Below are 72,089 nucleotides of genomic sequence, written 5' to 3'. Positions count from 1 at the left end.
ACTAAGCTCGCTTTTCTGCCCCTAGTTTTGAATGAGGTACATTTCTCACCTATTATCCTTTGACTCTATGCTAATTACATCCTAATTACATGGAATTTTCCAGGCAAGAATACTGGAGTGGGTTGCCATTTCCTACTCCAGGGGATCTTCCCAAATCCAGGCAGATTCTTCACTTGGGAAGCCAGTAATCATGGTATATAAACTCCTTTGTCTGCCTTATTTCACTAAGCCTAATTACACCATAATTCATCTGTGTTGTAGGGTTCATAAATAATTTATTCCTTTTTTTTGATTGCTCAGCAATAAATGAATATGCCACAGTTTGTTCATTCACTGAACTGATGGCTGTTAGGGTTGTTTCCAATTTACAAATACTAGATATTCATATACAAGCTTTGGTATAGACATGCTCTTTCATTTCTCTTGAAAATATCTGGGAACTGAATGGCTGAATTACATGGAAGATGCATATACATTTATTTATTTATTTTTTTAAGAAATACTCAAACTGTTTTCTAGAGTAGCTGTATCATTTTACACTTCTAACAGCATGCTTATGCTTAAGTGATTCAGTTGCTTCTTTATACTCAGAATGGTCAGTCTTCTTGGCCACAACTTGAGGCATGTGGGATCTTAGTCCCCCGACCAGGGATCAAACCTTGGCCCAGGTGGTGAAAGCTCTGAGTGCTAACCATTGGACAACCAAGGAATTTCGTGATCAATCTTTTTAATTTTAGTTATAATAACAGATGTATAGTGGGATCTCATTTGTGTAAAATTTGCATTTCCCTAATGGCTGAACATCTTTTTATGTGCTTGTTCATTCTTCTTGATGAAATGTCTATGCTTTTTTGTCTATTTTATAATTGAGTTATTTGTTTTCTTATTCTGGAACGTGATTTGCTTGACTTTAATAAACTATATTCTTTTTTGTTGGCATTTGCTTCTTTTAGTCTCCCTCTACACACTCTAGAAGAGTGAAATTAAGATATTATTTAAAAATAAATTTAAATGGAATCCACTTGGGGCTGATCAAATTTAGTACAAGTTTTAGCCAACAAGCAGATGCCTATCAATTTATTGTGGGAGGAGTATTCATTTAGAAAACAGAGTGTGGCACTCCTGGTTTTAAGGGCTGAATGTTTTTATCTAGGACTCTTCAAATGCCCTTAATGAAGGAAACAATGGCTGTGTTGAAAGGTCTTCTCAGATAGATCTTGGGTTTGGATCAGGTGAGATAACCAGGTGTGTAGTTGCCCCTGGGGAGCCCTAGGAAGGGCAGCATCAGGTCTGAACTTGTCTGTGACCAGGAGACAGTAACTGCTTGACTTGCAGGAAGTTCATGCTCTTGACTCCTCTGTAATGTCAAGCAGTTCCCAGGTGATTCAGCTCCTTTTGGGTTATGTGCAGATTTGTGGGTCAAGGCACAATTGGCCAGTGCATCTATCATTCCTTATCAAACATCCCCTTCTTTTTTTCCTGTTTGTTTGACATGGGAATTTTGGAATGTTTGTCAACCCCTTCTCAACACAGTTTATCTACTATGGATAATTCTAAGATGTAATTAATGCCACCTAATGTTTTACATGGACAGAGGAGCCTGGTAGGCTGCAGTCCATGGGGTCGCTAAGAGTCAGACACGTGTCAATGTATGACAAAACCCACTGCAATGTTGTAAAGTAATTAGCCTCCAACTAATAAAAATAAATGAAAATAAATAAATAAATAAATAAAAAGAGTCGGACACGACTGAGCGACTTCATTTTACTTTTCACTTTCATGCATTGGAGAAGGAAATGGCAACTCACTCCAGTGTTCTTGCCTGGAGAATCCCAGGGACAGGGGAGCCTGGTGAGCTGCCGTCTATGGGGTTGAACAGAGTCGGACACGACTGAAGCCAGAACCACACAACAAACCACAATGGCTAAAACCTATCTGATCATCATCTTGATTTCAGTGAAAAATCTCTTTTGTTAAATCACCATTTTAAACATCAATATGTTTTATAATCAGCTACAATACTAGCAGAAGAAAAAAAAACATTCAATAATACAATTTTATTTTATTTTTGCCAGTGCGCATATGGTAACTAACACACTGACCCAACTTTTGGAGTTTAAGTTTGGACTTTTATGTCACACAGAATATTTTTCCATTTGTGAAGTACTTTCATATACGCTGTCATTGTTTGATTCCTTCCCGAAGTGGGGGAGATGATTACTCTGTTTTAGAGATTTGGAACTGAAAATATGAATTGCTTAAGCTCACAGCCACTGAGATAGACTGAGACTAAAAATTTTTTAAAAATTATGCCAAATTTCCTTCAAACTTCATTGTTTCCAGTGGCTAGAAAATGATAACGAAAGGTTCTCAGAATGACCCATTCATGACGTGAGATGAGAGGACTCGTGTGCTCAGAAGGGTGGCCAGGACCCCCTGCAGCAACTTGGCTCTTCTGGGTCACAGTAATACCCTGAAGTCATTGCAAACGAGGGTCAGTTCATTAAGGAGGATTGCCATGGCTTTCTACTTTATACAGGGAAATCAGCACAGGTCAAGAGAATGGACTTTAAAGTCACCATGCTCTTGTCCTAGCTCTGCACCTATTAGCTTATGTGTCCTGGGGGAGGTCATCTAGTTTCTCAAAGTCTGTGCTTCTGAAAAATGTTGAGGAGATTCGGAAGCAGTAATGACCAAAACAAAACCTGACCTGTGTGTGCTGTAGAGTTCTTTTTTTTTTTTTTTAACTTTTTTATTTTATATTGGAACATAGCCCATTAACAATGTTGTGATAATTTTAGGCTAACAGCAAAAGGACTCAGCCATACATATGCATGTATCCATTCTCTCCCAAACTTCCCTCCCATCCAGGCTGCCACACAAAGTTGAACAGAGTTCCCTGTGCTATACAGTAGGTCCTTGTTGGTTATCCATTTTAAACACAGCACCGTGTACATGACCTTCCCAAACTCCCCAGCTACCCCTTCCCCCTTCCTTCCCTGATGTAGAAATGGGAGGTGGGATAGAAGAAATGTGCAGCATTGTGGAGGTGTAGCTGATGGTTTGAGTTTGCAAAGTTGTGCCCTTTGTCTGAACACAAGCCACAGGTGTGCTTTATTTAGCTGATGGGGCGATGGTCCATCTATTATCTAGGATTTAAAGCAACATCTCTGAGGCAAATAAAGCCATGTATTCCTTGATTCCTGATTGAAAGATGGTGTGCTTTTAATTTTTTTTTTCTAGTTTGTCAGTGTGAGACTTGATTCCAGCATATTCTCATAAGTTTGGAGGGGTGGGAGGTCTCTCTAAATTCTGTCCTGTCAGCACAAGAAAAGTATGAGAGAAATAGAAGCAGGAGAAGACAGTGGAATAATTATGCCAAATTAGTTATTTCTTCTTTCAGTTGTTATTCTTTTTTTATCACCATAGTTTTTAATGAAGAAACTTGTTTAAAATTGTAAACAAACAAACAAAAAAATGGGGATGGGACAGAAAAATCTTAGCAGCAAACTGGTTAAGTAAGATGAAAATATTAATGCAGAAACATTAACATATTAAAGCATATACATTGCACATTAAATGCAGTACAAAACCAGGAGTTGCACTATACTGATTAGTGCTCAACAGAAGAAATGATTAAATTTGTCCTTCCCAGATGTATATATTCACAGTTCATTTTCACTGCATTTTCCTACCTAGCCAGCAAGGTATTTTCTTCTTCTTCATACCTGCTCAAGCATGAATTATAAACGCAGCATTTACAAATATGAAAATTCAGTCACAAGGAAAATCAGTATTTTCTTTTTACCAATAAAAAGTAATTTTGAAAGTTAACAGTCCCTTCTAGAAAAACAAGTTTAGCTGAAAACTTCAGGGATGAAGATCATCTGGTATAACAGCATCCAAATGTATAAACAGTAAAAATAAGACTTAAAACTGCTGCTACAGTGCCATGTTTTGGACTTGGTTCATCCAATTGATTTTTAGCACAAAGCTAGAAATAATGCCTTCTTCATAACATCTATAGTTATCAATAGATTTATCTTCTTTTCAATGTGCAGTAACACTTCAAGATGATCTATATGTGTAATGTTGTCAGTTCAAGCTGTCATACAAATGCTCTCTTTTAAAAGAAAAGCATTTTATAGTCAGTTGTTATTCTTTATTGTGAGTCTTTGTGTCATTGTACAAGGAGACCATTACTACAGCTGTAGATAAATACAGCTGAGGGTGTGATGAGAAAAGATTTTGTCAGGAAAATATTTTTATGATTTTTTTTTCTCTCAAAACAAATTCAAGGAAGAAAGATTGTGACTTGGCTGGGAATGAGGATGGAGGGAAGGAAAGAGCAAATATATAAACAGAAAGTATCATTTTTCCATATGGTGATGTCTGAAGGTCACATTCCTACCAAGAATTGTTTGTACCACCAAGGAATCCTTTCCACTTGTGAACTCTGGCTCAGTAGCTCAGAAATTAAATTGCTTCCTCCTGGACCAGTCTATAGAGGTTTATCATCTCACACCACAGACAAATTATAACCTTTTAGGGTACACAGTGGTATGAACCTCTCCCCAGGGTAAGCAGGAGTAGTGTTGTAATACTTACCCAGCCTTTCTTCAGCCTACAGGAACAAAGAATCAGATGCTGAATTTAGCCTATGTTACTAGGCAAGAATTATTTTTGAGTGGTCTCAGGAAAGGGCTTCCCTGGTGACCCAAATGGTAAAGAATCTGCCTGCAATGCAGGAGACTAGGATTTGATCCCTGGTTGGGAAGATCCCTTGGAGAAGGAAATGGTAACCCACTCCAGTATTCTTGCTTGGGAAATCTCATGGACACAGGAGCCTGGCAGGCTACAGTCCACAAGGTTGCAAAGAGTTGGACACAATTGAGCTTCCAGGAAAGGGTAGGTCAAGGAACCCCCACTGCCTTTACTATAATTGTAGAAAGCAAACAACATGGATCTAAGTGTGCTCAGTCATGTCCGACTCTTTGCAGCCTCACGGACTATAGCGTGCCAGGCTCCTCTGTCCATGCAGTTCTGCAGACAAGAATACTGGAGTGGGTTGCCATGTCCTACTTCAGGTGCTTCCTGACCCAGGGATCGAATTCGCATCTGTTGAGTCTCCTGCACTGGTAGGCACATTCATTTTTATGTATTTATTTTTAGTTGAAGGATAATTGCTTTACAGTATTGTGTTGGTTTCTGCCAAACATCAACATGGCAGGCAGATTCTTTACCACTAGCACCACCTACTACCTGGGAAGCCCACTAGATGGTAAGAGAGAGAAGCTACCTGGCAGGGCAGGTGAGGAAAGAGCTCCTTTTGACCACATGACTGTTGATCCCATTTGAACTCGACCTCTTATCATCCTGGTCAAGGAAAAGGAAATGGGTCCTAGACCCATGAATGAAAAGAATTGAGCACAAGGTCTATCTTGGTTGACCCATGCATGGATCAGCAGAGTTCCCAAGACACCACTCTATAGGGGGCATAAAGCATCACTGGGAATATTATAGGATGGAAAACATTTCATCCTTGGAATTCCTTCCAGGGAGAAAATTGTTAAAGGTTGAGAGGAACTGGGAGTGGGTCGGGGGGTGAGACTCCCGGAGGAAATGCTCCAGGATCAAGATATAATTAACAACCTGCTTCCTAAGGAGAAAGGTTGGTTTCAGCCACCATCTGTATATTGCCGAGTAGAGCATGCAAGTTGGGAACCAGATAAAAATTGTAAGGACATGAGGGAGACTCCTCTTACCACCAAATGTCCTATTCCTCTGCCTTCCCCTGGAAGCACTCACTCAACCTCTGTCCACTGAAGTGCCAGGGATACCTTGGTCATGTGATCCCCAAGGGCAGCTGGCTGAGTCTCAGTCAGCCATGGCCATGGTTGCCTCGGTTGGAAGCAATTATGCAGCCTAGAAGGCAGTGTGAGCCCAAGGCCCAGGGTCTCTGTACTGCAGGGAGAATGAAGAAGGCAACCAACCAGGAAATGGGGACCTGGTTTTCCCAACTTTCACTGTTGAACTTCCTAGAGCTGCAAGTGACTCTGAATCCTAGTTGCTGGAGTTGGCATGACTTTTATCTATTTACCATGTATCCTCCCAGTGTTTGCTGGGGAGACTCCCCTCTCACACGTATTGCCTCCATTCCCACTGTGTGAGGAGGGCTGGGAGGGATGAGCCCTCATATGCCCTTATGGCTATTTCTTCTCTTTCTTCTTTTTGGGGGAGAATTCTGGCATGCTTCCTCCTTTCAGATCACGGGGCAGAGTGACAGGGACATGCCAAGGAAACCAGGTCTCTATTTGCCAATAGTGCCGTTCACGCAATGCTCATGTCCATTTGGCCTAGAGGGGAACTTGGGCAATAGTGGGCTGTGTGCTCCAATGGCCTCTCACCCACCTGGCTTCTCAGACAACCCTCGCTGAGTGTCCCGTACTGACCTGGCTCCTCCACAGGCCTCCTGCCTATGCAGATCCTTTGCTAGGGTACTAGGATATCGTCTTCAGGCTTCAGGACTGAAAGCAGAGAGCAAGAAATGCTTATCAGATTAGGTCTGTATAAGATTTTTAAAACAAAATTTAAATGATTTAGAATCAATCGTTTTTCCTTTTTTTTTTTTAAGAATGGAGGAAAAGGTGTTTTTTCCCCCCAATTATCTGAAGCTTGTTTTATTTTTTAAAGTTTTTATTGGAATATTGTTGATTTAAAATGTTGTGTTGGTTTCACAGCAAAGTGAATCAGCTAATCATGTGGGAAGAAAATTTTCATTTATTTATTTTATTTGCCATCCCACATCAAGATTGCCTGGAGAAATATCAATAACCTCAGATATGCAGATGACACCACCCTTATGGCAGAAAGTGAAGAGGAACTAAAAAGTCTCTTGATGAAAGTGAAAGAGGAGAGTGAAAATTTGGCTTAAAGCTCAACATTCAGAAAACTAAGATCATGGCATCTAGTCCCATCACTTCATGGCAAATAGATGGGGAGACAGTGGAAACAGTGTCAGACTTTATTTTTTTGGGCTCCAAAATCACTGCAGATGGTGATTGCAGCCATGAAATTAAAAGACGCTTACTCCTTGGAAGAAAAGTTACGACCAACCTAGACAGCATATTAAAAAGCAGAGACATTACTTTGCCAACAAAGGTCCGTCTGGTCAAGGCTATGGTTTTTCCAGTGGTCATGGATGTGAGAGTTGGACTGTGAAGAAAGCTGAGCGCCGAAAAATCGATGCTTTTGAACTGTGGTGTTGGAGAAGACTCTTGAGAGTCCCTTGGACTGCAAGGAGATCCAACCAGTCCATCCTAAAGGAGATCAGCCCTGGGTATTCATTGAAAGGACTGATGCTGAAGCTGAAACTCCAATACTTTGGCCACCTCATGCGAAGAGTTGACTCATTGGAAAAAACCCTGATGCTGGGAGGGATTGGAGGCAGGAGGAGAAGGGCATGACAGAGGATGAGATGGCTGGATGGCATCATCAACTTGATGGACATGCGTTTGAGTAAACTCCGGCAGTTGGTGATGGACAGGGAGGCCTGGCGTGCTGCGATTCATGGGGTCGCAAAGAGTCGGACACGACTGAGTGACTGAACTGACTGACTGACTGATGGTTTGAGGATCTTCCCAACCAGGGACTGAAGCCGGGACCACCTCAGTGAAAGTACCAAGTCCTATCTGTTGGACTACCAGGAAATCCTCCAGCCATTTTTCTTATAACAAATGTTTTATTTTATCCTTTGACTAATAAAAGACTTGCTGTAGAAAACAAAATGAAAAATATAATCTTATTCTTGAAAAAAAAATTAACATGTTTAACCCAGATGTCAGCCAGGACCTTCTTGTAGTTTGAGAAAATGCTTAAAGATTTTAACTGATTTCAGACTGAACTGAAACACTGGGTTGGCCAAAAAGTTTGTTTGGGTTTTTCCATAAGATGTTAGGAAAAAGCCAAATGAAGTTTTTGATCAACCTAATAATTGCTACTTTTATAGTTTTCTTTTGGACAGATAATCTACCCTCACAATAATGTAGTATGATGCTTAACTTGGGGAACCACGTTTTAAGAAAACTTTTAAAAATTTGAGGCATATTCAGAGGAGATGATGAAAATGATCAAGCGATACGAAACCATATTAAAGAAGGTTCAGGAATTAGGTACCTCCTTCTAAAGGAAATCAACCCTGAATATTCACTGGAAGACCTGATGCTGAAGCTGAAGCTCCAATACTTCGGCCACCTGATGAGAAGAGCTGACTCATTGGAAAAGACCTTGTTGCTGGGAAAGATTGAAGGCAGGAGGAGAAGGGGATGAAAGAGGACAAGATGGTTGGATGTCATCACCAACTCAATGGACATGAGTTTGAGCAAGCTCCAGGAGATGGTGAAGGACAGGGAAGCCTGGTGTGCTGTAGTCCAAGGGATTGCAAACAGTCGGACACGACAGCGACTGAACTGAACTGAACTTCCTAAAGAAATAACAGATACTCCCGGGGAAAATGTTAGCTCTCTTAAAATATTTGAAAGAAAACTAAATTTATTTTGTCCGTATCAGGAAAGCCTAATTATATCTAACAGACAGGGGTTACATAAAAGCGAGTTTGACTCAGTGTAAGGAAGACCATTCCAGCAACTGGCATTTTTCAGAAATGAAATGCAGTGCCTAAGGAAGGAGTAAGTTTCCCTTCCTTAAAATAAAATCTTTAAATCAATCAGCAAGCGTTTTTTGAATGACTAAGTTCCAGGTACTGTTTTAACTGGGATATAGCCATGAATAAATACAAGAAAAGGCAGATAGCTTTTCTAGGATGTTATAGAAGGCTTTTGTATTTGAAGAGGAAGATTATGTTATTTCTATGGGATTTTTTTTTTACCCTGTTCTCAAATTTTACACTTTCATTCACTTGAAGAAAACAGCAGCAGTAACAAAATCTTATTTATCATTTATCCTTAGAACTAGTCCTTTCTGGTTAATGACTATTGTCTTATTATTTTCCCCCAGTGCTGCATACTGTATAAAAATAAGTGCTTAGTTAGCTCTGGATGCTGGTCCTAGCAAACCCAAAGGAAAAGTAGCAATAGTGATAAGTTTTCTATCAAAGTAGCCCAGCAAGTCTGTCCTTTTAAAATTGTTTCTGTCAGTAAAGATGTTTTAAATCTAACCTTTCCTTTCAAACACAGTAACTTTGACCCTAAACTTTGAGCATCAGTACATTTGATAACACACCTTCCATATCTTCATTCAGAACAAGAATAGATGAAAAAAAAAGTGTTCCTACTAGCTTTCATCAAACTACTAGCCTTCATCAAACTACTAGCCCATGTTATTGTGCAAGCAGGAATGAAACTTGCTAACTGCAGCATTATGTACACAATTTTAAAAATCTTATTGACAGAGGTTATTATGAAAGATTTGGAGAAATGACTTAAATAATATAAAGGCACTGTCTTTTAGCATGGTTTTTTCTGGCTTATTAAAAACTATGATTTGCTTTTAAAATACCTTGATCTCCTCAAGATCACCGCTTCATTTCCTACATATTCACAAATTGTGTTCAAGAATTAATTTTAGCAATTTCCCTTAGTCCAAATTTGTTTATTTATTTTTTTTAAATTAGAACATCTAAAATCTTTGGTCACTCAAGCTAACTTTCTCCTCTAGTGTCTCTAGAGTTGAAATTATTGTCTCAAATACTCTTGATTTTGTTCCATGTCTTCTTTTCCATTGAAAATTTCTATTAAGAATATATTTTAAAATTTATTCCAAGCTGGAATTTAATAGAATAGCTATATTTTAAATACAGTATAAGATGTTGCTTTAATTGAATTGATACTAAGTAATAAAGAATACTTATAGAAATAAAAATAAAATTTGATAAGTCTCCTAAAGATATTAAAGACTTAAAATCCTTAAAAGATGGAGAACTAGTTTTTGATACTGAATACTTTTCCATCATTTCTATGAAAGTTTTATAAGTGACTGAATAAATTTTCACTTTAAAACTAAGTTTCCTTTTTCAAGGATTTTATTGTTAATTGAAAAAGAAAAACTGGAACCATTTGTCTGGAATTAGGACTTTGCATTTTAAAAATTTCCCAAAATTTTTTTAAAACCAAATTTTCCAAAATCTGGGATTATTGTCCAACTTTTATGTTTACTGATTCACTCCCCAGCCATCAGAATGTCAGCTTTCTGAGGGGGTGGAACTTTGTCTGACTTATCCTGTGCAGCTAGACTCTAGAACACTATCTGATAGAGAATAGGGGACAAATAAGGGCTTCCCAGGTGGTGCTAGCAGTAAAGAACCTGCCTGCCAATCCAGGAGACATAAAACACACGAGTTCAATCTCTGGATTAAGAAGATCCCCTGGAGCAGGAAATGGTAACCCATTTCAGTCTTCTTGCCTGGAGAATCCCATGGACAGAGGAGCCTGGTGGGATACAGTCCCAAGTGTTGCAAAGAGTCGGACAATACTGAGCATAAGCACAAATATATTTTGACTATCTAACTGACTCATAGTTAAATTCTCTATTTTAAAAATTCAGACCATGTGGTTGTTGTTTCCCAAGGAACACATGACTCTCTCTTTAGCCACAATTTTCCCTCAGTCAGAAATGAGGCTGAATTTCCTCATTGCTTTTTAAAATATTTTGAGAGCGGAATTTGTCATCCAAGAAAATTCATAGAAAGAAAAATATAAAAGTGCTTGCCCTGACCTCATGCCATCTCAGACTCTGTGGGGGAGTTCAGGCTGTGAGCCTGGACCAATTTGTCTGAGATCGTGGCCCAAGACTGGTTCTTCTTTTCAGTCCTGGGGATTTGGTTAGGTGAGTGCCTGAAGATAGCAAACGGTGAAGGAGGCATCAAAAAGTAGATTACTTTTTCAGGCCCTGAACAAGTAGAAAGTGGCCACTGGAAAAAATGATGTTCCATCTTATTACTGAGAGACGAGCATAGGATGGGATTTCAGTGATGTCAGCATATCATAATGGAAGGAGCATGGGCTTTGATTCAAATCCTAACTCTACTATTAAGCACTGTGTGCCCTGCGAACACTACCTTGATCTCTGATTCTTGGGTTCTCTACTTCACCTTTTTCGTGAGGGATGACGTAAGATTTACAGTATGTGCAAGGCATCTAGAGCAGTGTTTTGTACACAGTAGGCCTTCAAAAGTCGATTCCATTGTTATAATATCCACTCAGAGAATCCAGTCAGTGCTATGTGGCTAATCCAACAACCCCTTGCCATCTTCTTTGCTGTCCTCAGTAAGTTTAGAGGATGGCAAATGAGATATAGTAATGAACAAAACACAGAAAAAGGAAAATCACTGTCCTCTGTGGTACTTAACTGTAGCTTGGTCTCCACAATTCTTTTCACAAATCATGCTTTTCTTTATCTCACTGTCATCACCCTAGTTCCAAGCATTTTCTTATTTTGTTCCACAACTTTCTAACATGTCTCCTTTCATCTAGTCTCCAATTCCGCTCCCCACAGAAGCCTGCATGAATTCATTAAAATCCTAATCTGATCAAATGACTCTTCAGTTCAAGTCTCTTTAACAGCTTCCAGTTGCCTGAGGATAGAATGTAATTTGCTTAGAATCATACCTTGTGATCTAACTCTTGCTTCCTTTCTGGCTTGGTGTTGTAATGCACTCCTACCTTGGCTCGACCTGCTCCTCTGTTCTGAACGTCTTCCAACTGCCTTAAGGGGCCTTGCTCTCTTCCTCACACCAGAGAATTTGTCATTGTTCTCGCTGCCAGGAATCTCTCTCCCTACTCTCTTTTGCTCTTGCTGTTCCCATTCAGTCTTTTTTTTTTTTTTTTTTTCATTCTTTTGGGTACTGCTTACATGTCATTTTCTCAGGGAAGCCCTTCCTGAATCTCATAGATGGGTCAGGTGTTCCTGGGCTGAGCGACCCCAGTGGCTCACCTCAAACGCCTCCTCGTGCTTACCACACAGTACCTCTGGTGTTTGTCTGCTTGTCTGTGCTCCATCCCGTGTTGTACGAACTGTATCACAGGACCCTCGATTGCCTTGTTCTCTATTGTACCCTAGGACCTGACACATGAAAGGCCCAGAATAGACACTCAAATATTTGTTACATGAATGAATGAGTAAATACATATACAAGTGAATAAAATGAACGTCTCGAAGGGCAGTCCCCACACACTAGCTGAGACTATAAGGAGAGAGGCAGCTAGAAAACTCTGGACATAGAAATGATTTGATGAGATGGGAAGTGTTTGGGTTTTTTCCCCACTCTTTTATCCAGAGTTGGACTATAATGAAAGCTGAACACCGAAGAATTGATGCTTTTGAACTGTGGTTTGGAGGAGACTCTTGAGAGTCCCTTGGACTGAAGATCAAACCAGTCAATCCTAAAGGAAACCAGCCCTGAATATTCATTGGAAGGACTGATGCAGAGGCTGAAGCTCCAATACTTTGGCCACCTGATGTGAAGAACTGACTCTTTAGAAAACACCCTGGTGCTGGGAAAGATTGAAGGCAGGAGGAGAAGGGGTCGACAGAGGATAAGATGGTTGGATGGCATCACTGACTTGATGGACATGCGTCTGAGCAAGCTCCGGGAGTTGGTGATGGTTAGGGAGGCCTGGAGTGCTGCAGTCCATGAGGTCAGCAAAGAGTCAGACACTACTAAGTGACTGAACTGAACTGACCCAGAATGTTTAGAATAATCATAGGGAGAAAAAAAAGAATAATTTAGTTGCATAATGAATGTTTATTTTATATAGTTCTTAGGACTGAAATGATAGATTAATTTCATCTGCTTTATGGAAGAGGCCAGAAGTTCCCTTAACTTTGAACATACCTCTCCAAAATACTTCAACTTAATTTTCTGATTCTTGAATATTGAGATTCTCCAAAAGAATGATAGTTAGAGAACACACTGACTGTCATAGATTGAATTGCGCAACACACCTCAAAATTTATGTCGAAGTTCTAACCATCAATAACCTCAGAATGTGGCTATATTCGGAGACAGGGCCTTTAAAGAAGTAATTAAAGCTAAATGGGTCATATGGTGGTTCCTCATCAAATATGACCTGTGTCCTTCTAAGAAGAGGGAGAGACACCAAGGCTGCTTATACACAGAGAAGAGGCCGTGTGAAGACACACAGGAAGACCACCATCTGCAAGCCAGCTAGAGTTCTTAGGAGAAACCAAGCCCTCTGACACTTTAATCTTGGACTTCTAGCTTCCAGAACCTCAAGAAAATTAATCTCTGTGGTTTAAGCTGCTTACTCTGTGGTATTTTGTTACAATAGCCATAGCAAATTAATACAGTGACCTCTTAATTTATAATAGGGAAACCTCGCTCCATAAGTTGAAAATCTTCAAATTGATTAAGGGATTGGAGCATCACTTCATTCTTGTCTTGAGTTATTTTGTCTTAAAAAAAAAAAATGTTGTGTTAGCTCTAGTAAAGTGTAGAAAAGGGATGGATGAAGTACACTAAGTATGTGTTTATCCCTCCCACACAACGACCACAATTGGTTATTCTGTTCATGTTATAACATCGGCCCAAAGATCCCAGTATCTCCATGAAGTTTCCTAGATTTCATGTTTTCAAAAGCACTCAGGCTTAAAATCTGTGAATAATTTTGACTCATTTTTTTTTCTTTACCACCTATGTATAGTCAATGACCAATTCTTGTTGATTCTTATTTCAAAATATGTCTTTCATATACCCCATTGTTTTTCTTTGCTCAGTCATCAAGAAGACCCAGACTCTCATCATCTTACAGATAAGTTACTGCCAAACCCTCTCACCTAGCTTTCTTTCTCTAATCTTTCCCTGCCATTTTACAACTACCAACACTAAATGTCATCTTATCAGTGACCTACTGAGGAACTTCAGGGTGTTCTCTTTGTTAGAAATTGAAGAGTAAATATTTTCTCCTGTAGTTAAAAAGACTCCTCAGTCTGGTCCCAAGCTAACTCAGCTTTCTTTCCCAGGATTTCATAGTGTTACATCAACATTTCAGTAGGAGGGACAGTTTCCCCACCATTTCTTGCTTTTTTCCATGTTGCTGCAAATGACATTATTTTATTCTTTTTTATTGTTGTTGTTGTTCAGTCGCTAAGCTGTGTCCAATCCTTTGCAACCCCATAGAAGGCAGCACACCAGGCTTCTTTGTCCTTCACCATCTCCCAGAGTTTGCTCAAACTCAGGTCGAGTCGGTGATGCCATCCAACCGTCTCATCCTTTGTCATCCCCTTCTCCTCCTGCCATCAGTCTTGCCCAGTATAAGGGTCTTTTCCAGCAAGTCAGCTCTTCCTATCAGGTGGTCAAAGTTTTGGAGCTTCAGCATCAGTACTTCCAATGAATATTCAGAGTTAATTTCCTTTAGAATTGACTGGTTTGATCTCCTTGCTGTCCAAGTGATTTTCAAGAGTCTTCTCCAGTACCACAGTTCAAAAGCATCAATTCCTCAGCACTCAGCCTTCTTTATGGTCCAACTCTCACATCCGTACATGACTCCTGGATAAACCATAACTTTGACTATATGAATCTTTGTTAGCAAAGTGATGTCTCTGTGTTTGAATATGCTGTCTAGGTTTGTCATAGTTTTTCTTTTTTTTTAATGGATGAATAATATTCATTGTATATATACACCACATCTTCTTTAACCATTCATCTGTCCATGCATATTTAGGTTGTTTCCATGTCTTTGTTATTCTAAATAGTGCCCCTATGAACATTGAGGTTCATGTATCTTTTCAAATTAGAGTTTTTATATTTTTCAGATATATACTCAGGAATGAGATGGCTGGATCATATGGTAACTCTACTTTTATTGTTTGAGGAAACTGCCTACTGTTTTCCATAGTGGCTGCATCAATTCCCACTGTTGGTGGGGATGTAATTTACATTTCCTTTTCATTGGAGAGTTTCTTTTAAAACCCAGTTTTATCAAGACCAACATGACTCTCTGAGGATTAGACTCAAGTGACAGTCTTTGAGTTCCCCATTTGATTCTTTAAGAATTTTTTTAAATTTACTTTATTGACTGTTATTGGTCTTCATTGCTGTGCTCGGGTTTTCTCTAGTTAGAAGGCATGGGCTTCTCATTGCTATGGCTTCTCTTGCTGTGGAGCACAAACTCTAGGCATGTGGGCTTCAGTAGTTACAGCTCATGGACTGAGTTGCCCCACAGCATGTGGGAACTTCCCAGATCAGGGTCCAAACCTGTGACCTCTGCATTGGCAGGTGGATTCTCAACCACTGGACCATCAAGGAAGTTCCTCTCCAGGTAAGTCTAATGAAAACTATTACCATAGCCCACTTGATAAACATGTGAAATGAGTACACAGCAACGGCTTGCTCTTCTGTACCCAGAAAGGGATATTTGATGTTATTATAGGTGTCTCTATCTTTGCCCAGTTGCAACCAAGGACTTCAGATTGGAGGGCTAACAGAGCCTAAACCTAGTTTGGTATGTGAACCCATGGTCTTTGAATTAGAATCATTCACATGCTGCCTGGACTTACTGAGGCTCAGGTTCTTCGTGTCTCAGTGCAGAAGAAATTCAGCGAGAGGCAAAGTGATAGGCAAGAAATAGATTTATTAATATAAGATGCTTTGAGAGATGCAAATGGTCAGGTGAGGGGCCTCTGCACTAAGGATTAAGTGAGCTACAATTTTATAATCAAAGGAAAATGAGGGAGGGGAAAAGACTCTCTTCTTTGAGTAGACATCAAGTTTACATCACTAGCTACTCTATCATATCTGACAAGAGAGTATCTGACCCTATGAGGTCAAACTAGGACTATCATAGCATTTATTCAAATCAGTAGAAGGGTGGTGACATTTTTCTTTCACCTAATGACCTGGGGCTTTTCTTGTACTTTTAGGCTTTATAGTTAAGCAAGCCTGCTTCATTCCACAAAGGTATGAGAGTTTTCTTGAGTAATCATTAACTTCCAGCGGTCTCCCAAAGTTTCTTAGTTTTCCCTCTCTACCTGTAATCCCCTACTGGGACTTCTACAGCTAACTGTCTAACTATCCTATTCCATCCTAATCACAATGGGGGATCCACTTTCAACTCAGGCACTATTTACTTACTCAAAAGGAAAATATTCATCCTCACAATCAGATACAGAGTTGTGTGGCTACACAGTTAAAACCGTAACCTCTTTTGGGGGTATTTAATAACAAATAACTTATAGAGCATTTTAGAGGAAAAAAATGTTATTTCTAACATAGATAGAGGCTCAGTGAACTGAGAAACTGCTCAACTAGAACCTGGTTGAATTTTCTATAAATAAGAACCCAGGTACTTGTGTTTGGTTCTGACTCTGATGATTCAGGCTGAGTTCTACTGTCATTTCTAGGTGTGCCTTTCACTCATTGCACTTATAGCCAGAGTTTACATTGATCTGTATGATTTTTGAAATGTTTTCTGTTTAATCCCTATTGCATTGAAAGCTCTGGGAAGATCCCCCAAGTGGCTTTTGTATCCTTACTCAACCTTTCTGTAGTATGGACTAAAACATACTTGCTGAGTGAAAAGGAAGGGAGAGAGGGAGGAGAAGAGCCTTTCTCCTGGAGAAGTAGTTTATGCCTATTGGAATCTCCATTCATGATAGTTCTGCTCCATGAGTTTTCTAGAAATCTGGCATGTGCTAAGAAAACTTCCAACACATTTTGCTTAGCTAGTAGGATCCCATCAGGTGTCTGGGTCAGTATGCTTTATAACATTTCCCCTTATTTCTTGCACTAAGTATAATTTTACGGGATTATAATGAGGCCAGGATTGCGTCTTTTGTCTTGTTGAACACTGTACTATATCCCCAATGCCAATCACAGTGTAGAGTTTAGGGTAGATACTCAATATATGTTTATGTCATGAGTGCTGGATGCAATGAAGGACTCTATGAAGAATGAAGTGGCATCTCAGCACAGACAAGGGTAAAATACCAGAGAGAGAACTGACAAATTTAAACAAATTAGGAAGGACATCTATACTGGTCTAGAGCTAAGAAAATTTAACTATTTTACAAAGCTAAACAAAGGTATGATAAACACAGATGATTTCAACATTTTAAAGCAAATACAAGCAGCATCTTCTCCCATCCTTCCAATGGCATTATAGACACAAGATGGGTATGAGCAGGAGTCTTTGAAAACCAAGTTAGAAAGGTAGGCTATAAAATTCCTTTGTTGTTGTTCAGTCACTCAATCATATCTGACTCTTTGTGACCCCATGGACTGCAACAAGCTAGGCTTCCCTGTGCTTCACTGTCTCCTGGAGTTTGCTCAAACTCATGTCCATAGAGTCAGTGATGTTTCTGAATAGCTGCTCCTCTTTCTGTGGTATCAGTTTAAATAGCAAAAGGATTAATCTGTACTCTATACTGATCTTTGTACTTGAGTACCAACAGCAAAATCTGTACTCTGAAGGCTCATCTGGTTTATCTGAAAACTTATATAGCCCCCAACAAGATAAAGTTCAAACTCTTTAACTTGTTCGTGAAGGTCTTCCTTCAATGTGTTATCTTTCTAACTTCTCCTTCCTTGTTAATCAGGGTTTCCAAAGAAACAGAACTAGCAGTGTGTGTGTTCATGTGCATATCTCTATCTATCTATCATTTATCTATCTACACCTATCTTAAAGGCCTTCTGCTGACAGAACTCCTCCTTGCTTGGGGAAGGTCAGTATTTGTCCTATTTAGAACATCAAAGACTACTCACATTATCTACTTAACCCAAAGCCTACCCATTTAAATGTTCATATCATCCAAAAATACCTTCACAGACTCATTTAGAATAACTCTTGACCACTTATCTAGACAACATGGCCCAGTCACATGGACACATAAAATTAACCATCTCTCTTTCTTTCCTAATTATGTATATTTCCTTAACATCACCACCCTCCTCCATATGTGTCATACTTATTCTAGCCTCTCTTTATCCCCCAGTAACAACAACTTTTCACCTGCCAATGTTGTTATTCAGTTGATAAGTCGGGTCCAATTCTTTGTGACCCCATGGACTGCGGCATGTCAGGCTTCTCTGTCCTTCACTATCTCCTGGAGTTTGCTCAAATTCATGTCCGTTGAGTCAGTGATGCCATCCGATCATCTCATCCTATGTCATCCCCTTCTCCTTTGCCTTCAATCTTTCCCAGCATCAAGGTCTTTTCCAGTGAGTCAGCTCTCGGCGTAAGGTGGCCAAAGTACTGGAGCTTCAGCTTCAGCATCAGTTCTTTCAGTGAATATTCAGGGTTGATTTTCTTTACAATTGACTAGTTTGATCTCTTTACTGTCTAAGGGGCCCTCAAGGGTCTTCTTCAGCAGCACAATTTCAGTTCAACACCAAGTATCAATTCTTGGACATTCAGCCTTCTTTATGGTCCAACTCTCACATCCATACATGACTGCTGGAAAGTCCTCCCAGTTCCCACCTTCTTAGTCTAATGATTTTAAACAGTGTTAAAACAGAAGAGAAGGAGCATGGCACACACTTTAAAAGAATTACACAGCCTGAGGACATTACATAAAATGATCATAACCAAATAGGCTCTAGAACCATTAGGTCCAAGACGGCAGATGAGTCAATTTCCACCAGACTTTGTGCCTCAGTATACTCTCATTGTAACATATTAACAGGCTATGTGACACACCCACCAGTACCATGACAGTTCTGAGGCCAACCATCAAAGACCAAAAAGTGGGCAGTGGCCCAATTCCTGGAAATCTCTGCTCCCTCCCCAAAATAGTTGGAATAATCCTTCCACTCATTAATCTATGAGATTACCCAGCCCATAAAAACTAACCACATCATATTTTAAGGCTGCTCTTGCCTTCTGTGATGGTCCACACTCTGTCTATGTAGTGTGTTTCTTTTCTAAATAATCCACTTCTTACCTATCACTTTGCCTCTCACTGAACTCTTTCTGCAGTTAGACACCAAAACCTGAGCTTCACTGAGTCCTGAAACCAGGTGTGTGATCTCAGTTAAAAGACCACAGGTTCAAGTCCCATCCGAGTTGCACCGTTTCAGTGTTGCCTATCAGAATCACTGCTGCTGCTGCTGCTAGGTCGCTTCAGTTGTGTCCAACTCTGTGCGACCCCATAGATGGCAGCCCACCAGGCTCCCCCGTCCCTGGGATTCTCCAGGCAAGAACACTGGAGTGGGTTGCCATTTCCTTCTCCAATGCATGAAAGTGAAAAGTGAAAGTGAAGTTGCTCAGTCGTGTCTGACTCTTAGTGACCCCATGGACCGCAGCCTACCAGACTCCTCCATCCATGGGATTTTCCAGGCAAGAGTACTGGAGTGGGGTGCCACTGCCTTCTCCATCAGAATCACTAGAAGCAAGCTTAGAATGGCTCAAATATGTGGAAGTAAGATAACCTTGAGTATATGCATTTTACTGAATTCCACAGATGGTTTTGTTACACATCCAAGTTTGAGAACTGGACTAGAGTTTTGACTCTAGGCAAAAGCATACACTGCCTTCAAGTGCTTTTTCTTTACTCCCTTCATTTGAGAAATTATACTTCCATGAACCCATGGGTATTAGTTTGCTAGGCTACCCTAAAAAATTTCACAGGCTGGGTGTCTTAAACAATGGAAATTAATTTTCTCCATAGTTCTGGAGGCCAGATGTCCAAGATCAAGGTGTCTGCAGAGTTGATTTCTCCCGAGGCCTCTCTTGTTGGCTCATGGATGGCTGCTTTCTTGCTGTGTCCTTACATGGTCTCGCCTCTGTGTTTGTATCTCTGTTTCTCTGTGTGCCCGAATGTCTTCTTTTTATAAAGACACTACTCAGATTGGACAAGAGTCCACCATAATGACCTCATTTTAACTTAATTACCTCATTAAAAGCCCTATCTCCCCCTACAGCCATATTCTCAGATAGTGGGGTTAGAGTTTTAAAATATGAGTTGGGAGGGGGGTGCAATTTTGTGCATAACACCATCCCAACTCCAAAAATAATTGTCTTTCATGAATTCCTTTACTTTAAATATGTATGATGCAATTTTAAATTTGCTTATGCATTACCTCAAAATTGTTTTCCAAGTGAGTTATATTTTTATGCATTATCTGTAACTTCTGTACAGTGTAAGTTTTTTGAGGATGGTGACCTTATATTCAGCATAATCTAATAAATGAAAGATTCTCAATACTGGACTCACTCTTGAAATACTTGGTGAATTCTAAAAAGTCTTTAAACTTGGGTTTTACTTCCAGAAGTTACCAGGAGTAAACATTGGTCACAAACAGTCATATATGACTGAGCGACTAACTCACACACACACAAAGACATTGGTGCAGATGTGTTTTAGAAGCTCTCCAGATGCTCTACAGCAGAAAGTGGTAGCAGGGAAGGGCTTTTGTCTGTTTTGTATCATGGTATATCCCAGGGCAATGCCAGATACTCGGTAAGTGGTACATAAATCTCTGATGGAAAAGATGAATCTGGTTTTCATCATCTTTTAGCTGTATGAGCTCTGTGAAAGCTCTTTTATTTCTCTAAATCTGTTTCCCATCTTTAGAAAATGGAGATAATAATAACCATGGTTTTGGAGAATACATTATATGACAAAGTAAGTTATTTGGCCCAGAATAGTTGCTTGTCAACCAACGGCTAACTTTCTTCTCTTGAAAAGTTTGTGTTCTCACCTTGTTTCTGACACTGGCAGAAATGCTATGAGCAGAAGAACAAAGTGCATATGAAATAGGTATTGAGTGAATGAATGACACATGGAAAACTAAATGATAGATACAGTATTGAGCGATTTAAACAGGGTCTAAAAAGCCATGATGTCTCATTTTAGTTGTCCCACTCTGGGCAGAGATAAAACAGTAAGTGTTAATCACAGAATGTGTTGCAATTATTTATGCTTACTACTAAGTCACTTCAGTCGTGTACAGCTCTTGGTGACCCCATGGACTGTAGCCTGCCAGGCTACTCTGTAAATGGGATTCTCCAGGCAAGAATAATGGAGCAGGTTACTATGCCCTTCTCCAGGGGATCTTCCTGACCCAGGGATTGAATCCAAGTCTCCTTCATTTCCTGCAGGTGGGTTTTTTTTTTTTTTTTACCACTAGCACCACCATAATGTATTATTTCTGCTGAATGGAAAAATAGAGCAGTTATAATTTATGTGTATTTCCTCTCATTAGAATTAATCCATAGTAATTAGGAAACTGGAATGTGATCAAATGAACTCGTCTGGTCTGAAACCTTACTTGCAATAACATGTTTGATTTTCACTGAATCCCAGTGATCTTTGAGGTCATTGTGTAGTAGGAAGGGTGATGGAGGAGAGGAGAAAAGAGGGGAGAGAGAAACACTTTTTTATCTGGTGGACATGGGTTTTTTAAATTGAGGTATGGTTGATTTACAAATTTATGTAAGTTTCAGGAATACAACACAGAAGTTTACGATTTTTAAAGGTTATATTCCATTTAAAGTTACTATAAAATATTGGCTGTATTCCCTGTGCTGTATAATATATCCTTGCATCATTTACTTTACACATAGGTAGTCTGCACTTCTTAAATTGTCCCCTCATTGATCTATGGTGTGTATATGTGTGTGCGTGTGCATGCATGTTCACACACACACAACACACACACACATGCTTTGGTAACAAGCTCTTCCCTGTTCACCAAGTTAAATTAGACCTGGTCCAGGAATCAGGACTTTGTGAGCCAGCAAAGGATGCCTCCTTTTCTAAATGGATGCCTCCTTTTCTAAATTGTTGCTAATTGTTCAAAGTCCACTTTTCTTCTCTCTAAGTAGAAACCATGGGAAGCCTGATTGTTTTTTCTCCTCTCTTCTTCACATTTCTCAGGAAATCCACCTAAAGAGAACAAGTGAGGTTTTTCAAATCAGTCTTGTAAATCTGCTTGAGCAAGTAAAAATAGCCTCTAGAAAACGGCTGTATTCCAAAGGCCTCACTTCAAAAGAAATCCGGGTGTCCTGTGAGTCAAGGAGGGCATGTGAAGACAGGCAGCAGTCCTTGTTAGGCTCGTCTGGTTCAGTAAGAGCTAAGAAGTGGAAGCAAATCACAGAGAAGAAAATATGTAAAGTTTATTTGTTGAAATTTTCTCATAGAAGTTGGCTCAGATGAAAAATCTGAGCTGGATTTTTGATACAGGGAAATCTGTGTACAGTGCCACTAGATACATTAGGCCTTAAGCTTTAGCCCTACTGTGAAATTTGTTTCAAGTTGTTAAAATTTAAGAACTCTTCCTGTGAGGAGAGTTTTTTTCCTGGATTATTTTGACATTTTATTTAAAATTTCCACTATAGATAGAAATGATTCTAGCTTGCTGGAAAATTGTCTCCCCCCGCCGCCACACACACACCCCGCCAAACACACACACACACACACACACACCTCTAATCTGTGTATAATTTCTCTTGATAGGAGAGCAAGTTGATGTTGAATTCCTCAAATGCAGCTTTCACACTGGATTCATTATAGGTGCAAAATGACATATCAAAAACCTTAGGTATTGAACTCAGAAATGCCTGTTTCTGAGGTTTATCAAATCTGAGAAAGGTAAGATGAGGCATGTGCCATGTATTATGGGGGTGATATCCTATAATCAAATACAGTATTTCTTCAGCAAAATGCATTTATTCACTGTAAAGTGTGAATATTATACATGTCGTCATGTTAACTCAGGTTGGGCTCACCACCAAATGACTTGCACCAGATTAATTTTTTAAATGCTAGCTTTTCAGAGCTGTTCAGATTTGAAATCTTGTGTGAGGGATTGTGAACTCTGTTTTCCCATGTCCTTTCTCAGCTTTCACTTCCCTTCAGCTGTGTCACTCTTCATCCACGTTCCCCAGCTGACAAGCCCAGAGATCATCATTGCTTCTGGCCTCTACTACAGTCCTCTTTCCTGTATCCCACATGTTGTCCGTTCCCACCGCTGTTCTGCTTTTTTTATTTTATTTTTTTTTTGCCACACCACGCAGCATCTGGGATCCTAGTTCCCGGACTAAGGATTGGACTTGTGCCCCCTCTATTGTTAAGACACAGAGTCTTAACCACTGGATCACCAGGAAAGTCTCACCCTGTTCTTCAGCATCCTTCTAACCTTTATCTTTGGAAACCTGTGCTCAAAGTAGATCAATCTAAACTCACAGAGCCCTAGGTGATTCTTTAAATTCTATGGTAACTAGCAGTCTTATTTCTTTCTCCACACTGGACTCCCTTTAATGTCCCAGATTTTGATTAGAGAGGGACATAAAAGTAAGGATAAATGTCTGTGCACAGTCTCAGCACAACCTCTTATTTACTCAGGCCATACCCTCTAGGGTCACCCAAACTTTCTTTCTCTAAACACTCCATAAGCACTTCCCAGCCTCCAAGCCACTGGTCATGAAGCCTCTTCCCGGAATTAAGCCTCCTCCTCAGCAGTTTTTTTTTTTTTTTTTTGGCTAGTTTCCACTTACACTCTTTGATTCTACAGAAAATTGCTTTTACCTCTAACTGGGCCTCCATCACTTTGAACATTTTTCTATTGTGGCACATAAACAGTGCAATCCAATTATTTTGAGAACAGGCTTCTTTCCCACTGGCTTTCATAAAGTCTGGGATTGGACCTTATTCATCTTTGTATTTATACTGGAGAAGAGAGTGCCAAATGCATTTGGGGAAAGGTGTGTAACACAAAATTAAGCAGGTCTTTTTTTTTTTTTTTTAAGTGTAGGACTTATTGACTGACTCATACAAACAGATCCTTTTCCCCATAGTTTTTTTTTTTTAATTCATTTTGCTGAAGTATAGTAAGCCCCTACAGATGAATGTGTTCCATTTAGAGAGCTTGTTTGTAAAATCAAAGTGTTTGTAAGTCCAGCAGAGTTAGCTGAGATAAATAACTAAAATAATCAGCTATGTAATACTGTATTCTAATAGGCTTACAATATTTTTCACACAAGTAATACATAAAAAATAAACAAAAAATAAAGAAAACACTTTCTTTTAATCTTATGATATAGTACCTTGAGAAGTACAGTAGTTCAGTATGACAGCTGGAATACAGTGAATGGATAAGGGGCATCTAGCGAACGGGCATCTAGTGAACAGGTAAGAGTTACTGACGAGACGGGAGAGGAGGTGGGAGATGGTAGACCTGAAGGGTTGTTAGTAATAGGAGATGACGGCAAGCAGTGATTTCACTCATGCCTGACACGATGGCACAGGTTCTGGGACCCTGCTAGATTTAATTCTACCTACCCTCTTGAAAAAATGATCCAGTGATGTCTGGGTAGTAGCTCTTTTCTGTCACTGATGATGCAGTAATACTGAATTGCATTCTGAATAGCTGCTGCAATCTTTGTGTACTGTTCTACATTCAGGTTCTATGCTTCAAAAATTAACAACAACGAACGACGGTGCTCAGTCGCTCAGTCGTTTCTCTTTGAGATCCCACGGCCTGTAGCCCGGGTTCTCTAACCGTGGGATTTCCCAGGCAAGAATACTGCAGTGGGTTTTGCCATTTCCTCCTCCATGGGATCTTCCCAACCCTGGGATTGAACCCATGTCTCTAGTGTCTCCTGCATTGGCAGGCGAATTCTTTAAACTAACAGTGCCTCCTCATATAAAGAAAATCCCCTTGCCATTTCCTGCATCATGAATCTCTTCGGTTCTTCTGCTACTTCTTCTTCTTGTCTCTCTTCGTCCTTTCTCTGGGCATGCTCACATCTTTGAAAGCTCTAAACCTGCAAGTTCATATATACAGACTGTAGGGAAAGAGCAAACCAGCCCAGAGGGTATGGTCAGGCTTTCTTGCCCCACGGCCTCTTACTCCTACCCCATGTTTTGTGAATAATGATTATGTAACAGCCGCGCTCACTTACAGCACTGGGCATGCGCCTCATGAGGTACTTGTTTGATTACAGCTACTTTGTGCAGCATGCCTATATAAGCACCATCTGAGGCTTTGTGGAGGCACTGAGGTTATGTTATGTCCACTGCTATGGCTGCTGCACCAGCCCGGAGAGAATAAACGTGTCTGCAGTTTCTACCGCTCCTTGAGTTTTCTTCTAGCCTCTTAGCTTGCGCCCTGTCTACCATGGATTCAGCAAACAGTCCGCCAGTTGGTGCTATAAGCAGGATCTGCCAGATAGTGACTTACTGTACGGTTAATTTGCAATGTGTTCATTTCTGCTGTAAAACAAAGTGATTCAGCTTTATATATCTACATACATATATATATATTATTTTTCATATTCTTTTCCATGGTGGTTTAACATCACAGGGCATTGAATATAGTTACTGTGCTATAAAGTAGGCCTGTTGTTTATCTACTCTAAATATAATAGTTTGCATGTGCTAATCTCTAAATCCCAATTCATCCCTCCCCACCCCCAAAGTTCTTATAATTTCCTGACCTTATTCCTGTAATGGATTGAATGGTAACTCCCCAAAAGATATCCACATCCTAACCCCTGGAACCAGGGGATGTAATACTACGTGGTAAAGGGGATTTTGCAGATAGATATAGTTAGGGATTTTTTTGAGGTGAGATCAGCCTAGTTTATGAAGGTGAGCTCTAGATTAATGACAAATTTCCTTTGAAGAGATGGAAGAGGAAAAGGCACACACACAGAAGAAAAGGCTGTGTGAAGACAGAGGCAGAGGCTGGAGTGATGCAGTCACAAGTCACGAAATGCAAAGAGACACCAGGAGTTTGAAGAAGCAAGGAGGAGTCTTTGCCAGAACCGTTGGAGGGAGCATGTTCCAGCAACACCTGGACTTCAGATCTCAGGCCTTTAGAACTGTGAGGGAATAAACTTCTGTTGTTATAAGCTGCCCAGTTTGTGGTAATTTGTTACGGCAGCCCTAAGAAATAAATGCACTCCCTTTTTCTCAGTTACCCCACACACTGGTTGTTGTTACATGTTCATTTTCATTCAGCCTGCATTTATCTTATTGTTCGCTCTAATCTAGGGTGACCCCACCCACTTCAGATCACTGTGTCTTTTTTTTTTTCTTTCCAATCCAGATCTTTATGTCCTGGGCTCCAGATCTGTGTATCCAACTTTCTATGGCAAACTTTAGACTAGTTAACCCATAGACACTGTTTCCTAAAGTTGAATTCATATCTTGTATCTCCTTTTCTTCTGCAAAACTGCTTCCCTTCCTGTACGCTCAACTTCTTGAATGGTGCCAGCGTCAGGCGGGCACTTTGGGCTCATTTCTCACCTTAACTCCCGTATCTTGACAATATCCCAAGTCCTTGTTGAATATACTTTATTTAAACATTTTAATCTTCTCATCACTGTTATTTTACATATGGTCCTGTATTGTACTGTTCATTTTTTAAAATGTTTTTATTTATTTTTGACTACACTGCATCTTCATTGCTGCACACCGTCTTTCTCTAGCTATGGTGAGCTGGGGCTACTCTTCCTTGTAGTATGTGGGCTTCTCATTGCTGTAGCATCTCTTGTTGCAGAGCACAGGCTTCCATAGTTGCAGACCATGGGCTTAGCTGCCCTGAGGCATGTGGGATCTTTCCTTGTCCCCTGCATTGGCAGGAGGATTCCTGGCCCCTGGACCACTAGGGAGGTCCTGTACTATTCATTTTACTTTTCAAGTTAAAAATTTTTAATTAAAATTAAAATTTACCATTTTAACCATGTTTAAGTGTATAGGTCTGTGGTGTTCAGTATATTAACATTGCTGTGCACAGATCTCTAGATCTTTCTATCTTTGATTTTATGACACTGAAACTACCCCTTCCCCTCCCCACAGCCCCTGGCAACTACCTTCCTACTTCCTGTTTCTATGATTTGACCACTTTAGATACTTCATAAAAATAGAATATCATGTAATCATATCTTTATTTGTCTTTTTGTGCTTTAATTTTTGAAAGGAATTTATTCTTTTAGCTACTGAACAATTTCAGACAAACTGAAATTATTGAGAAATGGGAAGAAATAGTTTAATTCCCATTGTCCCATCATTGAAGACACTCACTTTTAACTTAGTGCATCTCATTCCAGTCATTTTACTATGATTTTTTTCTCATACTTTTGAGCAGAATGTAAATAACTTTGTATACCTATAGATGAATGAATGGATCTCATTGCTTCTCAAAATTATTGGTGTTTTTTTTAAACATCCCTGAAGCTAATTTCTCATCTGTTATCAACAAAACCCTAATTTAATTTCAATATAATATTTGCTTTTCAGCTTCACTTTGACTTCAGACACAGCCCAGACACTAAACTCATTTTCCCCCTTATGGTCCTTCCCAGTGGAGCCATCATCATTAAAATAGCGTGAGATGACGTATTCCCTTATGACAGCTACTCTAAGTTGCCCGAACTTGCTGAAGAAGAATCATATGCAATTGTCCTTGGAATGTCATCATTCACTTTAGATTTCACAGTTGATGTTAATGTGAGAAGAAAAAGATGACTCACATACTGCCTAGCCTACAGCTAATTGGTTTTGTAATGCAACTTAGGATCCCAAAGCCAAAGGAGTTCTACCTCCTAGGACAATGTTTTTTCTTATTGGGTATTTCATTGCAATTCTTAGATTCCAAAGTGTCAAAATTTTAAACTTGAATATCTTCAATGGAAATGATGTTAAATTGTTCCAAAAGAGTGGAATTTCTTCCTAACATTGACACCGAAGTCCACTCTGTTCATCTCAGGGTGAGTTTGCCTCCTCCACCGCAGCCAGGGGTCAATGCCCTCAGGTAGCCTGGCGCCTTTCTTCCCCAGATCTTCTGTTTCTCTGGATTGTGAAACTACTCTAGTCACTTGTATTATGAAAGATAGTAGTCTCCTGTCTATCCTGATCAAAATGTGAGAAAAATCTCTTCTCCCCTTAGTTGTTGAGCAGCAAGTTTAGAGTTCTTCAAATGTTTAAATTAAAAGAAATTACACAAAAAGATTGGAAATCGGTGCATTTGTGGAGTGGGGTGTGTTGGCTCAAGTGGGTGTCTCCAGGTCACTGCAAACTGAGCACACTCAGTGCACTAGAGAGTTGTGTACTGGATACTTATGAACTATCTACGCACTGCCGACACATGGGCACTCCCAGCCCAATCCAGAGCTCTTCCACTGCTCAGAGAGGTGTGGAGTTCCATCAGCTTCTCCTATGTCCCACTCACCAGGTTGGTTCTAACTTTGAAGTTATTGCATGGTTGCCTCAGCTGCTCCCAAGTCATTTGGCTGCTGGTGCAACTCTTCCCTGTAAAGTCCATGTGCCATGGTCCAATTTACACAATATTTCCTGAGGATGATGCTTGCCAAGATGCCCCAAGACAGGGGCCCAGTGTTTCCCTACAAAAACAAGAAGCCTGGTCTTCCTTTGGGTAGACTGGGCCAGGCATCTTTTCAAGGAGTCATTTCTCTTAACTTTTAAACTTCAGGGGTTCACTGCAATCCTTTCCTCCAAGAGAAGAAAGTTAATGCTAACATATTCAGGAACAGTGTCCATGCTCACCATTCTGGCTGGATTTTATAATATCCATAAAAGCAAACTATCTTTATAAAATCAGTAGGTTCTTATTTCTGAGATTGAATGACACTAAAGGAAAAAATCTGGACACGGAGAAAATTGTTTACTTCTCTGGTTTCATTCCTAGGCCTCTAGCTTTTATCTCAAATCCCAGATCCTGTTGAACCCAGTTTTTCAGTAAACATTGGAATTTCTGGAAATCCTGCTCTTTTTGTTGAGCTATTTGATGGAGAAGCAAGCTCTGCACATGACATCTTATCTTTAGATATTTCCAGGCCTGGTTGAATCTGCAAGTAGAGTGTAACATCTGATTTTTTAGTGACAATAAGTGGAAATCCCAGTGCTATCAGCACAAGAGGTGCACGGAACACTGTGACAGAGTGCTTCGAGGAGGCAGCACTTAAAATAGGAGGCATGTCAGCAAGAGGGAAGTCTGAGACAGGTAGCAGGCCCCAGGCAGGCTTGGGGATCAAAGGCAAGACTCCCACCTTTTAAGGAAGGAAATATCTCATAAATAAAGGATAGGGTCTGAGCCTTTGGGGAGTGTCATAACATACAAGGACTGAGCCCCAAGGAGTGACACAGAGTTTATTGATCTCAATCAGGTTGAAAACAGAGTTTGGGTTTTAATAAAGAGGCAGTGGCTCAAAATAGAAACTAGTATGTGTTTCAAGACCAGACAAGGTTGAGCTGATGCTAAATCCCAGGTTTGTGGTAAAGAGCAGGGTTTTTCAACTTTTACTGTACATTCAATGATTGACCTGAGGATCTTCTGAAAAAATGCAGACTCTGATTCAGCCAGTCTGGAATGGGTTCTGATCATCTTCAGTACTAGCAAGCTTTCAGTGGTGTAGATGCTGCTGATCTGTGGACCACACTTTTTTCCCTTATTTTTTTTGTTTTTGTTGACTTTTAAAAATATTTTTTGGCATACTTTTAGATTTACAGAGAAGTTCCAAAACATGCAGAGCATTCCCATATACTTTTCATCCCATTTCCTCAATGTCCACATCTTACTTCATGGGATACATTTGTCAAAACTAAGACATGAATGCTGGTGCAATACTAGTAACTAAACTTTAGACCTTATTCACATTTTTCTCCACTTTTCCCACTATTGTCCTTTCTTGTTCCAGGATGCAATTCAGGATCCTACACTGTATTCAACTGTCATGTCTCCTAAAATTTTCTCCAGTCTGTGACGGTTTCTCAGTTTTTCCTTGCTATTCAAGACCTTGATAGTCTTGAAGAGTATTTTGTAGAATTTTCTTCAGTTTTTCTTCACGTGTCTGATGTTTCCCAACAATTAGATTTGGATTATGGTTCTGTAAGAAGAAGACCATGAGGGTGAAAGACATCATATCGGGAGGCACATGACACCAGCAAGATTTAACACAAAGGGTGTTAAACTTGGTCACCTGATTAAAGTGATGCTCACTAGGTTTTCAGAATTACTATTTTCCCCTTATCTTCTGTTCTTTGGAAGTGAGTCTAAGTATGGGCAGTGGTTCTCAAATTTGAGCTCTCATAGAAATCACCTGAAAGGCTTGTTAAACCACAGATAACTGGGCCCCCTTCCCATTTCTGATTCAGCAAGGCTGAGGTGGGGCCCAGGAATTTGCATTTCTAACAAGTTCCCGGGGGATGGTGATGATGCTGATTCAGGGACCACACTTACAGAACCACTGGTCTAGCTTGTTTGTCCATCATCATTGAATCATACACTGGCACAGAATCACCTGGAGGAATTCTAAATTCATACTGCCAGGTCTGGGTCCTGGTAATTTGGATTGAGAAAATCTAGGGCAACACACATGAGTTGGCATTTTTACAAATGAAACTGAAGCTTGAGAACCGCTGGGGTGCAGGCTACTTTACGGGTGAACATGGAACTGTGGCCTTGGGGCAATGCTAAGGCAGCAGGTGGGGTTCAAACAGCTCTGACTGTGGGAAGAGAAGGGCAGGAAAGCCTGGGAACCCAGCAGGATCTGAATCATAGGCCTTCTGCCTGCCTGGCTCTGACCTGTCTATTCATCCCCACAGGAAGACTCTCCTGTGTTTTGATTTGTCCAACTCATGTAATCGCTCAGAAGTGGACAGCACACAACCCAAAGTTAGCAATCTGCTAAAATTCCGACAAAGAATAGAGACAACATATTTCTGTTTTCTAAGATCAAGTAACTTATTTTATTGCCTAAATCATTCTAGACAACATGACCTTTTCCTCTGTCTCTGCATCTCAAATCTCTCTCTCTTTCCATTATGAAGACATCTATCATTGATTTAGGGTACCTCCCAAATCCAGGATGATCTCATCTGGAAATCCTTAGTTTAGGGTTTAGATTTATTGTTCAAATCTTACATCCTTCAGTGTTCCCCAAAAGAAGTCTTATGATTCTGAATATTAAAAAAAAAAAAAAAAAACTAGCAGGAGAGGGAAGAGGATAAAAAACTAGAGAAATAAGAAAAATGTTTTTCTTACTTGAACTTAAAAAAAATAATTTATATAATTTTATTATGTAATTATACCTTTATTGACTACTTTTATTTAGCCTTTTATTCTATTTCAAAATTACACACATGCTCAGTCTTGCAGTCATATCCAATACTTTTGTGACTCCGTGGACAGTAGCCTTTTAGGCTCCTCTGTCTTTGGGATTCTCTAGGCAAGAATACTGGAGTGGGTTGCCATTTCCTCCTCCAGGAGATCTTCCCAACCCAGGAATCAAACCCAGGTCTTCGCATTGCAGGCAAATTCTTTACCAGTTGAGCCACCAGGGAAGCCCAAGAATACTGGAGTGGGTAGCCTATCCCTTTTCCAGTGGGTCTTCCTGACCCAGGAATCAAACTGGGGTCTCCTGTATTGCAGGTAGATTCTCTACCAACTGAGCTATCAGGGAAGCCCCAACTATGGTGGAGGTAATGAAAATAATGCACCTCCTTCAAAAGGCCTGGTGCAGGCGCTTCTGCACTCAGTGTCCTGACCCTGCCTCAGGCCACCGCTGACCCATGCCTGCAACGAAGATTCCTAGCCACTCACAGGCAAGTCTGGGTCAGTCCCTTGTGGGGTCACTGCTCCTTTCTCCTGGGTCCTGGTGCACACAGGTTTTGTTTGTGCCCTCCAATAGTCTGTTTCCCCAGTCCTGTGTAAGTTCTGTAATCAAATCCCACTGGCCTCCGAAGTCAAATTCCCTGGGGCTTCTCAGTCCCTTTGCCAGATCCCCAAGTTGGGAAATCTGTTGTGGGTCCTAGAACTTTCTTAACAGTGAGGGAATTTCTTTGGTATAATTGTTCTGCAGTTTGTAGGTTGTCTGCTCGGTGGCTCTATGGTGGGGTTAAAGGTGACCTCCTCCAAGATGTCTTATGCCACAGGTTGTGTGACCAGGTCTCCTGCACCCAGAGCTTCTGTCCCAGTTGCAGGCCACTGCAGATCAGTACCTCCATAGGAGACACTCAAACACAGTTCTGGCTTGGTCTCTGTTGGGTCTCTTGGTTCTGGTGTGCACAAAGTTTTGTTTGAATCCTCTGAGCATCTCTGATGCATATGAGGTTTGATTCTAAAGAGTGAAAATCTCTGTCGTGTCTGACTCTTTGTGACCCCATGGATTCTATAGTCTGAATTCTTCAGGCCAGAATACTGGAGTGGGTAGCTGTTTCCTTCTCCATGTGATCTTCCCAACCCAGGGATCAACCCCAGGTCTCCCGCACTGCAGTCAGATTCTTTACCAGCTGAACCACAAGGGAAGCCCAAAGAAAGCCTACAAACACAGTAATTGTCATGATCTTGAGTTTTAAATATTAATTTAAGTCAAATCTAAGATTCTAAGGGCTTCCCTGGTGACTCAGATGGTAAAGAATATGCCTACAATGCGGGAGGATCCCTGGGTGGCGAAGATCCCCTAGAAGAGGAAATTCCCTCTCTAGTATTCTAGAATTTCATGGACAAAGGAGCCTGATGGGCTACTGTCCATGGCGTTGCAATGAGCTGGACACAACTGAGCAACTAACACATAGAGACACACAAGACTCTAAAATGGGGATTGGCAAGCAATTTTCTGTAAAGGGCCAGACAGTAAATATTGGAGGCTTTCCAGGCCTTGTGGTGTCTGTCCCAACTACCCCATTCTTCTACTGTAGCCCAAAAGCAGCCACAGATAATAAGTGTGGCTGTGTTCTAATAAATCTTTACCTATAGGTGGTGGCTGGATTTAGGACATAGATCATAGCTTGCCAATCCCTGCTCTAAAAAAGGATTGTTTCTCCATGCTCATATTGTACATATAGATTTCTACATGGAAACATTCAGGAATTTAACATCATTTCAGATTCTCTTTCATAATGTTGGAAACATTTTGCACATCTCTTTCATTCACCCTTATACACCCCATGCCCAGCACTGCAGTCTTTCATTTAACAGGGACTCAAAAGTTTATTTTGAGAGTCCTTTGGACAGCAAGGAAATCAAACCAGTTGATCCCAAAGGAAGTCAACCCTGTAATATTCATTGCAAGGACTGATGCTGAAAAGCTCCAATACTTTGGCCACTGAGGTGCCTCATTGGAAAAAAAAACCCTGATGCTGGGAAAGATTGAAGGCAAAAGGAGAAGGGGATGACAGAGGATAAGATGATTCGATAGAATCACCAACTCAATGGACATAATCTGAGCAAACTCTGGGAGATGGTGAAGGACAGAGGAGCCTGGCGTGCTGCAGTCCATCAGGTTGCAGAGTCAGAGATGACTTAGTGACTAAATAAAAGAAACAAGAGCGACAAAGATTTATTGAATGAACAGCAAATGAGTGAAGCCTGAGTTTTCCTAGCATGCCAGTCTCTGCAGAGTATGCACAATGCCTTGTCCAGCTCCAATGCACTTCAAATTGCTTAGCTGAAATAACTCAATATGCCAAAACACTGGCAACTCTGATATTGTGGGGCTCTCATCTCTCCTTCCTGCAAGAAAATGAAAATATCTGTACTTCTGGTATGGACCAATATAGTTATTATACCTTTCTATAAAACGAGAAAAAGATATTTATAGCTATGCTGCTGCTGCTGCTGCTGCTAAGTCGCTTTAGTCGTGTCCAACTCTGTGCGACCCCACAGATGGCAGCCCACCAGGCTCCGCCGTCCCTAGGATTCTCCAGGCAAGAACACTGGGGTGGGTTGCCATTTCCTTCTCCAATGCATGAAAGTGAAAAGTGAAAGTGAAGTCGCTCAGTCGTGTCCAACTCTTAGCGACCCCATGGACTGCAGCCTACCAGGCTCCTCCACCCATGGGATTTTCCAGGCAAGAGTACTGGAGTGGGCTGCGATTGCCTTCTCCTTTTATAGCTATATGTGTATCCATATTAATTTCACATCAATCAGTCAGTTTGCTCATTGATAGCAATAGGGAAACGGAAAGCAGTGGGGACTGGGTGGCGGCACTTACTGCCAGAACTCAGGGGGTTGTAGCTAAGAGGGCTTGACCTGGAGGGAATCGTGGAGATACTTAATAGAACATGGCACCCCGAGAGGCAAAATAGATGAATAACTAATGGGGATACTGCTTAATCAATACAACCAAAAGACAAGAATGGATGAGCAGCAGACTGAGGGTGATGATGCCAATAGAAATTCATGATCCTTTGCCCAGATCTCAAACTTAAGGCAGTTTTCAAACCCAGAAAACAGTGGCTAAAGAGGTTACCAAGTCCACAGGAGGAAGAATCTTAAAATGCCATGGGAAAAATATCGTGTGTTTACTTCCCCCATTTTCCTCAAAAAAGATACACTGTTATTCCGCTGAGAAAATACATTCTGGGAAAAGAGGGATATCTGAATATTTTAAGGATAGTGGATCTGAATTAACATTGATTCACAGAGTTCCAAAGCAGCATGTTAGAGAGGAGGTGTACCAGAGCCAGGTAATAATCAACATTCTGGCTCTCAATGTATCCAGTAAGTCTGTGGATCCAACCAGTGATTACCTCCCCTGTCCTTGACTATATAATTGGGACTGATATAGGTGGCCTTTGGAGTAGCCTCCATCTTGAATTCTTCCCATTCCAACCAAATGAGCTATTGTAGTGAGAAGGCAATATGGAATCTTTTGAAACTGTACTTCTACACTCCATTCTCCTCTCTATCCTGACCCCTGGTCAATCCTGGCGAAGATGATAAATCTAACAATACTGCATTTGAAAGTGGTGATAAAGAGGAATGGTAGAAATTAATGCTACTCTAACCAATATTAGGAATGCAGGAGACAGAGGTTCATATCATAGCTCCATTTAATTCACCAGTCTGGTCCCTGCAGAAACCAAATGAATCAGAGAATGACTGTAGGCCACAGCACGCTCAAATAACAGCCCCAACTGTGCTGCTGTGCTGTGTGTTATTTTTGCAAAAGCAGAAGAACATGGCCTCAGGTACACAGTATGCGCATGATTTGGCGCTTTCTTCTCTCCCAATCTGGAAAGATCAGAAACTGCTTGCATTTACATGATATGGATGACTATATACATGTACAGGTCTGTTTGAGGCTTCATTACCTTCTGTTCTCTGTTGTAATATATATTCAGGTAAGATCTGGGTTGTCTGGACATCCTACACAACATCGCATTGATCAGGAGGGTGAGCAAGAAGTGGCGCGCATGCTGGAGGCACTGGTAAGACACAGGCATGGCAAAGCATGAGTGTTACAGTGGGTGACAACTAGGGAACTTCTAGGGCTATAAAGTGTTTAGTGATCCAGGTGGGTCAAGGGAAGGTGAAGACATCTCTAAGACAAACTGCTGCATCTTACCTTTCTACCTGAAAGAAGGAAACAGACTCCACATCCAGAAACGTGTTCCAGCCCAGATACTGGGTGACAAGTGAATCTCTCTGCTCTGAGTGAGGCCTGAAGCAGGAAGTCAGGGCTGCAATACAAGCAACTCTGCTACTTGGGTCAGATGATCTGGCAAACCCTATGCTGTTGGAGGTGTTAGTGTTGGGAAAAGACCCAGCGTAACACGTAGGTAAAGCAGGGTGGGAGCTAAGCAACACAGACCTCTGACACTAGGGAACAAGGCCACACCATCTGCAATGGGAACTTATATGCTTTTTGCAAATTCTTGCTGTGTTACAGGAACTGAGTATAGACGGAATTTTGATTAGAGGATACTAAGTAACCATGTGTCTGGAACTGTCCATTATGAGCTGGATTCTGTCAGATCCACAGAGTCATAAACTCAGGCAGGCCCAGCAGCAGTCCCAAGTAAAATCAAAGTTGTGCATCTGGGATCAAGGCTGGGTAAGACCAGGAGACGTGAGGTAGCTGTGAGTAGGTAGCCCAGACCATGTCCCCACTGCTTGAATATCAGCACCCACCCCCTCAGATCATTCCTAGGACTGTGGGTGGGTCTCCTGTGATCAGCTGAAGGAGTAGAAGAAGCCTGGACATAAGTTACGAAGAGGTCAGCTCAGTGTGCGGATGCAGGTTGAATGAGCAGTGGTTTAATTACACTCAGGGTGGTAAGACAGTGACTGCAGCCGTGAAATTAAAAGATGCTTGCTCCTTGGACGAAAAGCTATGACAAACCTAGATAGTGTATTAAAAAGCAGAGGCATTACTTTGTTGACAAAGATCCATGTAACCAAAGCTATGGTTATTCTAGTAGTCATGGATGTGAGAGTTGAATTGTAAAGAAGACTGAATGTTGAAGAACTGATGCTTTCAAATTGTAGGGCTGGAGAAGACTCTTTGGAGTCCCTTGCATAGAAACAAAATCAAACCAGTCAACCCTATATCAACTGGAATATTCCTTGGAAAGACTTCATCATAGTTGCTCTATTTCCTTCCTTTTCTTTCTGCTCCATTCTCTTGCTCAATATGTACATGACTTAAAATGATTGTTCTAGCCCTGACTAAACTTAACTTTTTGGTTCAAATGCCATCTATGGAGTCTCTCTGGGTTTTAGTTCAAAGTGTCAATAGATGGGGAAACTGTGGAAACAGTGGCTGACTTTATTTTGGGAGGCTGCAAAATCACTGCAGATGGTGATTGCAGCCACGAAATTAAAAGACACTTACTCCTTGGAAGGAAAGTTGTGACCAACCTAGACAGCATGTTAAAAAGCAAAGACATTACTTTGCCAACAAAGGTCCGTCGAGTCAAGGCTATGGTTTCTCCAGTGGTCATGTATGGATGTGAGAGTTGGACTATAAAGAAAGCTGAGCACCAAAGAACTGATGCTTTTGAACTATGGTGTTGGAGAAGACTCTTGAGAGTCCCTTGGGCTATAAGGAGATCCAACCAGTCCATCGTAAAGGAGATCAGTCCTGAGTGTTCATTGGAAGGACAAATATTGAGGGTGAAACTCCAATACTTTGGCCACCTGATGCAAAGGGTTGATTCATTTGAAAAGACCCTGATGCTGGGAAAGATTGAAGGCAGGAGGAGAAGGGGACAAAGAGTATGAGATGGTTGGATGGCATCACCGACTCAATGGACATGAGTTTGGGTAAACTCTGGGAGTTGGTGATGGACAGGGAGGCCTGGCATGCTGCAGTCCATGGGTCGCAAAGAGTCAGACATGACTGAGCGACTGAATTGAACTAAACTGAACAGATCAAAAATGAAAATGTTACAAGCTCTCTAAACAGTTAAGACATTGGTTTTTTTTCTAGATCATCCTCGACCAGAGAAAGAGAGAGAAAGACCTGGAGTTTAGGCATCCTATGACATAAGACACAGCTGCCTCAGTCTGCACTTGGCTCACTCATTGCTGTGTGTAGTGGCTCTTATGGAAGGAAACAGAAAGAATTTGTAACATTAGTTTTGACCTTAAATTAGAGATAGAAAAATTATATCTAGTCCTGCTAAAATCTGTACCATGTTCTATTTTCATCTTGAATTTCCTGCTTTGGGTGGTTTGATGGGACAATGACAGAGATTAGAGTACTTTATTTTTTTTTTTTTCTGACTCTTCTGCACTATCAACCAGAATTGTATTGAGAACAGGTTCCAACATATTTCAGGGAACATACTTATTCATATGATGCAATTTTTCTTTAAAGTCAACTTAGGCAGAATGGTTGAACTGTTCCAGGGAACATGGAAATCCATTTCTTGTGAAAATTTTGAAGAATATATGAAAGAACTGGGTGAGCCATATTTACCTGCATATCACAGCCAGTAAAAGTGGGAGCTTTGACAGCACAGAACTTGCTCTGTGTGAACCTCTTCCTTCAGTTTTTCACATAGAAACAATAAATATTGATTTAGCACCTAGATACAGTTCTGTGCAAAACTAATTGAAACTGACATAATCCCTGCTCTCACATAATTTACCATGGATTTGCATATATAAATACAATATAAATGTGTGCCATGTACTAAATAGTAAATGATTTCAATAAACGATTTAAAACAAAAAAATCACATTTAAAACATTAATTTTTAATAGGTGTATATATACTTCAATATAAAATAGGAGTATAATTTTTAATTGGAGTATAAACTTTGTGTTCGTTTCTGTGGTACAACAATGTGAATCAGCTATATGTACACTTATATCCCCTCCTCTTGAGCCTCCCTCCCACCTCCCCTAACCCACCCCTCTAGGTCATTGCAGAGCACTGAGGTAAACTTCCTTTGCTATATAGGCTATCTATTTTATATGCTATAGTATGCTTCCTATGCTATACTAGTTATCTATTTTACACATGGTAGTGTATATTTGGAGAAGACAATGGCAACCCACTCCAGTACTCTCGCCTGGAAAATCCCATGGACAGAGGAGCCTGGTAGGCTGCAGTCCATGGGGTCGCTAAGAGTCGGACACGACTGAGGGACTTCACTTTTGCTTTTCACTTTCATGCATTGGAGAAGGAAATGGCAACCCACTCCAGTGTTCTTGCCTGGAGAATCCCAGGGACGGGGGAGCCTGGTGGGCTGCCATTTATGGGGTCGCACAGAGTCGGACACGACTAAAGCGACTTAGCAGCAGCAGCAGCAGTGTATATATTGGGCTTCCCAGGTGGTGCTAGTGGTAAAGAACCTGAGTGCCAATGCAGGAGATGCAAGAGATATGTTCAACCCTTGGGTCAGAAAGATTCCCTGGAGAAGGGCATGCCAACCCACTCCATTTTTGCCTGGAAAATCCCACGGACAGAGGAGCCTAGCGGGCTACAGTCCATCAAGTCACAAAGAGTCAGATACGACAAAGATTGTATATACATCAATGCTGCTCTCTCAGTTTGCCCCACCCTCTCCTTCCCCACCTGTGTCCACAAGTCCGTTCATTATTATTTTGAAAAATGATCATTTTGCAAACATTTGCTCTATGCTTTTTGAGGATCAATCTTGTGTTCCAACTTCTGATGACTGCTGGCATTCCTTAGTATGTGGCCATGGCACGTCACTCTTTGCTCTTAGAGTCACATTTTCTCCTGGAGTCTAACATCCCTTTTCCTCTTTTTTTTTTATATTGTAGTGGTTGTTGCCATACATTGACATGAATCAGCCATGAATTTACATATATTCCCCATCCCGATCCCGCCTCCGACCTCCCTCTCTACCCAATTCCTCTGTGTCTTCCCAGTGCACCAGGCCCAAGCACTTGTCTCATGCATCTAACCTGGGCTAGTGATCTGTTTCATCCTAGATAATATACATGTTTGGGAGGTGGGTCATAGAGGATCCTGCCGTGATTTATGTCAGAGAGTGTTTTGCCTATGTTCTCCTCTAGGAGTTTTATAGTTTCTGGTCTTACATGTAGATCTTTAATCCATTTTGAGTTTATTTTTGTGTATGGTGTTAGAAAGTGTTCTAGTTTCATTCTTTTACAAGTGGCTGACCAGTTTTCCCAGCACCACTTGTTAAAGAGGCTGTCTTTTTTCCATTGTATATCCTTGCCTCCTTTGTCAAAGATAAGGTGTCCATAGGTTCGTGGATTTATCTCTGGGCTTTCTATTCTGTTCCATTGATCTATATTTCTGTCTTTGTGCCAGTACCACACTGTCTTGATGACTGTGGCTTTGTAGTATAGTCTGAAGTCAGGCAGGTTGATTCCTCCAGTTCCATTCTTCCTTCTCAAGATTACTTTGGCTATTCGAGGTTTTTTGTGTTTCCATACAAACTGTGAAATTATTTGTTCTAGTTCTGTGAAAAATACTGTTGCTAGCTTGATAGGGATTGCATTGAATCTATAGATTGCTTTGGGTAGTATAGACATTTTGACAATATTGATTCTTCCAATCCATGAACACGGTATGTTTCTCCATCTGTTTGTGTCCTCTTTGATTTCTTTCATCAGTGTTTTATAGTTTTCTATGTATAGGTCTTTTGTTTCTTTAGGTAGATACACTCCTAAGTATTTCATTCTTTTTGTTGCAATGGTGAATGGTATTGTTTCCTTAATTTCTCTTTCTGTTTTCTCATTGTTGCTGTATAGGAATGAAAGGGGTTTCTGTGTATTAATTTTATATCCTGCAACTTTACTACATTCGTTGATTAGCTCTAGTAACTTTCTGGTAGAGTCTTTAGGGTTTTCTATGTAGAGGATCATGTCATCTGCAAACAGCGAGAGTTTCACTTCTTCTTTTCCTAGCTGGATTCCTTTTACTTCTTTTTCTGCTCTGATTGCTGTGGCCAAAACTATGTTGAATAGTAGTGGTGAGAGTGGGCACCCTTGTCTTGTTCCTGATTTCAGGGGAAATGCTTTCAATTTTTCACCATTGAGGGTAATGCTTGCTGTGGGTTTGTCATATATAGGTTTTATTATGTTGAGATATGTTCCTTCTATTCCTGCTTTCTGGAGAGTTTTAATCATAAATGAGTGTTGAATTTTGTCAAAGGCTTTTTCTGAATCTATTGAGATAATCATATGGTTTTTATCTTTCAATTTGTTAATGTGGGGTATTAGATTGATTAGCAGATATTAAAGAATCCTTGCATTCCTGGGATAAAGCCCACTTGGTCATGATGTATGATTTTTTTAATATGTTGTTGGATTCTGTTTGCTAGAATTTTGTTAAGGATTTTTGCATCTATGTTCATCAGTGATATTGGCCTGTAGCTTTATTTTTTTGTGGCATCTTTGTCTGGTTTTGGAATTAGGATGATGGTGGCCTCATAGAATGAGTTTGGAAGTTTACCTTCTTCTGCAATTTTCTGGAAGAGTTTGAGTAAGATAGGTGTTAGCTCTTCTCTAAATTTTTGGTAGAACTCAGCTGTGAAGCCATCTGGTCCTGGGCTTTTGTTTCCTGGAAGATTTCTGATTGCAGTTTTTATTTCCTTGCTTGTGATGGGTCTGTTAAGATCTTCTATTTCTTTCTGGTTCAGTTTTGGAAAGTTATACTTTTCTAAGAATTTGTCCATTTCTTTCAAGTTGTCCATTTTATTGGCATAGAGCTGCTGGTAGTAGTCTCTTATGATCCTTTGTGTTTCAGTGTTGTCTGTTGTGATCTCTCCATTTTCATTTCTAATTTTGTTAATTTGGTTCTTCTCTCTTTGTTTCTTAATGAGTCTTGCTAATGGTTTGTCAATTTTGTTTATTTTTTCAAAAAACCAGCTTTTAGCTTTGTTGATTTTTGCTATGGTCTCTTTAGTTTCTTTTGCATTTATTTCTGCCCTAATTTTTAAGATTTCTTTCCTTCTACTAACCCTGGGGTTCTTCATTTCTTCCTTCTCTAGTTGCTTTAGATGTAAAGTTAAGTCATTTATTTGACTTTTTTCTTGTTTCTTGAGGTAAGACTGTAATGCTATGAACTTTCCCCTTAGCACTGCTTTTACAGTGTCCCATAGGTTTTGGGTTGTTGTGTTTTCATTTTCATTCATTTCTATGCATATTTTGATTTCTTTTTTGATTTCTTCTATGATTTGTTGGTTATTCAGAAGCGTGTTATTTAGCCTCCATATGTTTGAAGTTTTAACAATTTTTTTCCTGTAATTGAGATCTAATCTTACTGCACTGTGGTCAGAAAAGATGACTGGAATGATTTCAATTTTTTTGAATTTACCAAGGCTAGATTTATGGCCCAGGATGTGATCTATTCTGGAGAAGGTTCCATGTGCACTTGAGAAAAAGGTGAAGTTGATTGTTTTGGGGTGAAATGTCCTATAGATATCAATTAAGTCTAGCTGGTCCATTGTGTCATTTAAAGTTTGTGTTTCCTTGTTAATTTTCTGTTTAGTTGATCTATCCATAGTTGTGAGTGGGGTATTAAAGTCTCCCACTATTGTTGTGTTACTATTAATTTCCTCTTTCATACTCAGCTTTTGCCTTACACATTGCGGTGCTCCTATGTTGGCTGCATATATATTTATAATTGTTATATCTTCTCCTTGGATTGATCCTTTGATCATTATGTAGTGTCCTTCTTTGTCTCTTTTCACAGCCTTTATTTTAAAGTCTATTTTCTCTGATATGAGCATTGCGACTCCTGCTTTCTTTTGGTCTCTGTTTGCGTGAAATATTTTTTTCCAACCCTTCACTTTTAGTCTGTATGTGTCCCTTGTTCCTCTTTCTCTTCTTATAAGGAAAATTTCTTGGACATTTCATGTGGACATTTGTGACTACATTTGGGGTCCACCTGGACAATCCAGGATACTCTCCCTATTTCAAGATCTTTAAATTAGGCATAACTGCAGAGTCCCCTTCGGTGTATAAAGCAACATTCATAGGTTCCAGGGTCTGGGATGTGAGTGTCTCTTCGGACCATTTTCTAACCTATCACATTTTGTCATCATGTTTCACAGTATGAATTCCATGAACATGGACATGTTACAGTGTTTCCCCAGTGTGCCTCCTCTTAGAAATTTAACTTACGTATTGAAGTGAAGTCTCTCAGTCGTGTCTGACTCTGCAACCCCATGGACTGTAGCCTACAAGGTTCCTCTGTTCATGGAATTTTCCAGACAGGAGTACTGGAGTGGGTTGCCATTTCCTTCTCCAGGGGATCTTCCCAAGCCAGGGATGGAACCTGGGTCTCCCACATTGCGGGCAGACACTTTACCATCTGAGCCACCAGGGAAGCCCAACAACGTATTGAAGTATATGTAATACTGTTTTTATAGAATACACTCTGACATGTACTGAACAAAATTGTGTGTGCAGTCATGTTCACAACAGCATTATTTGTAATAACAAAAAATGGAAGCAGAAAAATAGCCATCAATAGGGCATAAATAACTAAATATCAGAATGTACATACTATGAAATATTATGTAGCTATGACAAAAATTTATGCTGATATGTACTGACATGGAAACTCTCCAAAACATACAGATATAGGGGAAAATCAAGTTGAATAACAATTGTTACAACAAAACATTTGTATTTTTAAAAATTCTATATATAGTAGTGATGGTTGCATAACATTGTTTATGTACTTACTGACAATTGCACTTAAATCGCACTTAAATGTACTGCCATTTTAAATGGTTAAAATGATAAATTTTATGTTATATATATCTCACAACAGTAAAAATACATAATAGATAAAAACAAACCCTATACATGTGAACATAAAAGGATGTAAGAGAATAAAGATATGGAAGAATTCATGCCAAAGGGTTTTGTCTCAACGTAAATGGGTGCATTTTTAAAATAAGGAGATGGTTCATATCTTTCAGCAAATTTTCAAAAGGGTCCATGAAACAATAGGATTAACTGGACGAGAAAACATGACAGCTCTTAGATCAAAACTGGAGACGGATTGTCTTTTCCGTAAAAAATACCCTATTTTAACATATAATGGTGGTGCTACTAGATTAGAAGTCTGAATTCAAGCACAGTCAAATCTGTTTAACTCTAAAACCTCCTAATTAGCATATACAGCTAACGAAAGTCTTTGGAGACAACAACAGATTTAATCACTGTGTCCTTTTATCTGGTTTCCAGGAATAGGAAGAGCCAGCAGGAAACTTGGCTGTCTGGCAAAGCCCACTGTGACCATCATGACACAGGAAGATCTGATCACTATAAAAACCAAAAGCATCTTTAAAAATAATGAAATCTCCTTTAAACTGGGAGAAGAATTTGAGGAAACCACACCAGGTGGCGTTAAAACCGAGGTGAGGCCTTCAACACCCTTTCAGATAAATTTAATTATGAATGTTAATTTTGAAATCTTCCCAGGTAAGTAAGCAATTATGGTGAACATATCTAAAGCGTGTTAGATAAACTTTTGGCTTAAACCTTGGTCTCAGGAACTCAAATTTTAATATACATACAAATCTCATGGCTTGTTGGTAAAAAATGCCTACTTCCAGGTTCCATCGTCAAAGGCTGTGGACCAGAACTGAAAATGGTGTTTTTAACAATTCTTATGCAAATATTGAACAGAAAACACTTTCAGAATCATTTTTAGACCTCAGAAACAAAAGGTCGCCTTCCCATTTTGTAGCAGTTTTCCATACATGGATTTACAATGAATAAAAAACTTGTATTAGTTGGCATGCATGTGTGTGTATGTGTGTGCATGCTCAGTCATGTCTGACTCTATGCAACTCTGTGGACTGTAGCCCAACAGGCTCCACTGTTCATGGGATTCTCTAGGCAAGAATACTGAATTGGGTTGCCATTTCCTTCTTCAGGGGATCTTCCCGACCCATTGATCAAATCCATCAAATTCAAGTCTCTTGTGTCTTTTGCATTGGCAGGCAGATTCTTTACCACTGTGCCACATGGGAAGCCCATTAGCAGATATAGGTGAAGTTATATCACAGAAACAAATTATCCACAATCTCTCAGTGCTTACACAATTGGAGTTCTAACTCATAGTACATATTCAGTGTTGTGGTGGAGTTGGAGAAGTTTCTTTGGGGAGGAGGAGGCTGGAGATGGAGGCATAGAGTATCTGCCCCTCTTAATTTCTCCAGGGACCAGGCTAAAGGAGATTCAACTAATCTGTAGCTGAACTGTCTGAGGTTTGTGATCTCAGTCAACAAAATAGGGAAAGAGACACTGGGTGTTTTATTGTCTACACCTGGAATTGACACACGCTTTCACTAATGGGCTCCAACTTGAATATACAATTTACCTATATTACACAATTTATTTATATTTTATGTTTATTGTCTGTTCCCCCACACTAGGATGTAAGCTCTTCCAAGAAAGGATGTCTTGTCTGTTCTGTTTCACAGAACCTAGTGATGTCACATAATATTAATATTTGCTCAATAAATATTTATCATTTGAATGAAAGCACTCAATAGAAGATTGTTAAACAATATAGAGAGTGAAGTCCTAATAAAAGGAACTGAATATCACATTATCAGATTGCTGTTAAATAATGAGACTTCACATTCCTGTATAATATCAAATGGAAGAATTTTGACCAAAAATGTTTAATAAAGATGTCTATACTAAAAAAAAAAAAAAAGAAAGAAACTACTAGAACAAAAAGACTGGAAAGTATAGAAGTGCAGAAAGGAAATTTGATAACTATCATTATCTCTATCACAGGACAGACTGTAAATAATATTGGTAGAAAAACCCAGCTCAATGGATGCATAAACTCTGAGATGTAAGCTTTTCCAGTAGCCATGTATGGCTGTGATAGTAGGACCGTAAAGAAAGCTGGGTGTTGAAGAATGGATGCTTTTGGACTGTGGATTTGGAGAAGACTCTTGAGAGTGTCTTAGACAGCAAGGACATCAAATCAGTCAATCCTAAAGGAAATCAGTCCTGAATATTCACTGGAAGGACTGATACTGAAGCTGAAGCACCAATACTTTGCCACCTGATGTGAAGAACTGACTCATTGGAAAAGACCCTGATGCTGGGAAAGACCAAAGGCAGGAGAAGAAGGGGACAACAGAGGATGAGATGGTTGGATGGCATCACTGACTCAATGGACATGAGTTTGAGCAAGCTCTGGGAGTTGGTGATGGACAGGGAAGGCTGGCATGCTACAAGTCGCCCATGGGTTCGCAAAGAGTTGGACACAACTGAGCAACTGAATTGAACTGCAATAGAGTTTAAACAGAGTTATCTCTAAACTTTGAGGAGCAGGCTGCAAACTCTGGCTCAGGATTGTGTGGGTGTAAATCCCACCTCGGCCACCAATCAATCAATCAACCATGTGACTATGAGCAAGTCACAGACTCATGCTGACTCAGTCATTTCATTTGCAAAAGGGGATAATTATAGAGTATGTGTACTCAGTCATGCCCAACTCTCTGTGACCTAAAGGACTATAGCCCTCCAGGTTTCTCTGTCCATGGGATTAGCTCGGCAAGAATACTGGAGTGGGTTGTCATTTCCTTCTTTAGGGGATCTTCCCAACTCAGGAATAGAACCCGCACCTGCTGTGCCTCCTGCATTAGCAGGTGGATTCTTTATCCCTGAGCCACTGGGGAAGCCCGATAATTATAGCACCTATGTCGTAAGGCTGTTGTGAGAATTACATGAATTAAGATGTTAATACTCTTGAAGAGTGCCTCAGACACAATAAATAGTGCTACAAAAGTGCTCACTACTGTTGTTGTTAACGATTATTATCATTTCTATTTATTATTTATTTGACTATTTGACTCTCTGTTACCATTTTATTATAAAGCATACAACTCAGGAACAACCAAAGGGAAGAAATGCATAAGACAAGGTGTGTGGGAAATGGCTTGAAGTTTCCATACTCCTCCAGGTACACAACCTTCCCAGCACATTAATATGTCCTTCAGGGCTTCCCTGGTGGATCAGTGGATCAGTGGTAAAGAATCCACCTGCCATTGCAGGAAACACGAGTTCAATCCCTGTTCCAGGAAGCTCCCACATGCTGAAGAGCAACTAAGCCACAATTGTTACACCTGTGCAATGTGCTCTAGAGCCCGGCAACCACAACTCCTGAGCCCACACACTCTAGAGCTTGTGTTCCACATCAAGAGAAGCCACCACAGTGAGAAGCCCTCACATCGCAACTAGAGAGTAACCCCTGCTTGTTGCAACTAGAGAAAAGCCCGAACAAAGCAGTGAAGACCCAACACAGCCAAAAGTAAATAAGTTAATAAATACACTTATTAAAAAATAATATGTTCATCAACCAGAAGCTCTCCAAATCCCATCATTTTTCACTGTAATACATGCCACACCATTTTATATTCCCACAACACTATAATTATTTTTATATTGTTGAAGTAAGAAGAGGAAATGGATCTCACATTGGGAGTTTGAATTAGCTTCACATATGTTTTTAAAGTTGAAACTCACTTGTGATTCTTTACACAAAAAAGATAATACTTGGCCTGTACAATAAAATATATTTTGTAAAAACTTTATCTACTCCTCAAGGTAATATTTAGTTTTTACTCTTTTAAAATCTTTTCCCCCAGAAGAATCAGCCAACAAATTTACTGTTGATGAAGTCTCAAAATAAATGGAATTGTAAACACCATTTTAAAACTACCTGAGAATATCACAACAGCTGAAAAGAATTTGTCTCCTGATAAAATTTTAGAATTCATATGTCACAGTCTGAGCTGAATTTGGCCTTGTCTGTTTTTCAGAGTATGGTAATCTTAGATGATGACTCCTTGATTCAGGTTCAGGACTGGGATGGCAAAGAGATCACCATAAGGAGGAAGCTGGTGGATGAGAAAATGGTGGTGGTGAGTGAGCTGTTTCTCATTTTTTCTAACACCTATATATGGGCTTCCCAGGTGGCTCAGTGGGTAAAGAATCCACCTGCAATGCAAGAGATGTAGGATATGCAAGTTTGACCCCTGGGTCGAGAAGATTTCTCTGGACTAGGGCATGGGAACCCACTCCAGTATTCTGGCCTGGAGAATCCCAAAGACAGAGGAGCCTGATGGACTACAGTCCATAGGGTCTCAAAAAGTTGGACATGACTGAAGCGATTGAGCATGCACGCAATAACTGTATATAAAATCACTCCGCTTGTTCTAAAACAATAGGAATGAATGTAATTTTTCTTTTTCCTCTTGCTTTATAAGAATGGGAGTGGAGGATATTGGCAGATAAATATATGATCATAAAGATTAGAAAATGTGCAAGGATTGAGAAACTAAAAACCTAGAGAGAATTTTTAAAATTGTCTTGCCTAATTTTTGGATTGGTGTGGAAGCCAAAACAAGCACATATTTGTGCAAGAAAGATTTCAGCAGGGTTTGAGAGTTGTTGCTGATCCTTTGCTTCACACCAGGGTGAATTTCTCAGAGTTTTCCAGATCAACACCAAGCGAAAGCATGAAAGGAAATTTAAACTAGAGAGGCAAAGCTTAAGTGCTGTCTGTTTGATGCCTAGATCAATTGACACAAGTATAAACTAACATTTAATAGCTACTATGTCCCCATGTTTTCATGTATTATTTAACCAATCTTCACAATACTCCTGTGAAATAAGATTATTTAATCCATTTAACAGGTGGGGAAATTGAGAATCAGACACTGACTTACCTGAGGATATTTGGCTGTGAAAATTTGGTGGTGCTGGGGTTAAAATCCAGGTTGGCTTAATTCCAACGTCTATATTTTTTTAGTCTATCCTGCTCCTCTCAGGATGGCTTCCCCCATCATCTTTCTCATTTGTACAGAATGGAGGGAACATGTCCATGATTCTCTTCTTCTCAAACACTACCTCCACTAAAATGAATAAAATGGTAGTTCTGGACACAGTATAAAATAGTTCTTTCTAAGGAAATATTAAAAAAATCTATCCTCATGTCTTAATGTAAGGATATTTTTCTCAACAATGGAGTACATTCCCTTATAAAGTAGGAAGTGGAAGACAAAGGCTAATTAATTTTATTGCTTTCTATAAAGACCTTAATCACTAAACAAGTAGGTTTTATAGTTCATTAGAAAAAATATTAGATTCAGAATCTGAAGACATGGATTTCCATCTCTGTGTTTAGTTCTTATGTGACTTTGGAAAAGTCATTCATCTTCTCCAAGATTCAGTTTTCTTGCCTTCAAAATGTAGAAAAAAATTTTTTGGGTAGAATTAAATATCATCATGTGTATATCAGTGCTCTGAAAATCATGAAATACTGTATTGATGTATATTATTATTTGAAAAATATAGAGTATCTATAAAAATGCTTCAATGTAGGCATTTAAAAATGTTTTAATAAAGATTTCAAGTTCATATAAATAATCTTTTTCTGTATATATACCTGTATATGTATATACACATATATTTATACATTGTGTCATATATATCATATATAATATGTTATTTATATATGTATGTATATGTATACTCTTATTTTAAGTAGAATATTACTTTATCACAAGTGAAATATTCTGTTTTACTAGTGCCAAATCTTATATATGTATACATGGCAAAATCACTCAGTAAATAGTTTTGATTTATAGTTGTCTATAGATTTCTTTTTCAGATTTTTAAGGAATGTATGTGTGCATAGCAATTAGTTTGCCTTTTTCTAAACGTCAGTTTCACCAGCAGTACTGAAATATCTTGTCCTTTGTTTGTCTTCAAGGAAAGTGTGGTGAACAATGTTACCTGCACACGAATATATGAGAGAGTACAAACAAGCCCAGTCTCAAACTTTTAGGCACTCTCAAACTGTGACCCAAACTACCAAGGCTGTTTAAATAAACATATTATGACAGCTAATATGAGATAACCTTTGCAAAAATACCAACAGCTTTGGATGCCATGTTGAATATGCCTGTACCATAGAGTACTTTTCATACTGTTCATGGGGTTCTTAAAGCAAGAATACTCAAGTGGTTTGCCATTCCCTTCTCCAGTGGACCACGTTTTGTCATGACCCATCTGTCTTGGGTGTCCCTACACCGCATGGCTCATAGTTTCATTGAGTTAGACAGGGCTGTGGTCCATATGATCAGTTTAATTAGTTTTCTGTAATTGTGGTTTTCATTCTGTCCTGCTCTCTGATGGATAAGGATAAGAGGCTTATGGAAGCTTCCTGATGGGAGAGACTGACTGTGAGGGAAACTGGGTCTTGTTCTGTTGGGCTGAGCCATGCTCAGGAAATCTTTAATCCAATTTTCTGTCAATGGGCAGGGCTGTGTTCCCTCCCTGTTGTTTGACCTGAGTCCAAACTATGGTGGAGGTAATGAAGATAATGGTGACCTCCTTCGACAGGTCCCATGCACACACTGCTGCATTCAGTGCCCCCAACCTTGCAGCAAGCCACCGCCAACCCACATCTCCGGTGGGGACTCTTGGATACTCACAGGCAAGTCTGGGTCAGTCGCTTGTTGGGTCACTGCTCCTTTCTCCTGGACCCTGGTGAGCACAAGGTTTTGTTTGAAAGAAAAAAAAAAAAAAAAGGTTTTGTTTAAAGAAAGCTGAGCACCAAAGAATTGATGCTTTTGAACTGTGGTGTTGGAAAAGACTCTCAAGAATCCCTTGGACTGCAAGGAAATCAAACCAGTCCATCCTAAAGGAAATCAGTCCTGAATATTCATTGGAAGGACTGATGCTGAAACTCCAATACTTTGGCAACCTGATTTGGAGAACTGACTCCTTGGAAAAGACCCTGATGCCGGGGAAGATTGAAGGCAGGAGGAGAAGAGGATGATAGAGGATGAGATGGTTGGATGGCATCACTGACTTGATGGACATGAGTTTGAGCAAGCTCTGGGAGTTAGTGATGGACAGGGAAGTCTGGCGTGCTGCAGTCCATGGAGTCAGAAAGAGTCGGACATGCCTGAGTGACTGAACTAAACTGATAAAGTACTTTGGCATTGGCTGCTATGAGAAACTGGAATGATACATCCTGTTTAAGTCGGAGTTGCTATAATATATTCGGGGAGACGGATTCATGTTAACTTTTCTCTTGTGGGCATATTGTGTCCATCTTTTAATTTCAACATGAACATGAACTGCACGCTATTGGGAAAATAATACAAATTTTAAATAAACTAATCGGGACAGAGAATAACTCACAGGTTATATCTCAGCTGTATGTGAGAGGGAAATAAATAGGTTTGGAAGGAGAGCAATAACTGATCCTCTAAGTTATTACTGAAAACCAACACAAAGGAAAATATATTCTGTTTTATTTGTATCAAATGTGGACTCATCACTTTATCTTGTAGATCAGACCAGCAAACAGATCCAGACTGGCAAACTGTACATGTCAATATCACCCTGATGATTTCAGGAAGAATTGGAAACTGGAATCCATGTTTCCTAATTATTTACCCCACAGTCATAACAAAGGGAATATAGGTAGAAACAGGTTCACAGTATATAGCATGAATCAAATATAACACTACATCAAACTAAGGAACACACAAACTTTTCTTCATCTTAAAACATGTGGTGGAGCGCTACAACTTTGTTCAGGTGAGAACATGGAGTTTGACCATTTGAACTCATGGCATGTCATTGCTTATTTGCCTGCATTGTTCTGTAAGGGGTCTTGGTGCTCCAGAGAAGTGAGAAGAGTGCTTGCTTTGGGCATATTGGAACAATGCAGAAGACAATGGAAGGCATAGCAAAACATCCTCTGGACTTTGGGGTTGACAGAGGAAAGAGTCTAGGCAGAGGCTGGAGGAGCGGTTTCTCTGGGACCTGGTGTAGGCTGTGGATGTGGGCTGCTCTGTGGCAGAGCCCAGGTAACAGCTTGCTGCATCGAGACAGGAGAGACCCTTCTCCTCCCTTGGACATGAACCCAGCACCGCTCTGACACGACGGGGGTCAGTGGCTGTGGGCCCTTCCCTAACAGTGCTTCTGTCTTTGGTATGAGGCCTCCTTGTCTGCATTGGTAGGGGGTAGTCTTGTGGGCAGTAGGAGTCAGGTGCAGGAAGCCTTGTGGTAAAAGGATAAGTATCAGGTTCCAGCAGAACACAGGACACCCCCATGACTCCTGGGCATTTGAATATTGATGTTAATATGATTTTGTCAACAATCTGATCAAGTCTAGAGACTTTACAGTATTCCAAAACATACAGTTACAAATACAACTGCAGCAAGCAAAAGGTTTCCAAGAGGGGGAGTGAACAGTTTACCTTCTTCTCACCCCTTAACCTGATTGAAAATCATTAAAATCAAAGGTCACTCACTCTCACTGATGGATGTGGAGTACCCCTCAGGTATCCATTTAAAATTGGTAATCCATCTAAAACCAAATCCATCAAGACTACCACTGCTCTAAAGTGATGCTGTAATTCAGGATTCACTATACATTCAACACGTACCAGGTGCCGTGTGAGAACTGGTGATGGAAGGAGAGCTAAGTTGTGTTCACTGTCCTGGATTGACTCGGAAGAGAAGGGATCTGTTGGAAAGTACCACATCAGCAGGCTAACCTCAAGGAATCTATAAATACAGACAAGACCCAACATATGACAGTTCTAAGCATGATTTTTCACCTTTGCACTGGTGCAAATGAGATACATGTTCAGTAGAAACTGTACTTCGAATTTTGAATTTTGATCCATTTCCCCAGTCTGGTGGTGGTGGTCTAGTCTGACTAGTCTGACTCTTGCGATCCCATAGACTATAGCCTGCCAGGCTCCTCTGTCCGTGGAATCTTCCAGGCAAGAATACTGGAGTAGATTACCATTTCCTACTAGCTCAGGAGGAAAGAATATTAACAATCAAGGTGGCAGGAGCAGCAAGGATGAGGACAGCAGTCGTGGTTGCAGGAGAACAGGTGGACCCTGTGTCCTCCTTCCCATCACTCCTAGGGACACAGCCTTCTGGGCTGCAGCCTTGGTGTGGACTGCACCAACACAGTTCAAGTCAATGATCATTATTCAGGATACATGGAGGTATTTCTAGAAAGACATGACCTGGCCTGTATTTCCTAAGTATTTCCTAAGGAAAGTTTTTGACTTCCCTGATGGTTCAGTGGCTAAGGCTCCCTGGTCCCAATGCAGGGAGTTCAAGCCCCAGTCGGGGAACTATTAATAGATTCCACATGCCCAATGCTGCAACTACTGCAACGAAGGTTGAAGATGCCATGTGCTTCAACTAAGATCTGGCACAGCCAAAAAATAAATATTAAAAATGTTTAAAGTATTTTCATTGTTTTTTAAAAATTTTATTCTTTGATTCAGATTTGGCCAAAATATTACTAGAATAGAAATCAGAAAACCACTGACTACAGAAAGGAAGGATATTTGGGTTTTATTAAACAGTGGAATTAACAATGCTGAGCATTTTCTATCTGGTAAACACATTTATAAAAATGAAGTTCCATTTGAGTAATTCAGTTGATAATTTGAGATGGAAAATAATAATATTAATAGCAGGCTGTTTTTTGAGTAGATATTAAGGCCAGACATTGTGTTTACCACTTTTTTGTGCAAACCTCATCTTCTTTCTCTTCTGTGAAGTACTAACAAAAGTATAAACTACAACATAGGGGGGTTAATTTTTTTTGCCTGAAGTTCCTAAGCTCATCAATACCATGAACAAAGTTCACAGCAAGGTCTCTGTGACTCCAAGTAACACAAGTTCTCTAACCATGATGCCAGAATGCCTCTCCCAGAAATCAAGATTAGAGTTTCTTTGAGAGTCTTTCTATGTAATAATAAGATAAATAAATGCATAGTTAAAATAATTAATCTGAGCTTGTAAAGCCTGAGAAACCTGCCCTACCTAAACTCTCATGCCCTCAACTGTTCAGAAAGATCACCTTTTGGAGCTGAAGATTTAAGAAGCAAAAGCAACCAAACCATGACTAATCTATCCTTGAGTGAGACAGATTTGTCAGGAAATCCTTGCTCAGTGTACCAAACAAAAGGGATAAAATCCAAGATTCAGGGACTGGAGGAGCTAACTAAGAGAACGGAAGGTCAAGTAAGTTTTAGTTTAGCATTTGTAGATGAGAAGTATCTTTAAGAGTCAGTGGAAAACTACAGTTGCATACTATGAATCTGGGAAATTTTACCTTGACACAGATTCCCTGGTGGCTCAGATGGTAAAGAGTCTACCTGCAATGTAGGAGATCCAGGTTCGATCCTTGGGTCGGGAAGATGCCCTGGAGAAGGAAATGGCAGCCCACTCCAGTATTCTTGCCTGGAGAACCCCATGGACAGAAGAGCCAGGCAGGCTACAGCCCTTAGGGTCACAAAGAGTCAGACATGACTGAGCAACTTCACTTTCACTTTCTTTCAGTATGGAGAAGTCACAGAAAGATGCTGTTAGCATGAGACAGGGCTCTGAGGCTCATAAAATAGAATTTCCCATTCAAGAGGTTGGAGAACTGAGGTGCCCTTGAGGACAAAGGTGCAAGGTCTTGTCTGTGGTTGTCCCAGTTCTGACTGCTCTCTGGTGTCTAGAGTGGATTTGTTCTTGGCAATTGCTAGAGACCATTTGGAATCCTATAGACAAAATGAAAGGAAAACTAAAGCCACTGGTCTAAACCTACCTTGAGCAGGATTGTTGGTGAGCTTTGACATTTAATAAAATGAATATACTGAATCCAGTCTAGGACCAGATACATACATCACTCTAGCTGACAGAAAGAGACTCGTTTAAGCCTTATGGCAAAGAATTTTACCTGCTTTATTTTGTGATCTGAGCACTTCCTCATATACACTGCATAACTTATTGACCTGATTTTGGTCACAGGCAGTTTTTAACACCTTTTTTTTTCAATTAATTGACAGTTTTGCCAAATAAATTGTATGCAGAGCCTTAATGTATAAAACAGATCAATTCAGAACTCTCCTGTTTGTTCAGGAGGTCCCAAAATCCCCTGCATGATTCCATCGGCTTTTCCCATGTTCTAGCCAAGTTCTAGAGCACAAGTCTCCCATACCCAGCAGAAGACTGGTACCGATCTCAGCCTGTTAGGGACCAGGATGTACAACAGGAGGTGAGCAGGGGGCAAGAGAGCAAAGTTTCCCCTACCTCTCCTCATGGTTCCCCATTGCTTGCACTGGGTATTAGCATCTGAACCATCCTTTCCCATCCCTGCATCCCACCTCCGCTGCCCATCTGTGGAAAAATTGTCTTCCATGAAACCTGTCCCTGATGCCAAAGATGTTGGGGACCAGTGTTCTATAGGACACCTTTTACTCACTTCCCGTCTGCTGAGAGCCACCTTCATGAGAGACCGGTGGGGTTGAGACCCAGACTTCTGAGGAGGAGACTCCATATGAGTGGGGCTGGTTTCTCTGCTGGGACGCCATGGTTCTGAGAGAGTTGGAAGACAGAACTGAAATCAAATGCAGCTACTGCAACCTACTGCTGCTGGCAGTCTGAAGTAGTGCTGGGTTATGCTGGTAGGAAGAAAAAATATGACATTTGAGTAAAGCTAGGAGGGAGTTCCCAGGTGGCACAAGGGTAAAGAATTCACCTGCCAATTTAGGAGATGTAAGAGATGTAGGTTCAGTCCATGGGTTGGGAAGAGCCCCTGGAAGAGCACATAGAAATCCACTCCAGTATTCTTGCCAGGATAATCTCATAGACAGAGGAGCCTGGTGGGCTACAGTCCATAGAGTTGCAAAGGGTCAGACATGACTAAAGTGACATGGCACATGAGGGAGTTAGGGAATGAGCCTGTCATTTAAGCAGATCAATCAGGAAGTTGAAACAATAATCCAGGTATGTTGATGATGTGACTTGCAATAGAGATGGCAGTGGGGATACCAAGAGGTCTTGGAATTTGGAATACAGTTCTAAATTAGAGTAAACAGAATTTACAGATGGATTGAATTTGAAAGGAGAATGCTAAGCATGATTTAAAACATTTTGGTCTTAGATTTTAGGGAGATGTATGTTAATAAGTAACATTGCCTCTAAGCGATGGCATATAATGTCTGATTTCATAAATTCACTGGAAAACCAAATACGACATAAAAACCCGCTAAACTGATTGCCCAAAGTGGCTAATTTATTTACTTAGAAAACACTATAGAAACTTGCTTCCTGGCCACGATCCAGTAGTAGGGGTCAAATTTACTTCCCACCTGAAACAACAGAAAAACACACCCATTCTATGAAACACTGGTTTGTAAGACACAGGACTCCAGAAAAATTAGAACAGGAATCCCTGAGAGGAGGGAAACAAATTGAAATAAGCTCATTCACTAACCCAGTCTCTTCACATACTCAGGGGATACCAGCACCAGCTGAGCAGTGAGCCTTCTACTCTGAAGTCTGAGTCCCAGCATATGGGAGGCTTCCTCCAAGCTATTAAAGTCTAAAACCCCATTCCTCTTCCTCTGTTCCTGCAACCCATAGGGTTAGTAGCTGAATTCTGCTGCTTACTCTCTCTCTGTTATCTCTGTGACATTTTTAGTTCTCTAATACCAGCTTCAACCATTTCTTATACTAAAATCTCTTTGCTGTGTGGTTTCTACTTGTTCTAACTGGTATAGACTGCCTACTATGTGTTAAGACATGTACTAGGTCACTGAAGTTAAAAAATACCCAAGATTATGGAGATACTGATGACACATCCAGGATCCCAGGCTATCACATTATAAAGGCTTTGCCCTCAATCACTAAGTAACACTGAAGTCAGATAAAAGGCTTTGAAAGAAAAGTAAGGCTTTCAGCTTTACTTCTGAGATTATGCTTAAAGCCAGGATTATTTCTAATTGTGTGTTACGCTTTATTTTAAAAGATATTGAAGGCTAACAAAGGATAGAGAAGGAATGGAAGAATAATTTAATCTCCAGAATGCTATTACTATTATTTCAGTGCCTATAGTAAAGTATGCCCTTCCTTGGTGGCTCAGATGGTAAAGAATTTGCCTGCAATGTGGGAGACCTGGGTTCTATCCCTGGTTTGAGAGGATTCCTTAGAGGAGGGCATGGCAACCCACTCCAGTATTCTTGCCTAGAGAATCCCCATGGAGAGAGGAGGCTGGTGGGCTTAGCACACATGCATGCATATACTAATGAGTATAGATGCTCACTTCAGTAAAGCATATCGCCTGTTTTATGAGATTAGAGTTCTTCAGGAACATGTATCTGAGGTCCTAATGCAGGAGAAGACATAGCTTTTCCTCTTTGTCCATCCTTAATGGAGTAGGGGGAATGGAGGTATGTGCTGACAATTAGAGACTTGAGATGTTAATATCCATCAGTACAACACACTGCCTCTTTGAATGCTTGCATCTGCGCAGGAGACAGTAACTCTCTAGGGAAAAAAACAAACAAACAAAAAATGAAGTGTAGTACTACAAGAGAAGAAAGGAACTGGAATCTAGATTGAAGGCTGTGCTGACCTGAATTGTTCTATTGCAAACTGTGGGCTTTCCAGGACTTTATAATTTTGAAACACATTTTAGACTCTCCTCAAGGGAATAGACAAAATAAAGATTGCCAAACACAAGATATTACATCTTGCATTCCTATGTTTCACATGTGATAAATTTGTGCTTGGTATTCAGGGGTCACTATTACCAAAAAAATAAACAGAAAGTCCCAATACTTTACTAGGTGTGTGCTTAGTCACTCAGTCATGTCTGACTCTTTGCGACCCCATGGACTGTAGCCCACCAGCCTCCTCTGTCCATGGGATTCTCCAGGCAAGAATACTGGAGTGGGTTGCCATGCCCTCACTCACCCTGTATTGCAAGTGCAGATGAGATAAAAAGAAAATTTGATCTAGCCAGAATATACTGACGAGGATTTGGACTTACCTTTGCACCATAAATGGCTAGGATGCTGGATAAAGTATATGAAGCATTTTTAGATATTGAATTTACAGGAAATATAGGGCCATGATGTTTCAGAGAAGGGAAACACTTGAGGGAAACCTCACCATTGTCCCAGCTTTCTGCCTGGGGACACTTCCCCAGTGGGAGTGTACAGAGGCGAATCACAAGAAGATAGTAGGCTCACTGAGCTGAGAAGACAGAGATCAAAAAGTAGAGAGTTTGAGTCAGCTGGAAGATGCAGGGCAGGGCTCTGGTGAGGAAAGATTTATAGAAAAAAGAGCTCTAGAAATCTATTAAAGGTCCTTCTCCTTCTTGGCAAAATCCTCAGCTGCTTATACTGGAATAAAACTTCAGAGACCATAGAAAGAATGGCCAAAGGGCCGTAAACTGAACAACTCACAGTGCTCATACAGGGCAGGGAGTTGTTTAAGCTCTGGCCAGTCAGAGTGGAGCCCTTTGACATTCAATTACAGCATTCAGAAAGACCCCAGAACAGTCTTTTTTTGTTACTAGCCCTAAACTATTCCTAGAGTAAGGGTGAGGTTAGACCACCTTTGTTATTGTTGTCAGTCACTCAGTCATGGACTTGTCATGACCCCATGAATGGCAGCATGCCTGGCTTCCTCGTCCTTCACTGTCTCCTGGAGTTTGCTCAGACTCATGTCATTGAGTTGGTGATGCCATCCAACCATCTCATCCTCTGTCTTTCCCTTATCCTCTTGCCCTCAATCTTTCCCAGCATCAGGGTCTTTTCCAGTGAGTCAGCTCTTCGCATCAGGTGGCCAAAGTACTGAAACTTCAGCTTCAGCATCAATCCTTCTTCCATTGAATACTCAGGGTTGATTTCATTTAGGATTGACTAGTTTGATCTCCTTGCTGTCCAAAGGACTCTTAAGAGTGTTTTCCAGCACCACTTTAACAAACATTAAGGAAAAAAAAAAGCCTTGGAAGAATTAAGCTAATCTGCCAGTAACTTAAGTTCCTGTGAGAATAAAGACCAATACTCTTTCAAGGAAGACAGCATTCAGATACTCACCAATTTTTACATTCACTATGTAACAAAATAATTAAATAATTATTAAATAATTAAATAAACAAAATAATTAAAACACAACCAAAAAAAGGGATAGAAAATAAGATATATAATGAGGGGGAAAATCTATCAATAGTAACAGACCCAGAGATGATGCAACTAGCTGACACAGACTAAAATTTCTTCAAAATATATCAGTACAGGCATAACTTGGAGGTGCTTTCAGACCACCACAATAAAGAAAATATCTCAATAAAGTGAGTCATATTTTTTTTGTTTCTGAAAGCATATAAAAGTTAAATTTACACTATATGGTAGTTTACAAAGTGCACAACAGCATTATATCTGAGAAAACAACATATAAACCTTAATTTAAAAATTAATGCTATTGAAAAGAAGGCTCTGATCTGGTAAATTTTCTTAATGCAGGGTTTCCATAAAGCTTTAATTTGTAAAAGAAAAGAAAAAAATACAGTATCTGCAAAAAGCAACAAACTCAAGCACAATAAAATGGGATATACCTTTAAGCTGAAATGCCCAAGGATTTAACAAAAACCCGAGCATAATAAGATAAATGGAAAATAAAGCTTCAGGCAATGAAAAGTACAATATTTCCTTTAGGCCTGACTGGTTTGATCTCCCTGAAGTGCAAGACAGTCTTAAAAGTCTTCTCCAACACCACAGTTCAAAAGCATCAATTCTTTGGCATTCAGCCTTCTTTATGGTCTGGCTCTCACATCCATACATGACTACTGGAAAAACTATAGCTTTGACTATATGGACCTTTGTTGACAAAGTGATGTCTCTACTTTTTAATGCACTAAGTTTTTCATAACTTTCCTTCTAAGGAGCAAGCATCTTTTAATTTCAGGGCTGCAACAGTCATCAAGACAGTGTGGTACTGACACAAAGACAGAAATATAGATCAATGGAACAGAATAGAAAGCCCAGAGATAAATCCACGAACCTATGGACACCTTATCTTTGACAAAGGAGGCAAGGATATACAATGGAAAAAAGACAACCTCTTTAACAAGTGGTGCTGGGAAAACTGGTCAACCATTTGCAAAAGAATGAAACTAGAACACTTTCTAACACCATACACAAAAATAAACTCAAAATGGATTAAAGATCTAAATGTAAGACCAGAAACTATAAAACTCCTAGAGGAGAACATAGGCAAAACACTCTCCGACATAAATCACAGCAAGATCCTCTATGACCCACCTCCCAGAATATTGGAAATAAAAGCAAAACTAAACAAATGGGATCTAATGAAACTTAAAAGCTTTTGCACTACAAAAGAAACTATAAGTAAGGTGAAAAGACAGCCGTCAGATTGGGAGAAAATAATAGCAAATGAAGAAACAGACAAAGGATTAATCTCAAAAATATACAAGCAACTCCTGCAGCTCAATTCCAGAAAAATAAATGACCCAATCAAAAAGTGGGCCAAAGAACTAAACAGACATTTCTCCAAAGAAGACATACAGATGGCTAACAAACACATGAAAAGGTGCTCAACATCACTCATTATTAGAGAAATGCAAATCAAAACCACAATGAGGTACCATTACACGCCAGTCAGGATGGCTGCTATCCAAAAGTCTACAAGCAATAAATGCTGGAGAGGCTGTGGAGAAAAGGGAACCCTCTTACACTGTTGGTGGGAATGCAAACTAGTACAGCCACTATGGAAAACAGTGTGGAGATTCCTTAAAAAACTGGAAATAGAACTGCCATATGACCCAGCAATACCACTTCTGGGCATACACACTGAGGAAACCAGATCTGAAAGAGACACATGCACCCCAATGTTCATCGCAGCACTGTTTATAATAGCCAGGACATGGAAGCAACCTAGATGCCCATCAGCAGATGAATGGATAAGGAAGCTGTGGTACATATACACCATGGAATTTTACTCAGCCGTCAAAAAGAATTCATTTGAACCAGTCCTAATGAGATGGATGAAACTGGAGCCCCTTATACAGAGTGAAGTAAGCCAGAAAGATAAAGAACATTACAGCATACTAACACATATATATGGAATTTAGAAAGATGGTAACGATAACCCTATATGCAAAACAGAAAAAGAGACACAGAAATACAGAACAGACTTTTGAACTCTGTGGGAGAAGGTGAGGGTGGGATGTTTCAAAAGAACAGCATGTATACTATCTATGGTGAAACAGATCACCAGCCCAGGTGGGATGCATGAGACAAGTGCTCCGGCCTGGTGCACTGGGAAGACCCAGAGGAATCGGGTGGAGAGGGAGATGGGAGGGGGGATCGGGATGGGGAATAAGTGTAAATCTATGGCTGATTCATATCAATGTATGACAAAACCCACTGAAATGTGAAGTAATTAGCCTCCAACTAATAAAAAAATTAAAAAAAAAAAATCAGGGCAGAAATAAATGCAAAAGAAACTAAAGAGACCATAGCAAAAATCAACAAAGCTAAAAGCTGGTTTTTTGAAAAAATAAACAAAATTGACAAACCATTAGCAAGACTCATTAAGAAACAAAGAGAGAAGAACCAAATTAACGAGATTCACTTTTAAGTTACTGAAAATATGCAATATTCTCAATACTAGCAAGTATTAGTTGCGGTAATTTACATGGTTTGGTTATTCAGCTTAAATCTGAGCTGTGTCTTGTATTATACTGTCGTTGGTGTGCATTGTTTCTGAAATTCAAAAATCATTTGTTTAGTGAGTAAATAAATGCATAAATAAACATTTACATTTTAAAAAAAAAAAATTTCAGGGCTGCAGTCACCATCTGCAGTTATTTTGGAGCCCAGGAAAATAAAATCTGCCACTACTTCCGCTTTTTCCCCTTCTATTTGCCATGAAGTTATGGGACCAGATGCCATGATCTTAGATTTTTTTTGATGTTGAGCTTCAAGCCAGCTTGAAGAATCATTCCAGGATGGACTCACAGCTGTGAGTCTAAAGAAGCCTACATCTCTGAAGACTGGATGGATGTGTGCCTCAGTCCTGAAAGAGGTATAGGACATATCTTTTATTTTTGTTTTCTTTCTCTTTTTAATAATCCCTTATTATTTTCCAATTGATATTTTTAAATCAACATAACAGCATCTCAATTCTCACTAAAAATGTAAGTAAGAGGTTTTCTTAAAGTTCATCCCTACTTCCTGAATATATTTCTTTTGCTGGGTGCTTTTTGTGCTGAATGTTCAGATTGGTCCTTCAGTTCCTCTCTTTGAATTGCTAAGTCTTTTCACAACACCAGCAGGTTTTTGCCCTTGTCGATGATGTTTGTAGTTGGTTTGCTTTGGACAGTCCATTGATGATCAGTAAATCATTATGCCTTCTTCCAAAAGTGAACGAGGGCAATTAGCACTAGGGTTTAAACATCAGAATTAGCTTCTGCTGCAAATGAATGGGGAAACAGTGGAAACAGTGTCTGACTTTATTTTTTTGGTCTCCAAAATCACTGCAGATGGTGATTGCAGCCACGAAATTAAAAGATGCTTACTCCTTGGAAGGAAAGTTATGACCAACCTAGATAGCATATTAAAAAGCAGAGACATCACTTTGCCAACAAAGGTCCATCTAGTCAAGGCTATGGTTTTTCCAGTGGTCATGTATGGATGTGAGAGTTGGACTCTAAAGAAAGCTGAGCACCAAAGAACTGATGCTTTTGAACTGTGGTGTTGGAGAAGACTCTTGAGAGTCCCTTGGACTGCAAGGAGATCCAACCAGTCCATCCTGAAGAAGATAAGTCCTGGGTGTTCACTGGAAGGAGTGATGCTGAAGCTGAAACTCCAGTACTTTGGCCACCTGATGCGAAGAGCTGACTCATTGAAAAAGACCCTGATGCTAGGAGGGATTGGGGGCAGGAGGAGAAGGGGGCGACAGAGGATGAGATGGCTGGATGGCATCACTGACTCAATGGACATGAGTTTGGGTAAACTCCAGGAGTTGGTGATGGACAGGGAGGCCTGGCGTGCTGTGATTCATGGGGTCGCAAAGAGTCGGACACGACTGAATGACTGAACTGACTGACTGACAAATGAATACCTTTTATTTTAAACAATTCTAGAATTGACTATGGAGTGGTACCAAAAAATCCTATGATTTATCCAAATCCCTATGTGAAAAAACTACTTGAAAATATACAGTAGTCTTTTATGTCTATTTTTCATACAAAGGCTTCCTTTGAAATCTTAAAGTGCATATTTTTTAAGTTTGTAAATGAATTTACACATGACCATGAATTATTTAAAGCAAAGTTGTTTGCCCTGATAAATAAGCTCTAAGAGGATGGAATTTTTTTTTTTTTGGTTATTCTTATTTTTTATTTATTGTTGTATTCCAAGCACCTAGAATGATGCTGAATATACTTAGAAGTGCTGGTACCTGGTAAATGAAGGTTGAATGAATCAGTAAATGAATTGGTCTCTATCTATTACACATGAAACGGGGCTTCCCTGGTGGCTCAAATGTTAAACAATTTGCCTGCAAGGTGGGGTGGGAGACCCAGGTTCGATCCCTGGGTTGGGAAAATCCTCTGGAGAAGGGAATGGAAACCCACTCCAGTATTCTTGCCTGGAGAATTCCATGGACAGAGCAACCTGGAGGGCTACAGTCCATGGGGCCACAAAGAGTCAGACAAGACTGAGCGACAAACCCTTGCACGTCAACGTGAAATAGCATTTCCTGTGGTTTTCCTCAAGGTGGTGCTATGTACAGCATAAAAGGTAACTTAAGCCAGGGGTCCCCAACCTCTGAGATCTAAGGCCTGCTGATCTAAGGTGGAGCTGATATAATAATAATAGAAATAAAGTGCACAATACATGTAATGTTCTTGAATCATTCCCAAACCATTATTGCCCCCCCACCCCAGCCTATGGTCAAATTGTCTCCACAAAACTAGTCCCTGGCGCCACAAAGGTTGGGGACAGCTGACTTAAGCAATATTATTTTTTTTTTCTGATATTGCCTTGATAGCTGATCGATTTCCTTCATGTATTTTTATAAACCTTTTCATCTTTTCAAACTCTGTCTTTTAGATTTGTTTTCTTTACTGGAAGAGGCTTTACAAGATTATCAGAGGTGTTGGCTTTCTTGTCTTTTCATCCCACCATTTATCTCTACCTAACTGCACAAGCACATCTTCCTTTGAACAATTCTTGAAAGATATTACATATGCTGCTTCGTTTATTCCTACTATGTCTATTATTTATCATCAAAGGATTTATCTGAAAGACTGAAATATCTGAAAAATATGCCTGTTTAGATATGGAAGGAGTGTGGTTAGTTATTCAAAAGATTGACTAGATGTGACTAGATCTATGTATTATTAGCCTTGAATATAGGAGAGACTAGTATACTTACATTCAATGCTAAGTTTTCTATTTTTTAGTCTTTTCTAGGTATTTGTTGTTCATATGTTTTTCTCATTCAATTTTAAGCTAACTATTCTTTTTAAAAGTAATAGTTTTATTGATATGTGATTGACTTAGAGTAGCTGCACATATTAAATTATGCAATTTGATATATTTTGAAAAGTACATACACCTGTGAAACCATCACCACAGTCAAGAGAATGAACATATCCAGTTCTCTCAAGTTTCCTTGTTTTCCTTAATAATCCCTCCCCACTCTCTCCCTCTCTTCTCACCTCACCATCAGAAGGCAATTGCTAACCTGCTTTCTGTCACTACAATTTAGTCTTTATTTTCTAGAGCTTTAAGTAGATGGAATCATACACTATTTACTCTTTGTTGTTCTGGCTTCTTTCATCACAAATATGTGTATTGATCATTTATTTCTTTTTATTATTGCATGGTATTTCATTGAGCTTCCCTGGTGGCTCAGATGGTAAAGAATCTGCCTGCAATGCAGGAGACCCAGGTTCGATCCCTCGGTCAGGAAGATCCCCTGGAGTAGGGAATGGCAACCCACTCCAGTATTCTTGCCTGGAGAATTCCATGGACAGAAGACTGGTGGGCTACAGTCTGTAGAGTCACGGACATACAACAATTGGTTTAGTCATTCATTTTTAATGTACCCTGGGGTTCTTTTGAACTTTTGACTATTATAAAAAAAAAAAAAAAGCTGCTATAAACATTCGTGACATAGACTTTTGCATGGAGTGCAAACAAAAAGAACCATGGTAAATGAATGCTTACCTTTTAAAGAAGCTGTCAAACTCTTTTCCAAAGTGGATGTACTATCTAACATTCTTATCAGCAGTGTATGAGAGTTTCGGTGTCTTCACATCCTTGTCAACACTTGGTATTGTCCATCTTTTTAATTTAGCTATTCCCATATATGTATAATGATGACTGATCACTTTTCAACATCAATATCCCTTTTTTAGATACATGTTTAGTTTTTATGAATTCCATAAAATTTTATATAGACTGACATTAACTGTTAGACATAAAAGAGAAAATGTATGAATGAAGAAAAATATGTCTGTTTAGATACAGAAGGAGTGTGGTTAGTTATTAAGAAGATTGACAAGATTTGACTAGATCTATGTATTATTAGCCTTGAATATAGGAGAGACTAGTATAGCCTAGGAGGAATAACTTGAGAGATGTCATGAAGCCATTTCCTCATTCTCCTTCTACCTCTTTGATATCTCCTTTTATAAGGAGTCCTCAAATGACAAATAAATAAATGACATTTATTTTCTTTGGCTCTTTAAAGATTTTCTGTCCTCAAGAGCCCCCTTTTAAAACCAAGTGTTGCTGAGAAAATGGCTCCTTCAAGGCCACTCTCTCCTATCACTGGATGAGTTCACCTCTTAGGCGATCTTGCGGAGATGAAATATAGAAACACCAGAAAGGGACTGATTTGTCCAGGGGCTGTAGGCTACTGATCTAACTTCCACTTGCAGAAGAATCTCTCTCCTGTTTGCTCTCTACAAAGCTATAAAGGTTTCGCCTTACTCATGTGTGAAAATACCACAAATGAGCTCACGGAAGCAAGAAAAGGCACTAGGCCCAGTCCACCTGTTTGTATTAATATACATTGGCTTAGCAAATATATTGTGACTTCCTTCACAGTATTCATGCAAAATGTATATTCCAATCACACATTAATGCAAATATAAAATGTTTCAATTAAGCATAACAAATGTAAGCTAATATTAGTAAGCTACATAAACATGGAGAATATACTAATTTATCTTTCTTCTCTCCCCCTCTCACTCTCCTTTCTCAATGCTTGGCATGTGGTGTGCATGTGTCTGGGAGGGGGAGCAGATGGGTAACATCAAAACTAAAATCATTTAAAATGCACTGCATAATGTTTTGAAGTCAACAACATGAGGACCAATAATTTGATAGAATATAGCAATGGCTGCCATGCCATCTGGTTCACCTTGATCAAGTTATCAGAAATTTCTGTGTCCTCATCTGGAAAAATGTGTTCATGATTATGCCCAAATCCTAGAACTCATGAGAGGAGTAAATGATTTATTCTACATAAAGGTCTTAGAACATCTCTGGGTACATAGTAAACACTAGGTAAGTATTAGCTGTAATAAAGGAGGTAGAATTCCAAAAATATTGCTTCTCAAAACTATTCTACAGAGTGAATCTATCATACAGAGTGAAGTCAGAAAGAGAAACACCAATACAGTATAATAACACATATATATGGTATTTAGAATGATGGTAAAGACAACCCTATATGCAAGACAGCAAAAGAGACACAAATGTAAAGAACAGACTTTTGGACTATGTGGGAGAAGGCAGGGGTGGGATGATATGAGAGAATAACATTGAAACATGTATATTACCATATGTGAAACAGATGACCAGTGCAAGTTCAATGCATGAATCAGGGCACTTTAAGCTGGTGCTCTGGGACAGTCCCTGAGGGATGGGATGGGGAGGGAGGTGGTTGAGGGGTTCAGAATGGCGGGACACATGTGCAGCCGTGGCTGAATCATGTCAATGTATGACAAAAACCATCACAATATTGTGAAGTAATTATCCTCCAGTTAAATTAGTTTTTAAAAAAACTGAAGAAAATTCAAGATAAAGGAATAGATAAATGGATATTCCAGACTCAAACTATGGATGAAATCAAAATCCTTTCTGTCTCAAAATTAATTTTAATCAGCATTAGTGGTTAATTTTGAGACAGGAAAGATTTTAATAACATCAATAATGTTCCCATGTTTTACTCTACAGATCTACAGTTCTATTAGCATTTATAACCTATTTCTTAAGAGCACTCTTCTGCCTGTGTACTGTGACTTTATTATTGAACTAGATTTATGCCATTAGCCTTTTGCAATGTTACTATAGTTAGATACCTCACTTTCTTCTCAACCTCTAATGCAAGTAATTCCTTCAACATAGATCTTTGTTAATTAGGACACAGATATGCTAGAACTCTTGCAAAATATAAACATTTATAACTCTATTATCTAAATTGATGTTTACTGCTCTGGGGTATCTGTTAGAAATCAGAACCTTTGTAGTGGGTGAGGGCATGGATCGGGGCCTAGAACCTGCATTTTCAAAAGAGTTGGCAACATAGATAGACATGTATAAGCACGGTGTTAAGTGAAATAACTTTTATTAATTAGGATTATGAATTTTGCTTGCTTTCACAGAATTTTAGCATTGGAAGAGGCCTTGAGAATTCTCTAGCCTTTTTTAATGCTTTTAACCTAGAGAAGGCATCAAAAGATACCTGACTCTTTGCAACCCTTTAGACTATAGCCCACTAGGCTCCTCTGTCCATGGGATTTTTCAGGCAAGAATACTGGAGTGAGTTGCTGTTTCCTTCTCCAGGGGATCTTCCTGACCTAGGGATTGAACCCACATCTCCTGTGTCTCCTGCATTGCAGGTGGATTCTTTACCGGCTGAACCACTGGGGAAGCCAGAAGTCAGGCTAAAGCAGCTGGATTCCCAACACTCTCTACAATATATCATATTTTGCCTGCCACTTTAATGTAATTTTGAGGTTATTTTCATTATTGCTAAACCAATGTATTTTGGGGAAAATTAATATTTTTATTTTATTAGTTTCCACTCTTTTGGGGATAGGAATAACACCATTAAGTAAAAAGCAGAGTCAATTAAATATATTGACCATAGGGAAGAAACTGAATTAAAATTCATGTATTTGTATTCCTTTTTTGGATGAACAAATATGTGTAAGAATGCATAATAATCATTATAATTATCATCATCACAATCATTACCACCAGTTCTTGGTTAAATTACTGAACTGAATTAATTAATTAATCTCAATCTTTGAAAACCTTAACAGGTATCTAAGATCCATGAGAAATACAATTCTGGTCTAATGTCAAAAGAATATCAAACAAACTAGTTGAGTCAAAGGATATTGCAAAACCACTTTAGTCTGATACCATAAATGCAATTTCCTAGTCTAGGCAAGTACTTAAAATTCATCAAAAATCTGAGAATATATGCTAGTTAAAAGGACTAATCCTGTAAGAAAGGCAGGTGTGTAGTCAAGCCAGTCTGGGGAACAATATGGAGGTTCCTTAAAAACCGAAAATAGATCTATCATCATATGATCCAGCTATCCCATCAACCCCACTGTTAGGCCTATATCTGGAGAAAACCGTAATTTGAAAAGATACATGCACCTGAACGTTCCCTGAAGCACTACTTACACCAACGTAGAGATGAATGTCCATCGAAAGATGAATGGATGAAGAAGATGTGGTGTATTTATACAATAGAATATTACTCAGCCCAAAAAAAAAGAACAAAATAATGCCCCTGCAGCAATATGGCTAGACCTAGAGATTATCTTCAGAGAAGGCAATGGCACCCCACTCCAGTACTCTTGCCTGGAAAATCCCATGGATGGAGGAGCCTGGTAGGTGCGGTCCATGGGGTCACTAAGAGTCGGACACGACTGAACGACTTCACTTTCACTTTTCACTTTCATGCATTGGAGAAGGAAATGGCAACCCACTCCAGTGTTCTTACCTAGAGAATCACAGGGATGGGGGAGCCCGATTGGCTGCCATCTATGGGGTCACACAGAGTCGGACACGACTGAAGCAACTTAGCAGCAGCAGCAGAGATTATCTTACTAAGTGACTTGTCAGACAAAAACAAATATTTTATGATATCACTTATATGTGGAATCTTAAAAGAAGATACAAATGAACTTACAAAACAGAAAGAGACTCACAGACATAGCTATCTTTTTGATAACAGGCATTTGGACAGGAGTGAGGTGTCACTGAGGTTTTGATTTGCATTTCCCTGATAACTAGTGATGCTGAGCATATTTTAACCTGCCTGTTGGTCATCTGTATGTCTTCTTTGGAGAAATGTCTATTCAGATCCTCTGTCCCCTTTTAATTGTTTAACTGTTTTACTTGTTTGCTTGTTTGGTTTTTTTTTTTTTTTTTTTTTGATGATGAGTTGTATGCATTCTTTGTATATTTTTTATATAAACTCATTATTGGATAGATTGTTTACAAACATCATGTCCCACTGAGCAGATTGCCTTTTCATTTGACTGACAGTTTCTTTCACTATGCAAAAAATTTTTAGTTTGGTATAATCCCGCTTGTTTATTTTTGCTTTTGGTTCCCTTGCCTGTGTGTGTTAGTCATTCACTCATGTCGGACTCTGTGACCCGATGAACTCCTCTGTCCATGGAATTCTCCAGACAAGATAACTGGAGTGGGCTGCCATTCCCTTGCCTGTGGAGACATCCAAAAAATATTGCTAATACTGATGTCAAAGAGTATACTGCCTATGTTTTCTTCTAGATTTATGGCTTTCGATCTTTCATTTAAGTCTTTAATCCATTTTGAGTTTATTTTTGTTTGTAATGTTAGAAAGTAGTCCAGTTTGATTCTTTTGCGTCAAAACCGTCCAGTTTTCCCAAAAGTATTTATTGAAGAGACTATTCCCCATTATATATTCTTACATCCTTTATTGTAGATTAACTGCCCATATAAGTGTGCGTTCATTTCTGGGCTCTCCCATTCTGTTCCATTGACCTATATATCTGTCTTTGTGTCAGTGTCACACTGTTTAGATTACTGTATCTTAATAGTATAGTCTGAAATCAGGGAATGTGATACCTCCAACTTTGCTCTTCTTTCTTAAGATTATTTTGGATATTTGAGTCTTTTGCAGCTCCCTATAAATTTTAGAATTCTTTGTTCTAGACTGTGAAAAATGTCGTTGGTATTTTGATGGGAATTGCATGAAGTCTGCAGATTGCCTTGCAGAATATGATCATTTTAATACATTAATTCTTCTAGTTCATGGTCACAGTATATCTTTCCATCTGTTCGTGTTGTCTTCAATTAATGTCATCAGTGTCTTATAGTTTTCTGAGTACAGGTCTTTTACCTTCTTAGTAGGACTTATTTCCAAGTATTTTATTCTTTTTGATGCAGTTGTAAATGAGATTTCTTTCTTAATTTCTCTTTCTGATATATCATTAGAATATAAAATATAACCAATTTGTGTATATTAATTTTATCCTGCAACTTTACTGAATTCATTGATTAGTTCTAGTAATTTTTCTATGGGGTCTTTATGTTGTCTATGTATAGAGTTGTGTCATTAGCAAGCAGTGACAATTTTATTTCTTCTTTTCCAATTGGGATGTTTAAGTTTTTTTGTTTTTTTTTTCCCCATCAATTGCTGTGGCTAGGACTTCCAATACTCTGTTGAATTAAAGTGATGAAAGTGGGCATCCTTGCCTTGTTCCTGATCTTAGAAGAAATGCTTACAACTTTTCTCCATTGAGTTTAATGTTGGCTGTGGGTATGTCATATAAAGTTTTTATTATGTTGAGGTATGTTCCCTCTATTCCCGCTATATGGTGAGTTTTATCATAAATGGATGTTGAATTCTGCCAGAAGCTTTTCTGCATCTATTGAAATGATCATATTTTTTCCTTCAATTTGTTAATGTGGTGTATCACATTGATAATTTTGAGGACATTGAAAAATCCTTGCATCCTTGAAATAAATCCCCCTTGATTCTTTCAATGTATCATTGGATTTGGTTTGCTGATATTTTGCTGAGAATTTTTGTATCTGCATTCATCAGTGATATCAGCCTGTAATTTTCTTTCTATCTTTTTTTTTTTTTTTTGTGGCATCTTTGGTACTGATATCAGGGTGATGCTGGCCTCTTAGAATGAGTTCAGAAGCTTTCCTTTCACTGCAATTTTTTGGAATAGTTTGAAAAGGATAGGTGTTAACTCTTCTTCAAATGTTTGGTAGAATTCATTTATGAAACTATCTGTCCCTGACTTTTATGGGAGTTTTCCAACTATGGATTTAGTTTCATGAATGGTAATTGGTCTGTAGATAATTTCTTCTTGGCTCAGTCTTGAAAAATTGTACATTTCTAGGAATGTGTCCATTTCTTCTAAATTATCCATTTTATTGAGATATGGTTGTTTATAGCAGGTTCTTATGATCCTTTGCATGTCTGTGGTATCACTTGTAACTTCTTCATTTCTGGTTTCATTTATTTAGCTCTACCTCACTTATATTTTTCTGATTCTTTTTTTGGTGAATTTGAATGGTGCATCTTTTCAAAGAACTAGCTCTTAATTTCATTGAGATGATAGTCTATATTTTAGTCTATTTCATTTATCTCTGCTCTGATCTTTATGATTTCTTTCCTTCTACTAACTTTGGGTTTTGTTTTCTTCTTTTCCTAGCTCCTTTAGGTGTATGGTTAAGTTCCTCACTTGAGATTTTTTTCTTTTTTCCCAAGGTAGGCTTGGGTCATTATAAACATACCTTTAAGAACTGTTTTTGCTGCTCTTGAATGAGGAATATAGCAAAGTGTAGAGAACTGCCAGAGAGCCACCAGGGCTCTTTCTGAAAATTCTGGTGCTCAAATATTGATTCCTCCTTGACATCACTAATATCCAATGGATTTCTCTACACAATTGCTTATTCAGGAGATTAGTTTTCTCTTTCTGATTTCAAACCCAAATATCATGAAATTCAAAAGTTCACATTGAAAATAAAAGTATTCTTATTATAAATAGTTAATTTAAATAGAAACCTTAAAGCTGATAATTAAGTAATATGTGAGCATTGTTTTATACCACCTCTAAGACTAGGGGCTAATTGTTTATGGCAATCCTGCATTAAGAGGACTTTTAACTAGTGACTTTGGAAAATTTAGCAGATAGCCCTGGTTTAGATAAAGGTGTTGCTTTCAGGAGAAGTTGAATACTTCCTATTTTAATGTCAAAAATATAGTTTACTGTGTTCCCCGTCAATTTGGGGGGCATCTTGGGAAGGGACGACTTGCTGATTATAATCCTCTTTACATGCTCCACATTATCTTTCAAGCATATTTATTTCTCTTATAAGCCACAGACTGATAATTTCAACTTAGCATCTTTTTATAGTTTAATTACAACCTCCTTGTTTTTGTAAAATACTTTATATTCATTCTGAAATGAAGAGTCTAGAGAACTAGACACTGGAGAATTAACTGTGTTTAGCTGATGAAAGTCAAATTCCTATGATTTCAACTCTATTAAAGCGTGAGCTTGAAGTCTCTGCATCATAGACTTTTTAGAGAATCTTATTTCATGATGTTTGAACATGCATCATAAAGTGATTATAAAACTTGTATATATTTAATCTATTACAAAGAGAAATGATAGTTTGTATAGTGTTGGTTAGCATCATTATCATCAATAAGAACAGTCTTTATCCTCAAGGTAAAGACTTAGAAAAGGTTGTCACCACAAGGCAATGGCATCCTCTGGCCGAATCAGCACTGAGATTACAAGTGCTTTAAGAGTTCAGAGAAGAGAGGGGAATAAACTCAGGGTGGGAGCATTTGGGAACACTTCCACAGAGGGGTGGATTGTAAATGAGAGAAGGATTTGGACAAGGGAATCTGATGTAACCATGTGGAAGCATGAATGAATCATCAGTAATGATTGATGAGAAAAATGAAAAATAAATAATTGAATGACAAGTATTACAAACATGAGAGACAGGAAGAC

At 39.5% G+C, this 72,089-nt stretch overlaps 1 protein-coding gene across 1 annotated transcript; it reads left to right on the top strand.

Annotated features, from left to right (window-relative positions):
* The first annotated feature begins 35,736 nt into the window (after window positions 1-35,736).
* On the top strand, window positions 35,737-49,069 carry FABP12 (fatty acid binding protein 12). Its single transcript, XM_043880396.1, has 5 exons — window positions 35,737-35,797; window positions 37,545-37,631; window positions 43,373-43,545; window positions 46,978-47,079; window positions 48,933-49,069. The coding sequence occupies exons 2-5, from the start codon at window positions 37,559-37,561 to the stop codon at window positions 49,005-49,007; spliced, it is 423 nt and encodes a 140-aa protein (XP_043736331.1). The 5' UTR covers window positions 35,737-35,797; window positions 37,545-37,558; the 3' UTR covers window positions 49,008-49,069.
* The last annotated feature ends 23,020 nt before the right edge of the window (window positions 49,070-72,089 follow it).

Source organism: Cervus elaphus, chromosome 21 (assembly GCF_910594005.1).
Source record: "Cervus elaphus chromosome 21, mCerEla1.1, whole genome shotgun sequence".
Lineage (NCBI taxonomy): Eukaryota > Metazoa > Chordata > Mammalia > Artiodactyla > Cervidae > Cervus > Cervus elaphus.
The sequence above is the reverse complement of the archived record's forward strand: the minus strand, read 5'-3'. Positions and strand labels throughout refer to the sequence as shown.

Coding starts and splice junctions, on each gene's coding strand:
- FABP12 (XM_043880396.1), top strand. CDS start 37,559: ATGGTTGAACTGTTCCAGGGAACATGGAAATCCATTTCTTGTGAAAAT. Junction 37,632..43,372: donor AGAATATATGAAAGAACTGG/GTGAGCCATATT, acceptor TCTGGTTTCCAG/GAATAGGAAGAGCCAGCAGG. Junction 43,546..46,977: donor CAGGTGGCGTTAAAACCGAG/GTGAGGCCTTCA, acceptor TCTGTTTTTCAG/AGTATGGTAATCTTAGATGA.